The following is a 71,293-nucleotide window of genomic DNA, read 5'->3' as shown; positions in this document are numbered from 1 at the left end:
GTGATAAAAGATGCATGCTCAACATTATGATCATAACATGATGCATGATAGATGCATGCAAGTGCATAGATGAAATCAAACAAATTCAAAGCAACTTGAATACAACTTTTCTACACTTTTCAAAAATAGTTACATGGAATAACATTTTTTCCTTTTATTACATAATACATGTCACTACTTGATATAAGAAAGTTAAATTGATCTTCAAATTGAACAATAGATTTTTGTAGTTCAATTGACCTCATTGATTAGTTAGAATTCACCAAAATCATTTAATCATTTTCTACATCATTTGGTGTTTATTTAATACATTAAAAGCATTTTAAACACACTTGAATTAATTATGGAATTTATAAATTTCAAATTAATACCAAACTTTTTGTGAAGACAAATCTTAGCACATAACATTTACACAAAAATTTCATGATTAAAGAATTATTATTTTGGCCTACAAAAATCATACACATACCATTTTTCTATTAAAACCTGTAATTTTTAAGCATAGCAAAAGTGTTCAAAATGACCAACTCATATTTTTCATGGATAGAGCACTTGATAGGAAGGCTATACAAAAATTTTCAAGATTTTATCTCATCGCATTATTTAATTATGAATTAAACAAAATCAGCACATTTATTAAATTAATAAAACACATCTAAAAAGGAAAACAGGCCTCGGGTTCCCTTTTTGCCCAAGTCGGCCCAGAGAAGCAATAGGCCGGCCCACGGTGGCCTGCCTCGGCTGACATGACAGTTTCTCAAAAAGGCCCTCGGGTTTACTTGAAATTAACCCGCGGTACTTCAACATTCTATGACACTATTCAAATGAGTCACTGACTTTTCATTCAACACCCTGTCCTTTCTCTAATTGACACGACAGGTCCATTGTCTTCTTCCCCGAGCCGAGCGGCGCAAGGAAACACGGCGGCGACATTGCCGGCCGATTAAGGCAGTAGAGATGGCGGTGAGGTGGCGCAAGATCATCGCCAGACTCGGCCGCACCGATAGGTGGACTTGACGTGGCCTGGGATGACCCCGACCGGCCTACCCACGGCAACCAGCGGCACACACGGCTGACCGCAGTGGCGCAACGGTGGAATGGCAACTATGGCGCAAAACTAATCAAGATGGAGCTGGATTTGGCACGAAGAGGCTCACCACGACTTGAGCGGCTAACTAGATGAAGCCAAGATGCGTTGGAGGCTTCTGTAGACGACGACGACGATCACGGCGGCTCGCACCGATGTCGCGGCGGTGTTCTGGCGAACTCTGTGGGTTAAACGATCAACTAGTAATCGTGCAAGCCTCGTGGTGTCAAGAGGAGTACTAAACAGCAACAAAAGAGGAGAGAAAAGCAGCCCGAGATGATTAGGCATGGCGAGGGGGAGCTCGGCGGCCATGGCGGCTCGGCCGCGGCGAAAATAGGGCTTACAGGCGATTCTGGCCGGTAGCAGTAGCTAGGCTGGGCTCAATCGAGGCGTAGGGGCAAGGCGAAGCTGGTGGAGAGAGCTATTAGATGGTGGAGCTTTATCGACGGCGAATTTTTGCCAACGAGCAAAACTAGCCGGCGGCGCTGAGGAGAAGCAAAGATGAAGACAGAGACGATGCCGACTGGCTCTGCGCCTAAAGAGGAGGAGAAGAACACTTCGTCTTCGCCAGGAGCAGCTCGGGCTAGCCAATCGGCTGCCTGCACGATGCAGCACGAGAAGGAGCCGATTGCCACGGCGACGATAAGGAACAGAGAGGAGAAGAGAAGAGGAAGACGGCAGGTTACTGTAGCCACAGGCAAAATTTTTATTTTTCTCAAATACACCAAATTGGTTCAGCAAATGAATGAACTCATTTAAGCAAAGTTGTTCAATTTAACTTAATCTACAACTTTGTTTTAAGTGTCAAATCCAAATCCCAATTGGTTTAGAAAGTAAGGATTGAATTTCAACTAAATGTTCACTATTCATTTATTTAAATAAAGAATTCAAATTCACTTAATTAGGTATTTTAGAGTAATTTTCTAGTGATTAATCTTAGTTCAAATTACTCAACCAATATCTCCATTTCAATGTACAAGTTTTGTACCAATCAATGCAACAACATTTGTTAAACTTTTATTTGGGAAAAATGATTTGAAAATTCACCAAATAATGAACTTTGTAACAATGTTTCATTGACTTAACGAAACTTGACAATTTATAGAAATTGACATTGAATTCAAATTTGAAACTCGAATTTGAACATGTTGGACTTGATTTCATCATCCAACCCTAGTATTATGTTAATTCATCAATTTTGAAATGTTTATTAATTCTTGCTCCATAAAACAACAAAAACCCTAATTCAATGTTACTGTAACATTTCATGCCATCGCATTACAATTCAAATGCAACATATACGAGGTATATTCAACACACGAAATGCATTGATGCCATGATGCTTGATGATTATGCATAATGATGACATGATCAATTTCTTAATTACTTTTTAACATCTGGGATGTTACACTCTGCCCCAAAATATAAGTCGTTATGGGATGTGTGCAGGTCAAACTTTCTCAACTTTGACTAGGTGTGTAAAAAATACGTGCAACATTTAACAATCAATTGGTCAACTTCTGAGGCCACATGCATGTAAAAAATACCTGTATTATAATTGGTCGAAGTTAAAAAAAAGTTGACTTCTTGGAAAGCGAGAATAAATTCTATTTTGGGACAGGGGGAGTATATGAAAGCAGTGTTGAAAATAATTTAACAATCAAGTTCGTCTCTGTCTGATTGGTAAGCTTAGACATCATAATGGCATCAAAAATTTTGACTCTCATGGACACCCTCATGGATCAGTGTAAAGCATCCCAATCCTACAACATACACAAATGGCAACCTTAAATATCATCTTAGATGTTCTGGCATTAGAGTATATACGTGCAGACACATAGGCATTGTGGTGTAAGTGAGCAGCCAGCAGGAGTCGAGAGTTAGGGGGTGTTTAGATCCCAGGACTAAACTTTAGTCCCTATCACATTGAATTTTTAGATATCAATTAGGAGGACTAAACATGAGCTAATTATAAAACTAATTACATAAATCGTGGCTAATTTGCTTGCCAGCACCATGTACATGATGGTATGGAGATGTGGTGGAACTTATTCGTAGATTTGTTGGCGCACGAAAGAAATGGATATCGAAAATCTCTTCCTACCGGTATAAAAAATGATCTTAGCCGCATCACGGAAAGGATCTACACAGTAGAGTTTATAAGCCTACGACGCTATGCTCTCTGTGACTGTATAAATTTAACGAACTTAGCTTTTTGGATTAAATATCACTTTAACGTCGGTCATATACTTTTACAGTATTGTTATCTTATCGCGCGATTCGTATGTTTTTAGTACAAAAGTTTAGCTGTCCCGTAGCAACGCACGGGCACGAACCTATTTACATATATATACTCGAACCTGTGTGTACATAATTACATGGAGATGCAGTGGAACTTATTCATGAATTTATTGGCGCATGAAAGAAATGGATATCGTAGAATTCTTTCTGCCGATATAAAATATTATCTTAGCCGTATCACGGAAAAGTCTATATAGTAGAGTTTGTGAGCCTGCGACGTCGCGCTCTCCGTGACTGTGTTAATTTCATGAACTTTGCTTTTTGAATTAAATATCACTTTGACGTCGGTATTTAATTTAACAGTATTATTATCTTATCGTACGATCCGTATGTTTTTAGTACAAAAGATTTAGTTATCTCATAGCAACGCACGAGCACGCTACCTAGTAAAATAGAAAACTTCTAAAAAAATGGAGAGTATTTTTAGTCTCCTATATTGAAATCTTGCCACGTCATGTACCTGCCATGCGAATCTAAACCAACTAGATCTCGCATGCGCGGGGATGGCGAGCGAAGCTGGCTTAGTTTCTTTGGCCACCTAAATCTCAGGAATAGCCCGCTTGCTATTTTACAAAACAAGATAGCAAAATAGCCTACACAATAAGGATAGCACGTCTGTTGGACTTGCTCTTAGGATTACATAATCGTTGTTTCGAAGGACCAAAAGTAGCATTACATAATTCTAGAGCATGGGAAAAGCCAAATTTCACCGTTTTAAAGTGTGGAATTATATTTGTATAGTGAAATCGCAAAGATATCATTTTTTGCCAATTGATGGTAAAAAATATCTAATTTTGTTCTTTGAAAGGGGTGGAATTTATTTAGTCCATCTATCCATAGATGACGTCTTTTATAAAAAAACATATCTTGCATTTTCATGTGGATCCGAAAGAAAATAATCTTTATAGGAGACCATAGCACTCGAAAACTTTGTAGTGGAGAACTTTTTAACATAAAGCTCTTTTTATTTCTTTTTATGTCCAAAATATGGGTAAAAAAAGTTGAGATATAAAAAAACTAATGTTCTGCAATCTGCTACGAACATCATAGCAAATTTTTAGACATAGTCTTTAAAAGTAAAAAGGTTGCAAATTACAATTTTTTAGATCCAATCGAGTGATGTGATGATTTTCATATTACTTCTATAATTTTGTCAATCATACGTTTATTTCTAGAATTCATGTATTAAATTATATTTAAAAAATAAAAATTCTTCCACATGCAGGTTAAGATGTTAAGGTTCGATTTCATGGTCCATGTTATGGAGCCACCCTCACTATGCGATGCTAGGCAGCTAGGATCATCTTTTGTCTAGATGCATTAGCTAGCTTTTCAAACAGCTAGCATCATCCTTTTGCCTTAAAAAACATGTGAATACATCTTAATACACATGTTAATCTTAGTGATGGAGTAATCGTCAAAATCACCAAAACCATACAGTCATGCACATGGACACGTACATGATCCTTACCAAGATGATTTATTGTTTCGCTACAACTGCATTCAATTTATGTTACTACCATATCACAGTCGATGAACATGTGTTTTTTTTTGTGACTAGTCGATGAACATGTTGTGTTATTGTATCTATACCACTCAGTTTTCATGGATCAGGTTGAGACTGACAGGGTGTTTGGAGTTTTAGTAAATTCAAACCCAAATAATAAAAAGATGTTTTGGTTGTTTAGGTTTGGTTTCATTTTTCTAGTTTTCAAAAATTTTCTACTTTTCAAACTCATACTTAGCATGGATTCTAGTTTTCATAATCATACTAATAATTGTATGAATTGTTTCATTAGTGCACCAACATATAGTTTAGTGGAATTTAGTAACCATTTGGCACAATCTCATGTTGGTTCATTAAGAAAAAAACCATGACCAAAATATCTGATCAGTTTGGCAAACTACGTGCAAGATGATTTTTCCGATTTCGTTTTCAATGTGAAAAGCAGGCTCCCGGATAAGTACGACAGGAAAAAAAGATCAATAGATGAGGACTTGATGCCCTGACCCAAATCACGAATCCCTCTTTGAATCTTTTGCGCTGCTACCATTGCTTCTGCCAAAGAGAAGCACGAAGCAACCGGTATCTGATATTGTCTTTGTATCGCCGCCTTTGTATAAATGTTTTTCCATGGACTAGGGGTGTTGATTCACAAAAGTTCAAAATAAACCAACCAAAATTACAAAAACATACAAACAAAGGAACCATAATGACCATAAATTATGAATTGGTCCAATATCGAACAAACTGAAACTTGGCACCATTTGGCATTGCCTCGCGGTGGTTCGTTAAAAAAATAAACGGTAATGCTGCGGTGCAGACGCCGTCCGTCTAGATGCCGCCTCAAAAAAAAAATCTCCCACTCCATCTTGCGCACTCGCCGCAAGCTCTACTCCCCGTCCACCACCGCCAGCAGCGACCACCTCCGCTTCCTCTGCCCGGGGCCCTCGCCCACCTCCACGACGCTAGGCTCCGCCGCTAGTGTCGCGCCTCCCGCCCCTGCCCTCGACGTTCTCCTCATAACCTCCTCCTGCGGCTGGAGATGATGAAGGCATCGTGGCTGTGCCGTAGTTCACGCCCGCCACGAGGCTCCTCACGCCTCGGTGCGCCCAACGAAAGAAGCTCGCGGCGGCCAAGTCCGTGGTGCTCTTCGCTCCGCCGCCTCTTAGCTCTGATCTGCCCATCAGGCGGTCACCGAGTTCCTCAGCGTGCCTGACATGGTGGTCGCTGCCCACTAGAGTGTCGCCCCTGGCATGTTGGATTTTTTTTAATTTTAACCCTTTTTTAATATAATTTTAAATCTAACACTGTCGTTTTTTTAAAACTAACACTTTTGGCCGCGCCTATTGCCCTGGCGCGGCCAAATGCCTGTGCCGCGCCATGCATGGTGGCGCGGCACAGGGCTGACGTGGCGTGGGCCGGCCGGGGGGGGCCGTTGACGTGGCGGGTCTTGCCGCGCCACCGACCCTGGCGCGGCAGTGCCGTGCCCTAATCTGTGGCGCGGCAGGACCAGATATATACCGCGTGCGAGCCCACCCGCCCGCACGCACCCCTGCCCTGCCCGCCCGCCCGAACGCCGCCGCCGCCTAAGGTACCTCCCTCTCGATTTCATATTTTTTTTATTATTATCTAGTATAGTTAGTATTTTTTTTTGTATCCCTACGGTACCCCACGTGCCCTCGCAATCCTCGAGCGGCCGTCGCAGAAGCAAAAGAGTTGATGATGGTCTGCTAGTGCTAGCATTTTTAGGAGCATGTAGGGGCATCGAGGCTATTTTTATTGACTATTAGTGTCTTTGACCAAATTTATATAATAGCGTACTAATATTTATGATATATAATAGGTACTATTACATTAAGCATGGAGTATACTTTCGTAATAAACTTATTAGGAGATAGAAATATTGATACCGTTTTTTAGTTTTGATCAAACTTAAACATATTTGACTACTCGAGAAGCAAGATGTGTATTTATTTTGAGACGGAGAGATTACTTGTAATTTTAGAACCAAAGTTTTATATGGATTGATTATGTATTTATTATCTAGTATAGTTAGGATTTTGGGTTTAGAGATTTAGGCTAGTTAGGTTAGTGAATTTGTTTGTGAACTTACTAATGTTAACTTGAATTTTGTTAATTTGGATACTCTAACGTTTTGTTTATCAATTTGTAATAGGATGGCCCCTCCCACGCAGCACCCGTTGTACCCCATTCTGGAGGTGGAGTACGACGACCAGCACCGAGCACACATCTTGAGTGAAAACGACGCAGAGGTGTCCTTGTCTCCTTTGAGGCCCCGCACTCACACCAGGGCACATCAGTGGGACGAGCGTTATATGCCGTACATACGGCATGCCGGCTTCCTCGAGCTTGTTCGTGTTGTCAACCACAGTCTTTCGCCCCTTGACCCAGCACTACTTACTGCAGCTGTAGACAGGTGTGAGTGCATTCTTTGTACGTAAACTTTCTTGTAACAAATTAGAGGCAACTACCAGTCGTTCTATTCTTATAACAGGTGGAGGCCTAAGACCCACACGTTCCACCTACCATGTGGCGAGATGACATTGACGTTGCAGGACGTGAAGGCTATTTTAGGCCTTCGGTTGGGGGAACTTCCAGTGACAGGGATAGTTGACAACGATCACTAGAGAGAGCTGGTGGCTCAGTTTACTGGTTTTCTTCCATCGGACGATGATGCTTCTAAAAAAAATAAGTGAGTAATTCAAGCCTATTTAATACTTGCATTGCTTTACAGCTGGCATCGGGTCTCATTTTCTTTGATTAATTACAGGGAAAGTTCCGGTGTTTTGTCGTCCTGGATCACAGAGCGCTTTGAGTACTTGGACCCACAAGCTGAGGAGGCACAGATCGACAGGTTCGCTCGAGTGTGGCTCTGGCACTTTCTTGGTGCTTTTCTCTTCCCAGACGCCTCGGGCAACACCATCAACTGGATCTTCCTTGACATACTTCGCCAGCCATGGGAGAACATAGCGGGGTATAGCTAGGGCAGCGCAGTCCTGGCATGGATGTATCGACAGCTATGCGTTGCCTACCGTCGCACCTCAGGACATGCGAACCTTGGGGGTTGCTCCTACCTACTCCAGGTTTGGTGTTGGGAACGATTGCCCGTTGGGAGGCCCCTTAATAATGGTTTACCGGTAAGTACTTCGGTTCATGATATTCTTCCAGGCAGTTAGATATGATGAGATTATTTGTTGCTAATTTATTATCGTGTTCAATGCAGCAATGAAACGGGTATGATACACTCCCTACAGCTCTGTATATCTGGACGGAAGCACAGTTAGTTAGAGGGAATGTGTGGCGCAAGTACAGAGAGTATACGGACGGTCTCGACGTCCTGACACAGCACCAGGTTACACTCTCTATACTATCGTAGCAGTGTCTTCTTCGATGTACACTATATCACAACCTAACACAATTATGAAATTTCAGGTGTTTTGGTGTCCTTGGGATTCTCCAGAGCTCCAGAACTATCTGAGTCCTGTCACTAGGGACGAGTCACACGAGTATCGCTGCGACGTCCCTCTTATTTTCTTCCATGTGGTCGAGATTCACTTGCCCATCTGGGTCTGCAGACAGTTTGGAAGAATGACAAGCTGCCCACCACCGCTTTACTCCACCAATCAAGTATTGCACGGGTGCGTTATCGATTAATAACAATGCTACAATTCAGAGATGTGTTTGGTACAACTAATATCGTTTTGTTGCAGGTTTGACCGTAGGAAGAGGTATAAGACCAAGGATTGGTGCATGACACACAGCTCATACATCCATTTGTGGCAGACCAGGGTACCACATGTGGTCCTTGCGGGTCCTCCACACGACCAGCACACCTTCGACGAGTACCTGCGGTGGCTTCACAAGCCTACGAGGACACATATCAAGCCCTCGTACACTGACGTGGCGATTGACGAGGACTCGGAGGAAGATGTCATCGAAGATGTGTACGATGTTACCACTAGGGAGGACACACAGCTATAGAGAGCCCCGCTTCAAAGATACGTGGTAAGATACTTGAATGATATAATTTGTTATCCTTTTGGTATTAAGTATGTGTACTAAAAGTGTCCAACCGTGTTTCTGTACCCAGACGACACAATTGTCAAGGCTGTCCAATGAAGCAACGTTCTGGCTTCACGAGTCTAGAGGGCAGGGGCCAGGCGTTCTCGCGGCTTTTGTGGAGGTAAACATAAACTTGTCCATTTCAAAAATATTTCTTTATTATATATGCGTTTGGGTAATGAACTAACTTTAACGTCTATTTATGCATAAGGTGAAGAAGAGCTGCAGGAAGCTAGCTCAGAAGTTGAGCTGCATGGACACTCCTTATGAGGAACCACCACTCCCCGCGCGGTCGGGTGGCATGTCTTCAGCCTCTTTGAGGACACCAGCCGGCTCTTCTCAGCCGATGACGCAGGGTGCCACTTCCGCAGTGCGTATACCACCACATCATAGCGTTGGGAAGGACCCTGCAACCGAGGACGAGGAGGAGGACGATGACGACGACGACGAACCCCCAGGCTTCCGTGGACAGCACGGCCAGTGGGACGAATGGCCGCAAAACGAGATTGACATGTCTCAGCTAGGTGGTGCCCCGTTTGGCACCCAAGGAGCCTCACAGGTACTAACAAAGATAGTTTGTTTCAATACGTAGGCTCTATGAACTAACAATCATAAAGAATTATAAGTAATCGTGCGTATCATATACTTGCAGGGTACGAGCCGTAAGCACTGTCGACGCGGCCATACCGATGTTGGCTACACTCCTAATGTGTTGCCAACAAATCCGAAGAGACAGAGGCGTCCGAGGGATCCTTAAACTCCCGGGTCTTAGTTTGTTTAGGTTAAACGAATATTGGCATCCGAAACTTGCGGGGTTATTTGGTTATGTTACGTCAAACTTATGTCAAAACAATGAATATGTTATGTGGCAGTGTGTCAACTTGCTTCTTATTCGTTTCTTTGAGTCGCGGCAGCACTGCCGGCAGATTAAGTACCCTGCGTTCGAGAACCGGCAGTCCCGGCGTATCTGGACACCGGTGGCAATTTTTCGTAATTGATTAGTTAAAATGGTGCATAACCGTATTATGAAAGACGAAAAACTAATCATTGGCTTATCAAATTCTCTATTCGGTCGTGAAAAAAACTCAACAAAATACGGGCGCGACGCATTTCGATTCTACCATCCAGGTAGCCCGGGCCAGCGGCAGGCGCAGCGGCCAGGTGGTGTGGCTGCTCGTGCGGTATGTTTGGTCCAGCCGCGCCACGCAACAGGGCGCGGCACCGCCGCGCCAGGGTCGGTGGCGCGGCAAGACCCGCCACGTCAGCGGGCCCCCCGGCCGGCCCACAGCACGTCACCCCTATGCCGCGCCACCATACATGGCGCGGCACAAGCATTTGGCCGCGCCAGGGCAATAGGCGCGGCCAAAAGTGTTAGTTTTAAAAAAACGACAGTGTTAGATTTAAAATTATATTCAAAAAAGGGTTAAAATTAAAAAAAATTCACATGTTGCAAGCGTATGTTCCAAGTGTTCAGGTGTTTCGTAGGTATGTTGCAAATATTTCATATGGATGCTGCAAAAGTAGATCGGGATGTTGCATATGTTGCAATGACTATAACTTATGTTGCAAGCAGCTGTTCCAAATGTTTCATCTGTTTTTTAGATGTAAGTTGCAAGTGTGCTTATTTTGATATTGCATATGTTTCACACATATGTTGCAAGTGTTTCGTCTGGATGTTGCATATGCTTGCAGTGGCTTTCAAGTGTTTTTCAGGTGTTATGCAAGTGTACGTTTCAGACGTATGTTGCAAGTGTTTAAGTTGTTTAATTCGGACATATGTTGCAAGTGTTTCGTATGAATATTGCAAAAGTAGATCGAGATGTTGCATATATTGCAATAGCTATACACGTATGTTGCAAGCGTCCGGAGCGCTAGCATTGTCGAAAAATAAAAGATACGTGATGACAAGACATCTGATCTCACTATGGTGCACTCCACTGTATCAAAATCAAAAGAGAGAAAAGAAAAATCTGATCTAGTTTGTGTGCTTGCTTTGTGCAGGTTGATTGATCCTTTCTCGTTCCGGTACGAAAAGTATGCTAGCTCCAGGATAAGGGTCAGTTTGGATGCCAAATTTTTTGACAAAATGCTACTGTAGCGTTTCGTTGTTATTTGGTAATTAGTGTCCAATCATAGTCTAATTAGGTTTAAAAGATTCGTCTCGTGGATTTCGTCTAAACTGTGTAATTAGTTTAATTTTTTATTTATATTTAATGCTTCATACATACGTCCAAAGATTCGATATGACGAGGAATCTTGAAAAATTTGGCATTTTGGGTGCAACTAAACAGGGTCTAAGATTGAAACAAAGAAAAGACGAGTAGAAAAGAGAACCGACGGATTTCTCAAAAACCATGCATGAATCTTTGGCGATGCTACCATTCCTGCAGGCTAAGAGGAAAGCTCCAGCTGCACCAGAACGACCGTAGCAAGCAGGTCAGAATGGTAAAATCTTTCCCGCTTATCCCTGAGATGCCGTATCTCCGACGTGGCGACCCGGCACTGGTCCATCGTATACGGAGTCCGGATTCTTGCGGGCCCCATCGTTATCCTCCGACGTGGCTGGTCGGAGTCCACGGGTCTCGACCGGGGACGGAATAGTCGCCGGCGTACGTCGAGGTCCGCTCCGGCGGCGTAGGGCCGCCCGGAACCAAGCTGCTACGCTTGTCCATTCGCGCGTGCGGCCGCCGGAGACCGACCGGCGCGCGTAATCCAAAGCACGGTAGGGCTAGTTGCGCCTCGTACTCTTGTGCTGCCGCTGAGACTGAAAGCGAGCTCCTGCTCGTACAGGTTGTTGTCGGATAGATGAGACGGCGGGGTTTTCACTTTTCATTCTATCGTCGCGAGCTGAGATTGACAACAGCTTTCAGAAGGTTGGTAGACTTGTGGTAGCCGTATAGTAGGATAATAAGGTACGCTACGTACTGCCTAGTAGGCGTGTGTGTGTCTCTCTCTCTAGAGTACTGAACGACGCGAACAAGCAGACATGGAAATGTTGCCGTCGAGACGGAGGCCTGTCTGCTCGTCTCGTCCAAGAGCAAGCAGACCGAGCCACAGCAAGCATTGGCCACTGACCACTGGCCACTAGTTTGAGTTCGTTGCGGAGAAATATAATGAAGCCAACAACTGAGGACGAGGACGATTTTCGGTCTCCGCTCACTCGTTGATCCAATAAACACCAGCCATGCAAAAACCGCCGTGTTCCAATCCAATCAGAAATACTTCTCATCGTCTTTTTACCCTAGATCGATGTTAGAATAAACTATTGTTTTCTTTGTGTAAATACAGTAAGGAAAGACGATGTTGAAAAGGCCCCTCTGCTATGATACTGTAGCAGCTGGAGGTGTAGGCACCGCACGGCTCACCTGCAGCACTGTAGCCATATGCAGAGGCCGACGCAGAGTCAGCCCTGCTGTGTTATCTAGTTACTATTGCAGCATGTGCACTGTACTAGGACTAGATGGATAGAGTTGTATAAATAGACTACCACGCCAACTCAGTAAAGAGAGTTCAGATTTGCCATCTCCCATATAGGGCTTCGGCCAACGTTGATGTCTTGTACTGTGTGTATGCTCTGTTCTCTTTTTTTCTTCAAACTCTAGCCACAGTGCGTGAGGACGGACAACCCTTGTTCGTGGTCGGCAAGGCTAGTGGGTGCTCGGCAACACTAGCGGGTGCTCCGCAACACTAGCGGGTGCTCGGCAAGACTAGTGAGTGTTTCACTCACCTGAGCCGGTGATCTTGTGGGCTAACAAGTGGTATCCGAGCCGTACAAGCGCCGTCGCAAGACTAACCGCTGATGATGACGGATGGTTCGGAGATGAACGACAGTAGTGGCACTGCTGTGGCTGCCCAGCCACGACCGGAGGTCGTTGTTCACACGGTGCGGGAGGTCAGCAGCACCAGTTGCCTGATGCTGACTCGCACCAACTATGGAGAGTGGTCGGTGACCATGAAGGTCAAGCTTAGTGCCCGACGGCTCTAGAATGCTGTTGACAAGGGCATCGATACTGAGGAAGATGACATGTCAGCGTTGGAGGCCATCCTCGCTGCTGTACCGACAGAGTACAGGGAGCTGTTGGGGGCGAAGAGCTTGGCTAAGGAGGCGTGGGAGACTATTGCGGCAATGCGCGTCGGTTCCGACCGCGCAAAGAAGACGACGGCCCAGCTTCTGAAGCAGGAGTACGCCAACCTCAAGTTCAAGGATGGTGAAACGGTGGAGGACTTCTCCCTCTGCCTGCAGACGCTCATCAGCAAGCTAAAGAGCCATGACGTCATCATCGATGAAGAGGAAGCGGTCTCCAAGTACATCCACTCTGTGCTGGCAAAGTACATCCAGATCGCTCTCTCCATAGAGACGATGCTGGACTTGTTCACCCTCACCATTGAGGATGTAACAGGCCGTCTGCGGGCGGTGGATGAGCGCCTGGAGTAGGCGACAACAGCGAAGGACAGCGGCAAACTGCTGCTGATGGAAGAGGAGTGGGCTGCTCGGAGGAACTCCGGGAAGACAGCCTCCTCCAGCCGCGGTAGCCATGGCAAGCGCCGCGGCAAGGCTTCTTCGGAGAAGAAGAAGCAGGTCGACCCCAACGCCTGTTGACGCTACGAGAAGATGGGCCATTGGGCACGGGAGTGCCCAAATCGTAAGCAGGAGAAGAAGGCTGAGGCTCATCTGGCGCAAGCTGATGATGAGGATGAGGCCACTATCCTGATGGCGATGTTCTGTGCACTGTACGACATCGAGGCTAAGGAGAGGGAAGAGTGAAGGGTCGAGATGGCGGACTAGAGGGGGGGTGAATAGTCTTTTCTAAAATTAATCGCGTCGGCTAACCGATATAATTGCGGAATTAAAACTATCGGTCTAGCCAAGACTATACCCCTCAATGTATGTTCACTAGCACCTTGCAAAGATAACAATTATGCAACAAAGGTGCCGGGCTAGCTAGAGCTCTCCTAATCAATTCTAGGTGCAAGGTCACACAAACCTATGCCACTAGTACTTTATGCAATGAGGGAGCTCCTACACATGCTAGTAAGCAAAAGCACAAAGCTAACTAAGCTCACTAGCAATGCTCAATAACAAGGCAACTAATGCCTAATTAGAGAGCGCAAATACTTAGCTACACAAACTAAGTAATGTGACTAACAAGGTTACTAAGACCAAATTAGCCACGCAAGGGAGCTACTTCTATGCTACACAAGCTAGAAGGTAACTAGTGAGCTACACAAGCTAACTAATTACAAGAGCAACTACACAAGCACAATGTATGTGAAAGTAATTACAAGCTTGTGTAAGGGGGTTGCAAACCAATGGGAAGAACAAAGTTGACACGATGATTTTTCTCCCGAGGTTCACGTGTTTGCCAACACGCTAGTCCCCGTTGAGACAAGCTTCAAGGTTGCCGCCGGTTCTCTTGCTAGTGGTGACTCGCAAGTCACACTCTCCCACGTGGAGTGCTTACCACAAGCTCTAGCACTTGACCCGGCCGGACCACTTGTCGCCCTTCGCGTCTCGCTTTACTAGAGTTGCTCTTCGCGGCTCCCGCGGGGCGAGCACAATGCCCCTCACAAGCACTTCTCCGGAGCGCCGCACAAGCTTCTTGCGCGCTTCGACGGAGACCACCACCAAGCCGTCTAGGAGGTGGCAACCTCCAAGAGTAACAAGCACCACCGGCTTGCAACACGATCACCTAGTGCCACTCGATGCAACCTCACGATGCACTCGCACTAGAATCGCTCTCTCACACTATCGGATGAACACTATCATGTATGTGTGAGATGGAGGGCTCCCAAGCACTACTACACAAGCCACCAAGGCTCTAGTGTGCTCAGCTACCGGCCCAAGGCCGGCCATGGCCTCTATTTATAACCCCATGGGCAAATAGAGCCGTTACCCCTTCACTGGGCAAAACTCGGGCCGACCGGACGCTCCGGTCCGATCGACCAGACGCTGGACCTCAGCGTCCGGTCACGCGATACTCGCCACGTGTCCCCTGCGTTCAACGGTCATCTTCCGATCCCAACAGTCATCTGCCGACCGGACGCAGCACTTCAACTGACCGGACGCTGGACCCTCAGCGTCCGGTCGTTTCCAGTAAGCTCCCGAGCATGACCGGACGCGTCCGGTCAACTCGACCGGACACAGCCCAGTGTCCAGTGCTTAACCCTAAGCACTGTGCCGACCGACAGCCTGACCGGACGCACCACCTCAGCGTCCGGTCATTTCGGACTCAGCGTCCGGTCACTGTTAAACAGTGAGACCGAATTCCTTTCTTCTCTATCTTCTTCACCCTTGGTCCAATGTGCTAACCACCAAGAGTTTGCATCCGGCATAATAGAAAATAGGCATCCCATTTTCTCGAAAGCGCCGAATCCCGCCTCGCAAGCTCGGCGGGAGGGAGAGAGGGACCCAAAACCCATCTCACCCCTGCAAACACCACCTCCTTTGTAAATGTGCCAACACCACCAAGTGTACACCATCATGTGTATGTGTGTTAGCATTTTCACAATCATTTCCCAAAGGATGTTAGCCACTCAACTTGCCACGCCACTTGATCCTAGCGACAATGCAAAGTTAGATCACTCGAGTGGCACTAGATGACCGATATGCAAACAAGTTTGCCCCTCTTGATAGTACGGCCATCTATCCTAAACCCGGTCATAAACTTCTCTACACACCTATGACCGGTGAAATGAAATGCCCTAGGTTATACCTTTGCCTTGCGCATTCCATTCCATCTCCTTCAATGTCGATGCAACACATGCACCAACACGATCAACAATGATATGATCCACTTCATATCATCACGTGATCATATTGGTTCATCGATCTTGACTTCACTTGCTCTTCACCGTTGCCATCGTCCATCGGCGCCAAGTCTTGCTCAAGCTTTACCGCCACGCGGTCCATCACTCCAAAGCCTTCGACTTGCCCTTCACGCTTGCAACCGGTCCATCAAGCCAAGTCTTGTCTTGATCTTCTCCACCTTGATCACATGACTCAATGTCATGTCTCATGTGCATTTAAGCTCCTTCATCATCACATGTGTGAGCTTTGCAACATCTCCAAGCCATTTTCACCTTCATGGCATATGTTGCTCACACACATGTACCTGTGGACTAATCACCTGTGTATCTCACATAAACACAATTAGTCCACCTAGGTTGTCACTCAATTACCAAAACCAACAAGGACCTTTCAAAGAGGCGACGACGGTGGAAGGACCTAGGAAGGCCCTAAAGACTATCAACCTCGGACGTGTGGGCACTGACCAGGAGCAGCGGTGGTATCTGGACTCTGGTTCCAACAACCACAGGACGGGCTCCAAAGCATCCTTCTCCGAGCTCGACGACGATGTTATCGGTACGGTGAAGTTTGGTGACGGCTCAAGGGTGGCTATCCAAGGGCACGACACCATTATCTTCAGGTGTCAGAACGGGGAGCATCGTGCGCTAACGGATGTATACTACATCCTGCAACTGCGTTCTAGCATCATCAGCATTGGTCAGCTAGATGAGCACGGCAGTGAGGTATGGATCAAGGACGTAGTCCTTAGGATTAGGGACCGGGAGCAGCGACTTCTCGCCAAGGTGAAGAAGTCCCTGAACCGGTTGTACCTGCTCGACCTGAAGGTAGAGCAGCCGGTGTGCCTGACGACAAGGCACTCCGTGGAACCACGGATGTGGCATGCCCAGTTCGGACATCTCAGCTTCGACGTGCTTGGTCGGCTGGAGAAGATGGTTCGAGGGCTACCCCACATCAAGCACAGAGGCGAACTATGTGACAGCTGCCTGGCTGGGAAGCAGAGGAGGCTACCTTTCCTAAAGGTGGCCAAGTATTGTGCGAAGGACGCTCTCGAGCTCGTCCACGGCGACCTTTGTGGGCCGATCACGCCATCTACAAATGGTGGTCGGTGGTACTTCCTCCTGCTCATGGATGATTGCAGTCGCTACATGTGGCTGCAACTCCTGACGAGCAAGGACGAAGCGGCAGCGGCGATCAAGAAGTTCAAGATGCGCGCGGAGGCCGAGATCGGCAAGAAGCTCTGTGTGCTGAGGACTGATCGCGGCGGCGAATTCACTTCGGTGGAGTTCACTGCGTACTATGTGGATTAGGGTGTGGAGCGACACCACACCACATCGTACTCGCCACAACAGAATGGTGTGGTGGAGAGGAGGAATCAGACGGTGGTCGGCATGGCCCGATCCATGATGAAGGCCAAAGGCATGCCGACAAGGTTCTGGGGAGAGGCGGTGACCATGGTGGTGTTAATCCTCTACCGCTCTCCGACCAAGGCCCTGACAGGCAAGATGTCGTTCGAAGCTTGGTGTGGGCGCAAGCCGAGCGTGTCCTTCCTCTGGACATTCGGCTACATCGGCCACGTCAGGAAAACGAAGCCGAACCTCACCAAGCTAGAGGACAGGAGCACAACCATGGTGTTTCTGGGCTACGTGGAGGGTACCAAGGCATACCGGCTCTACGACCCACGCAGAGACAAGGTGCTTGTCTCACGCGACATCGTGTTCGACGAGGAGGCGGCTTGGGACTAGAGCAGTCCGAGCATGGGGGAAGCTAGCAGCTTCACCAGCACCTTCATCGTCGAGCACTTGGTCATCCACGATGGTGGAGACGCTGGGGAAGAGGTGTCGAGCACTCTGGGAGGAGCGTCGAGCACTCCTAGGGTAGTGCCGAGCACTTTGGGAGGGATGTCGAGCACACCAGGAGTGGTGCCAGGAGGTTCTACAGCAGTGACGATCACTCTAGGACTGGTGCCGAGCACTCCGATGGCAGAGCCAAGACATCTTGCAGTGGTGCCGACCACTTTAAGACTGAGGCTGGGCACTCCTACAGTATGGCCGAACACTGCAGGAGTTATGACGAGCTATCCAGAAGTAGTGCCGAGCACTGAACCTGGGGTGCCGAGTACTTCAGGTACTGTACCGAGCACTCTGGCGGAACAAAGAATTCCATCAACGCTGATCGAGTTCGTCTCACCTCCAAGTGACATCACTGAGTTCGTGGATGCCTTCCATGAAGGTGAGGAGGTGCGGTTCTGCATGCTGGACGACATCGTCGATGGCACAGGACCCTCAGGACTGGCTGGTCGGCTGCTCAATGACGCAGAGCTGCTGCTCGTTAGTGCAGACGAACCACCCACGTTCGCGCTAGCCGAGCGGGACAGAAACTGGCGACGAGCGATGCTGGAGGAGACGAAGGCGATCGAGGAAAATGAGACATGGCAGCTCGTCGATCCACCTCTAGGATGCCGTTCGATCAGTCTAAAGTGGGTATACAAGGTCAAGCGGGATGAGCTCAGCGCCATTGTCAAGCACAAGGCGTGCCTCGTCGCCCGAGGCTTTGTTCAGCGCGAGGGCATAGACTTCAAGGAGGTCTTTGCTCCAATAGCACGCATGGAGTCGGTCCGTTTGCTACTAGCCTTGGCAGCAGCAAAAGACTGGCGCGTCCATCACTTGGACGTTAAATTAGCCTTTCTCAACGGCGAGCTGGCGGAGATGGTCTTCGTCAGGAAACCTCTAGGTTTCACCGTCAAGGGAGAGGAACACAGGATGCTTCGACTGTGCAAGGCGCTCTACGGGCTGTGGCAGGCCCCACGAGCATGGAACGCCAAGCTTGACGCCACGCTGGGCGAGCTTGGGTTTTAGCGGTGCACAACCGAGCACGCGCTCTACACGTGGCGACGGGGGAAGGAGGAGCTCGTCGTCGGCGTGTATGTGGATGACTTAATCGTCACTGACGCGTGCACGGAGGACATCAATGGCTTCAAGCGCGAGATGGCGGCTTGTTTTCGAATGAGCGATCTTGGCGCACTCTCCTACTACCTCGACATCGAGGTGAGACAGGGGAAGGAGGAACTCATGCTCGGTCAGAGCGTGTATGCCTCCAAGCTATTGGAGCGGAGCGGCATGGCTGAGTACTAGCCATGCGTGACTCCGATGGAGGAGTGGCTGAAGCTGATGAAGGCCAGCACCGCGGCGATGGTGGATGCAACACTCTACCGGAGCATCGTCGGCGGTCTACGCTACCTAGTCCACATGAGGCCAGACATTGCGTTCGTCGTGAGCTACGTCAGTCGCTTCATGGAGGATCCCAGAGAGGATCACTCGGCTATAGTGAAGCGGCTACTGCGCTACGTCAAGGGGACGGTGGATCAAGGGATCATTTTTTCCAAGACCATGCGGGAGTAAGCTGCAGCTCACTGTGTTCAGTGATGCAGACATGGCGGGGGACATCGACGGACGACGGAGCACCTCTGGCGTGCTCGTCTTCCTTGGGTCGGCCGCAATTTCATGGCTGTCGCTGAAACAGAAGGTGGTGGCGCTATCTACGTGCGAGGCAGAGTACGTAGCGATGGCCACAGCGGCGTGCCAAGTTGTGTGGCTGCGTCGGCTGCTGGGCGAGCTGCCCGGCGTGGAAGCTCACCCACCAGCACTGATGTTGGACAACCAGCCCGCCATCGTCCTCGTGAAGAATCCGGTTTTGCACGACCGGAGTAAACACATCGACGTAAAGTTCCACTTCCTCAGGGACTGTCGATGGAGGGCAGATCGTCATCGAGTTCGTCAAAACTGGTCGGCAACTTACGGACGTCCTCACCAAGTCGCTCGGACGTCTTCGACTCACGGAGCTGAAGGAGATGATCGGCATGGATGGGGTACAAGGGATAGCAGTAGATTTAGGGAAAGAATTGTTAGAATAAACTACTGCTTTCCTTGTGTGAACACAACAAGGGAAGGCGGCACCGAAAAGGCCCCCTGCTGTGATACTGTAGCCGCTGCAGGTGCAGGCGCCGCACGACTCACCTGCAGCACTGTAGCCACATGCAGAGGCCGGCGTAGAGTCAGTCCTGCTGTGTTATATAGTTACTATTGCAGCATGTGCGCTGTAGTAGGACTAGATGGATATAGTTATATAAATAAACTACCACGGCAACTCAGTAAAGAGAGTTCAGATTTGTCATCTCCCATACAGGGCTTCGGCCAACGCTGGTGTCTTGTACTATGTGTGTATGCTCTGTTCTCCCTTCTTCTTCAAGCTCTAGTCATAGCGCGTGGGGACGAACAACGCTCGTTCATGGTCGGCACAGCTAGTAGGTACTCGGCAACACTAGTGGATGCTCGGCAAAACTGGTGGGCCTAACAATCGACAACCGGTACTAACAGAAATAATAATACCATGCAAAAAAAAAGAGGCCGCACACAGCTCGAGAGCCGGCAAGGAGTATATGAGAGGCATCGGCAGAAGATTGCTCCGTCAGAACTTGCTTGCATGCATGCGCACAGCGCAGCGGGCTAGAAGCTCGGTACTGTAGGGTGTAGCCTGTCACTGCATGCCCCCGCTCTGGTCCTTTTATGGAAGCTGCCACCATGCATCAGCTACATCAGCTCATCGTCAAGCATTGTCGCTGCTTCATTCCACCAGGGACAGGATCAGCCAGCAGTGGTGCCCATCTCATGATTGCTTTTTTCTTCTTCAATCAGAGGTGAATGCATGCATGCTTTAATGCTGATCTTACCATCTTTGATATTGGTAGATATTGGTAGTCAGCCTGTTCGTTTGGCTATGGCTTGTCGTAAACGATCGTAAATTTCCAGCTGAAACAGTATTTTTCTCTCACACAAACCAGCCAGCAGTACTTCTTCACGAACCAGCAACGATACGAACCAGCCAACCGAACAGTATTGATTGATATTGGTAGTATTGACGAGGGTGACTTTTATGTTAAGTTTGGGCTCAGAAACAAAGTGGATGATTTTCATTGGGTTCTTATTGCAGTTTATGGGGCTGCACAAGAGGAACACAAGGAGTACTTCCTCACTGAGTTGGTCCAAACATGTGGAAAGGAAACAGGTCCTGCTCTTTTGGGTGGAGATTTTAGTATCATTACAAGCCCATAGAAACAAAACAACAATAGATTTGAGATTGGTGGCCCTTCATGTTTAATGTTATCATTAAATAGCTTGGATTTAAGGGAACTTGATCTCCCAAACAGACAATTTACATGGGACAATTCTAGGGAAACATCAGCTTATGAAAGGCTTGACCGGATCTTAGTGAGCATGGAATGGGAGTATAATTTTCCACTTGTGACTGTACAAGCGTTGACAAGAGAAATATCAGATCACACTCCGTTACTTTTAGATACCGGTAATGGCACCCAAGGAAACAAACAATTGTAGTTCCAATTTGAACTTGGTTGGTTATTAAGGGATGATTTTTATGAGTTGGTTGTTGATGTATGGAAAAAGGAGTTGAGAGGCGAAACACTGCTACAAAGATGGCAAAACAAAATTCGAAGGCTTAGAGAATTCTTAAGGGGTTGGGCCAAGAATTTTAGCCAAAAATACAAGAACGAAAAGGCCGAGTTGATTAGAAAAGCTTGTGAGTTATATAAAAAAGTCGAGTTGCAGCCACTCAGCAGTATGGAAATTGATCCTAAAAATTACTATAAAGAGAGACTTGCTCTTCTTTTATGGGAAAAAGTCAAATGGTATCAAAGAGCCAAGACAACTAGGTTCCTATCTGGTGATTGTAATACTAAGTATTTCCATTTAGTGGCCAATGGAAAGCATATGAAAACAATGCTATTCTGTTTAGAGCAAGAGGAAGGAACAATCTAGGGTGAGGAAAACCTTAAAAAATTCATCACCAATTACTATAAAGGTCTCTTTAGAGAACTGGATAGTAATAACTTTTCTATGATAGAGTCCTTTAGGAGTGACATTTTACGAGTTTCAAAGTTAGAAAATGACGTCTTAACGACGAAAATAGAAAAGGAGGTTAAGGAGGCAATTTTTTTTAAATGGGGTATAATAAAGCTCTAGGACCCGACAGGTTCCCAGCCGAATTCTACCAAGTTTTTTGGAATTAATAAAAATGACCTCATGCCTCTCTTTTCATAATTTCAAACGGGTAACCATTCCCTCTTCAGCTTAACTTTGATATAATTACATTACTACCAAAGAAAAAGGAAGCTGCACAAATCCAACAATTCCAACCCATTTGTGTGTTAAATGTCAACTTCAATTTTTTACAAGAGTGATGAGTAACCGAATAGTCCTAGTGGCTCAAAAGGTGATCCAGCCATCACAATCAACATTTATGAAGGGTTAGAATATTTTGGAAGGAGTGGGCATTTTGCATGAAAGCATTCATGAGATGCACAGGAAAAAGTTAGATAGGGTGATCTTAAAGCTAGACTTTGAGAAAGCCTAAGACAAGGTGAAATACTCCTTTTTACAATAGACGTTTAGAATGAATGGCTTTTCAACGGTGTGGTGCAATTGGATTCATCAAATTGAGGGGAGATAGGTAAAGTAAATGAGGAGGTAGGACATTTCTTCCAAACTAAGAAAGGATTAAACAGGGCGATCCCTTGTCTCCCATATCATCTTGTTTAACCTTGTTGCAGATATGCTAGCAACCTTGATTTTTTGGGCTAAGTCTAATGGAAAATTCACGGAAGTTGTCCATCATCCGGTAGAGGATGGATTGTCTATTCTCCAATATGCGGCTGACACCATTCTATTTATGGATCATGACACGCTCCAAGCCAAAGATCTCAAGGTAGTGCTTAGTACCTTTGAGCAATTATCGGGGCTAAAAATTAATTTTCACAAAAGTGAGCTATTTTGTTATGGAGCAGCCAAGGACTATGAACAAGAGTAGGCAAGATTGTTTGGGTGCAAGCTAGTTGGGAGGCTTCCCTTTTAGTTATCTAGGTGTACCTATGAATCATAAGAAATTATCAAACAAGGATTCTGCCTTCATGGAGGAGAAGTTCCAGAAAAAACTCGGTAGTTGGAAAGGAAAATTACTCTCGGTTAGTTGGAGATTAGTCTTGATTAATTCGGTGCTAACTAGTTTGTCTATATTCATGTTATATTTTTTAAGTCCCTAGAGGAGTCCTTCAAAAATTAGATTACTATCGCTCTCATTTTTTCTGGCATTGTGACAAACATAAAAAAGATCATCTCGCAAGAAGGAGTATTCTCTATAGGCCGAAAGATTTTGGTGGACTGGGCATACAAAACCTAGATATTAAAAATAGATGTCTCCTGACCTAATGGTTGTTTATAAGTTTATTAATTAATGAGTATGAGGTTTGGCAAAATCTTCTAAGAAAGAAAGACATGTCTAACAAATCTCTAACGCAAGTGAACACAGGCCAGGCGACTCTCATTTTTGGGCTGTCTTGATGAAGATCAAGGATGATTTTTTAGCATATGGATTTTTTAAAGTGCAAAGTGGGACACAAATCAGATTTTGAGAGGACATTTGGTTATGAGACAAACCTTTTACAGAGATGTATCTCAACCTTTATAGATTAATAAGGAGGAAAGATGATATGGTGGCAAATATCCTATGGATCCACTTAATGTGTCATTTAGGAGAGGCTGGTTGAATTTCTGACCTCTTGGTTTGACTTGGTGTAAAAAGTAGTCCTGGTTAACCTCACAAATGGGAAGGATAGGTTTAGGTGGAAACTTAGTAAGAATGGCATATTCACAGTCCATTCCATGTATAGGACAATGATTCGACGAGTTGTTCTCTTGGAAAAAGCCCACTCAAATTGACGGTACCATTGAAAATTAAAATTTTCCTCTAGTACGTACAAAAGGGTGCCACTCTTACCAAAGACAACTTAGCAAAAAGAAATTAGCAAGGAAGTGTCAAGCGTTGTTTCTGTAGTTCCGTAGAGACTATCCAACATTTGTTCTTTGATGGCCACTTTGCGAGTTTTGTCTGGAATATTGTGCATATCACCTTTGAAATTCAACCACCTACTAGCTTTTCTAATTTATTTGTTTCTTGGCCAAATGGCTTATGTCTTAAGCTTAGAAACCAAATTATGTTAGGAGCGGATGTGCTTTGTTGGGCTTTATGGTTGAATAGAAATAATATGGTATTTAATGAGCCTAAATCTAATACTTATTTGTAGGTAGTTTTTTGGGCGACATGCTGGATCCTCTAGTGGTCCCTGCTGTATAAGGAGGAGGAGCGACCATTGTTAAGGCGTGGTTGCAAAAACTTGGAGACATTGATTATGACGGTCTTCGCAAAGTTTGGATGGTGCTTACGGAATCGAATTGAAGCTTAGTCTTAGTTCTTTTCCAAGTGTTAGTCGTTCACCTAGGTTGGGCTGAACTTTGTTGCTTTTTCCCCTCTTTTGGATGTGAGAGTTTGAGCCACATGGCTTTGGTTTGTGTTTTGTCTCTCAGTCGTGTATCATCTTCGGATGGTAGAGGCAAGAACCTCGTTCCATTATCTAAAAAAAATCTTAGCACACATCTTAGTCCTAGTAATGGTATCAGCATCAAAATCATACATAATCATGCACATGGATATAGGATCCTCACAAGATGATTTATTGTTTGACTACCCCTGTGGTTTACTAGTTTATGTTACTATCATAGTCGATGAACATGTTGTGATATTGTATTTGCACCACTCATTTTTCATGGATCAAGGGACTCACCGGGTGTAGTAAAAGAACAAAAAACGAAACAATGCAAAAAAATTTGGTTATATATTTAGGTTTGTTTTTCCTTTTTCTAGTTAAAAAAAATACTTAGTATAGGTTCTAGTTTTCATAATCATACTAACTGTATGAACCGCTTGATTAGTGCGCTAACATATATAGTCTAGTGTAATTTTGAACCCTGTTTGACACAATCTCCTGTTGGTTAAGAAAAAAGCATGGCCAAAATATCTGATCTGTTTGGCAAACTACGGGCAAGATGACCTTTTCCTTTTTGTTTTCAGCATGGAAAGTAGGCTCCCGAATAAGTTAGACAGAAAAGAAAAGATCAATAGACAAGGACTTGATGCCCCGATCTAGATCACGAATCCCTCTTTGAATCTTTTGCGCTGCCCGCATTGCTTCTGCCAAAGAGAAAAGCGCAAAGCAATGGGTATCTGATATTGTTTTTGCATCGCCGCCTTTTTTATAAATGTTTTCCCATGGACCAGAGCTGCTGATTCACAAATATTCCACATAAACCAATCAAAATATTCTGGTAATTTAGGTTTGGTTTTCCTTTTGCTCTTGGTTGTTTTGGGTTTTAGTTTTCAGAAAACAAAATTATTAAAAGTTAAAAACAAACAAACAAACAAAAGGAATAATATATAATGACCATATATTTTGAACTAGTCCAATAACGCACCAACTGGAAAAGGTTCGTCAAAAAAAAAGATATGTGATGACAAGACATCTAATTCAGTATCTCACCCACTACGGTGTACTCCAGCGGCGGATTCAAACCGCGGTGGGGGTGGTGGGGGGGGGGGGGGGGGGGGGGCTCAAGCCCCCCTACCGATACCGGAGCCCTGGAGCTCCTCCTGAATTTTTAGGCAAAGTTTTATTATGTAGGTGGGGCTGAGACTTAATATCAAGTCGCAGTCGGAGGTATGTTGCTGTCGCACTTTTGTTCAGCCCCTCTAAAAATTTTCCTGAATCCGCCGCCACTGTACCAAAAAAAAATCTGATCTAGTTTGGGTGCTTGCTTTGTGCAAGTTGATCCATCTCTTCCGTTCCAGGTGGAAAAGCATGCTTGCTCTAGGACAAGTTCGTTGGATTCCAGGATAAGTTTGAGACAAAGAAAAGACGGACAAAAAAGAGATTGACTCGATCGATCATCCCAAACCCAAATCATGACCGAATCTTTTGCGCTGCTACCATTTGTGCTGGCAAAGAGGACGAGCTCCAGCTGAACGAAGCAAAGCAACAAGCAGGTCAGTCTCTCTTTACCCCTTATCTCATTGTGGCCCCGTTCGGCTTACCCCATATCCGATTTGTTCGGCTTCCTATTTCAACGAGAACAGTGTTTTTCTCTCATAATAATTCAGCCAGAACAGTGTTTTCAGCCAGTTTCAGCCAAAATTCAGCAAGCCGAACAGAGCCTGCATATGTTGGAAGTGCTCATCCCGCGCCGCTCGCTCCCACTCTTCGCGCTCGCCATCCCCACGCCGCTCGCTCCTGCCCGTCACACGCGCTGCCAGCCCAGCCGAGCCGAGCCTAGTGCGGCTAGCAGTGGTGGTGGTGGTGGTGCTTGTGCGGCGTCAGCTCTGACCCCAGCGGTTGGAATCGTCCAGCCCCGGGACCCCATGTTGCAAGCGCATGTTTTAAGTGTTTCAGATGTTTCGTAGGTATGTTTCATATGGATGGTGTAGAAATATATCAGGATGCTGTTGCATATGTTGCAATGATTGTATACGTATGTTGCACGTGTCTGTTCCTAATGTTTCATCTATTTTCTTTTAGACTATGTTGCTAGTGTGTTTATCTGAATGTTGCACATGTTTCACGCATATGTTGCAAGTGTTTATTTGACGTTGCATATGTTTATAATTGTTTTTCAAGTGTTTTTCATATGTTTCATGCGCATGTTTCGAATGTTGCAGCTAGTTCGTACATATATTGCAATTGTTTCATTTAGATATTTGAAAAGTAGATTAGGGTGTTGTGCGTGTTACAATGTGAGCCGCTCGCCGCAGCTATCTGCTGCAGCTTCTAGGACGTCGTGCATGGAGGGGAGTGGCACAGCTGGTGTGGAGGGGCGCGGGAAGCATGGAAGCGTGGGGAGTAGCGCGGGCGGGCCCTGCCTGTTCGTGCAACGACGATCGATCATCCCAAATCCAAACCATGATCGAATCTTTTGCGCTGCTACCGGCAAAGAGGAAGAAAGCTCCAGCTGAACGAAGCAAAGCAACAAGCAGGTCAGTCTTTCCCGCTTATCTCATTGCACCCCGAGATGCGATATCTCCGACGTGGCGAGCCGGCACTGGTCCCTCGTATACGGAATCCGGATTCTCGCGTGTTATCCTGCTCGCTCCGACGTGGCCGGCCGGCGTACATACGTCGAGGTCTGCCGCTCCGGCGGCGTAGGGCCGGACGGAACCAAGGTGCGCCGCTCGTTCATTCGCGCGCGCGGCCGCCGCCGGAGACCGAGACCGACCGGCCGGCGCATAATCCAAAGCCCCGGCAGGCTAGTTGCGCCTCGTACTCTTGTGCTGCGGCTGAAAGCGAGCTCCCTGCTCGTACCTATTCGCGTGCTCGGATGAGACGCCGTTTTCGTACGCTGACGCGTGCGTGGAATTGGCGAATGCGTCGCTGTTCTTGCAGATGCAGAAGCACCGAGGAAATCTGTAATCTGGAAACGGAAAAACGCTGCGTGCCGCCTTTAGTTCGCGTCGAGACATGGAAATGTTGCCGTCGAGACGGAGGCCTGTCTGCTCGTCTCGTCCAGGAGCAACGAGACCCGGGCCACAGCACAGCAAGCAGTGGCCACCAGTTGAGTTCGTTGCCGAGAAAAACGACGACGACGACATTCCAAGCCCCAACTTTCAAGCGGTTTTTGTTTTCCGCTCAATCGTTGACCCAATAAAACACCAGCCATGCAAAAAACGAGTATCCAATCCGATCTTTTCTTTTTCCAAATCCATTTCTGGTACTGGTACTAACCAAAATAAGAATGCCATGAAAAAAAAGAGGCCAGAAAGCTCGAGAGCCGGCAAGGAGCAGTAGTGAACAACTGGAACTGGAATATCTCTATATATGAGAGGGATCGGCAGAAGACTGCTTCGTCACAAGACTGCTTCGGCAGAATACTAGGGCGCTGCATGCCCCCGCTCTGGTACTTGCTCTCCTTGCCTGATCCTGCTCCTCCTTGTACGGAAGCCGCCGCGAGCTACAGCACCTCATCGTCACGCGTGCCTGCTGCTTCCATCACCATGGACACGACCAGACAGCAGTGGTATGTATGCTGTATGCATCTCATGATAGCTTCTCTTCTTCAATTATTCAGAGGTGAACGCTAGCTTGCTGTGATGCTGATCGTACCCTCGTGTGCGTGTGTTTGTGTTGGGCTACAGCAGCAAGGTGTCGTCCCTGGAGATGGAGATCCCTGCCGATCTCATCATCCGCATCGGCGACTCCATTTTCCCTCTCCACAAGGTACGGTCATGGTGAAACAATCCAATCCCCTGCAGATCGATGTCGATCATGGCGGAGAAACATAACCTACTCTATCTCTGTGAATTTATGATTCATCTCAACAAAAAAAAAAAAAAAACATCAAACGATTGATCAGGAGATCACTACACCTAGAAGATCCAACTTTGTTTTGATCTGTGATTCTTCCTCTTCTTTTTCCTATTTTTTTTTAAAAGGATTTTTTATCAATACTGCAAAGAAAAAACGATCATGGACTGACGTGAACGGACTTTGCTTGAACGTGCACCCAGGCGGTGATGGTGCCCAAGTGCGGCTGCATCCGCCGTGCCGTCGCGGCGGCGACCACCAGCAGCAAGGGCGACGCCGACGCCGACGACCCCAAGCCCCCCGTCGTCGAGCTGGACCTCTCCGCGCTCCCAGGCGGCGCGGACGCGTTCGAGAAAGCCGCGCGGTACTGCTACGGCGCCAACTTCGAGATCACACCTGCCAACGCGGCGGCGCTACGATGCGCCGCGGCGTTCCTCGACATGCGCCACCCATCGGCGGACCTAGCCCGGCGCGTGGACGAGTTCCTCGCGCGGTCGGGGCTCCGCACGCTGCCCGGCGCCATCGCGGTCCTCCGCTCCTGCGAGGCGCCCGACGACGACCTCCTCCGGGCCGCCGCCGAGGAGCTCGGCGTCGCGCGCCGCGCCGCGGACGCCGTTGCGCTCGGGGTCTGCCGCGAGGCGCTGTTCCCGACGACCAGTTCGTCGTCGTCGCAGCCGCCCGGGTGGTGGAAGGCGGAGCTGGCGGCGCTGTTGCCGCGCTCGTTCGGGCGAGTCGTCACGGCGCTGCGGTGCCGCCGCGCGGACCCGGCCGTGGTGGCCGCCGCGGCGGGGAGCTACGCGGAGCTTGTCCTCGCCGAGGTCCTCGCGGCGCCGCGGGACTGCGCGGACCAGCGCGCCCTGCTCGAGTCCGTCGTCGACGTGCTCCCGTCGCCCGCCGACGGGCCCGGCATCCCGGCGGCGTTCCTCTGCCGCCTCCTCCACGCCGCCGTCGCCACCGAGGCGTCCGCCAAGGCGTGCCGCGACCTCGAGCTCCGCGTCGCGGCGGTGCTAGATCAGGCCACCGCAGAGGACCTGCTGGGCTTCGCGCTCGACGCCGCCGGGGAGCGCGTCAGGAACACCGACACAGTGCGACGCGTAGTCACCGCTTTCGTCGAGCGGCAGAGGCAGGCGGCGGCGCCGGAGAGCGAGCGGAGGAGGAGCCGCCGGGCGTCCATGTCCGGGACGACGGCGGCGACGGAGCTCGGTGCCGGGACTGCCGGCGCGCTGGAGAAGGTCGCTAGGACGGTGGACGAGGTGGCGGCGGAGATCGCGACGGAGGAGGCGCTGCCCATCTCCAAGTTCGTCGGCGTGGCCGGGGCCGTGCCCAAGGACGCGCGCCCGTCGCACGACTGCCTGTACCGCGCCGTCGACATCTACCTAAAGACGCACCCGGCGCTGGACGAGATCCAGCGGGAGAAGGTCTGCAGCGTCATGGACCCGCTCAAGCTCTCGTACCAGGCGCGCCTCCACGCGTCGCAGAACAAGCGCCTGCCGCTGCAGGCCGTGCTCAGCGCGCTCTACTACGACCAGCTCAAGCTCCGCAGCGTCGCCGCCGCCGCCGCGACGTCGATGGGCGACGTGGTGGCGGACACGCAGTCGTCGTCGGCCGCCGGGAGAGCTCGCGCGCAGGCCATGGCGGACGCGGCGCTGGCGCGGGAGAACGAGGCGCTGCGGTTGGAGCTGGCACGGATGCGGGCCTACATGTCGGAGATGCAGCACAGCAAGGGGAGCGGGTCGTCACCGTCCCGGACGGCGAAGAAAGCGACCTTCTTGGGGTCGGAGCTGGCACGGATGCGGGCTTACATGTCAGGGATGCACCACAGCAAGGGGAGCGGGTTGACGCCGCCGTCGTCACCGTCCCGGACGGCGAAGAAAGCGAGCTTCTTGGGGTCGGTGTCCCGGTCGCTGAGCCGGCTGAACCCGTTCAAAGGCGGGTGGACGACAAACCACACGGGCAGCATTGCCGCCGTTGGGCGCCAGTGCAAAACGATGCACCATCACCATGTGGTCACGCCCAAGAGGAGAAGGTCCTCCATAGGTTAATCATGACACTGTCGTGTAATTTTAGGAGGAGAGCGTGTGCATGGCTTGTAGTTTCACTATTATTGTGCTTTTTTCTTTTAATTTATTATTGTGCTAATAATATATATGAATGTGTGTAGTACGAACTACGAAGTGGCTTGCTAAAAAAAACTAAAATTGCATATTCGCATCACAGTCATCAATTTTATTTTTTATATCTTTCTTTGTCACAAACACGAGGTGCTTAATTTTCTGTTTTTTTCATGTGAATTCATGCGACAAGTTAAATCCTCTAGAAATTCGTTAGGTGGCATCATGTATTATCTTTGCCACAAACCCGAGGAGCTTAATATTTTGAATTTCATGTGAATTCATTGTACACATTTTAAATCCTTTAGAAATTACTTAGGCGTCATAAGTATCCACGAAGCTATTCTCTATATTTCTCTACAACTAGAAAGCGTGGAATGATATCGTCTGTACCCTTTGCTCTGCTCACCCCTATGCACGCCCTGCAGAACCCTTTGCCCCACTCGCCCTTCGCACACCTGGCAAAACCCGTCGCCCTCTAATCTCCACTCGCAATCTTATTGTCCGCCGCCCTCACTCCATCGCACGCCGCCATCGCCCTCTGCCCCTACTCTTCAGTCGTGTGTCGCCCTCTCTCCTTCGGGAACACCTTTCTTTTTGTACGAGAGGAGTAATATGGACCTTTTCTTTTCTTTTTTTTCTTTTTCTATTGTTTCTCCATGTACAAGTTGAGTTTTAAGTTAAAATTATGTTAGGCAATAGTGAACATCATGATTATGTTTAAAAAAATACACAATGAATTTATTAATATTTTGATAGCTTAGAATATCCACCAATACATTGACTCTAGAGATACATAATTATAGATGATAAAGAATTATAATTTATTTTTAACATAAGTTTATGATGCGTGTTCACTCCTTAAAAAAATATTTAAAACTCAACTAGTACATGTAGAAACAAAAAAAAAGACAAATCTATTGAGTGGTAGATTAAATCAACTGAATAGTTGGAAGAGTAATTTGGACTTTTATCTTTAAAGTTTTATCAAGTTAGTAAGGAAAACATGAAACAAAGGGAAATTTGCTAACAATGTTGAAAACAGATCCATTAAAAACCAACCAAAATTTTTTGGCACACCTTTGCATCATCCTACTCGGTTACTCACGTTCACATTCCCGAGACCGCGCAGCCCGCCGGAAGCCAGGCAACGGCGAGTTCAAGTGCTCTCTTTTTTTCTTTTGAGGAAACGTTCCAGTGCTCTCTTCCCCCTTGGTTCCCTCCTCCCTCGTCCTTCCTTTAATCTCCTCCCTGGTATTCGATTCCTCCTCCATGCCACGTCCAAATCGCAAATTGTGGTTCTGGTTCTGATGTTTCAGTATCTGCCTTCCCTTCATACACCCTAGACGTCTCCACATAATCTCTGAACAATCTTTCGTTGCAGTTGCAGATTTTGGTTCGTTTCTTGTTGCTGTTGTGTTGAGGGCTTATGAAGATCCATCCTGATATAATCGAAAAGTGAGGCCCTCTCTGTTTGGCTAAGCATTGGTCTGCTACTCTGCTTCCATTTCATTTGCATGCCCACCAGGTGTTTGTTTCTATGCCTACATGCCTACGAATATTTCCTTGTTTTGTTCTTCTTCGTCTGACCATGCCTTGCTCTTGTTTACATCATGGCGCCGGTCCAAGGCTCATCTCCATGGATGGACCTCCCACCAGAGCTCCCGGTCTGGTGTGCTGACCGAGCCTCTTTTCCTGCCGTTTGCTGCACGTGGCATGCCCTCTGCCTCCGCCATTTCCAGTGCTGTGGCTTGTGCTTCCTGGCAGGCTGGCAGCAACGTCATCAGCTTTTCTCGTGGTGAAACCTTCCAGTTGCCAGTTGCCACATGGCGTGCCGTGTGTGCTACCACAACGCTTTTGGCGAGTGGCATCTCTTACACCCCCTATGAAAACAAGTGCAAAGTTTTTGCTTGGATCCTAATACAAGAAAAAAATCATAACAGCGGACAATTTGCAAAAAAGAGGATGGCCTCATCAAGACCACTGCGGCCTGTGCAATGGACCTATGGAAACAGGACTTCATCTATCACTGTTGTGCCCATTCACCAAAATAGTTTGGAGCCAAATTCTATCCTAGGAACATTTTGATGTACAGCTAATGCAACCACCCCAGGACCCCCCACATCTAAAGGCCTGGTGGGAAGAGGCTGCAGCCAAGATCTCCAAACAAGAGAAACGATGCTTCAATGAAATGTTGATCTACACGCTATGGAACCCATGGAAAGAGAGGAATATAAGAATCCTCCAAAATGTTCAGGAATCATCATGGCAGGTCGCCTTGAGAATCAGAGAGGATATTGCACAAAAAATAGGGCACTGATGTGGAGGGGGTAGCTCATGTGAGCGGCATGTAATTTGGGCGGAAAACCGCTTTGTTTTTATGCTCTGTACATAAATCTCTTTTCCCTATCTTAATTGAAAAGCAGAGCTCCTGCCAGTTCATTAAAAAAAGAAGCTGCTGCTGAAGATTGTATGGTCCCAGATGATGAGATGCCAGGCATCTGAATGGAGAACAAGGACATGGGCAAAGTATCCGTACTTGGGCTAGTTGTGTTCTCCACGTGCCTCGTTGCTGCCATAGTTGTGGTTGGGGCTCTTGGTTCAATCGGACTGTGCCGACCAGGGGCTGCTGCATGGTCAGTGAGCGCATGAAGAGTGTGGGTGGCTCTCATGCATGGTCTTTTTCCATGGGAAGGTCAACACTCTTGACAACAACATTGACCCTGAGGATCTTATTGCCATTGACATTGTGGATGATCATTGCAGCAATGAGCCAACGTTGTCTCGAATTGTGCGGCTCATTGAGGGAGCCTACTTGCCACCCCGATAAAAGTTCCTCTGCATGTACTCTATACCTCCTTAAATCCCATGACACACTGCTATGATCTGCAGAAAAGATTCTGACAAAGGAAGAAGACATGGCATTGTGGCTGGTAGGAGTGAGTTTGAAGTGTTGAATGCTCACTTTGAGGGTCACTTGTGGGTTGAGATGATGACATTGAAAAATGACCAAGCATTGTTCCTTGGGCAAGGGTGCTCGAGAGCTGTCCGTGTGTCTCCCTATGATCTTTCACGGGACTGCATCATCTTCATGGATGATTACGCCAGCTGGCTTTGGAAGAAAACAGCTAAACCTTATGGAGTGCATGAAATGAAATATGAGAAGGTCTATTCACCCTTGCCTAAGGTACCATGGGTGAGTGGAAAAGTGCCAGCAGCACCATTAACCTGAATTTTCTCACAAGGTACACATCTTCACCCTTTTTTTTCATGCATGCTTTGGCAGTAGAGTAAACAAAACAATTTTATATTTTCTCAGCAAAAGAAAATTATTTCAACTAAGGTGGTGAACAATTGTGCTTCCTAATCCACATCTTTAAATGTTCAGTAGATAACTTGTGTCTTAAATAAATCGTGTAAATCACCAAAATGACACTTATCGCCCTGTTCGCTTGAACTTATCGAACCTGCTTATCAGCCATGGTAGAGTATTTTTCTCTCAGAACAAAACAGCATCAGCTGGCTTATTAGGCGCAGAAACCATCAACCGAACAGCCCCTATGAACTTAAGGACTGCCGGCATATGAAAGTGTTTGACGAGATTTTGTACAATCGTTTCTCATACGTGCATATATATTTATATATGCTATCAAGAATTATATTGTGGATACTTTAAGAGAAAAAAATATATACATGTGCGTGTGCTATTCATGTATATCTCCTTCCACTAAAAAGAAAGAAAGTAAGACCCGCTTCGTCGGTCCGCCTCTCCACTTGTGATACCGCGCGTCGTAATCCTGTATCCTCTCCTACGACTACGACGGAAGCGTCTCCATGGTTCTCGCGACTCCTCTTTCTCCCTTCCGTATTCCACGCCACCAGCTCACGCCGCCGCCGCCCCTAATCGGAGAGACGGAGATTGTCGTCGGCGCCGAGGGCGTCCACATGTTGGCCGCCGGCGGCGCCGCTGACAAGGTCCCGCTCACCTCCCGCCGCCCGCAGACGCATCTTCGTCGCCGAAACCCTAGGTGCAGCAACGCCGCCTGATCCGCCTCGCCTTCGATCGTTGCCGCAGCCTCTCCCGAGCGCCGTCCCCGTCCCGCCGTCCGTGTCGGAGCAGCCAATGCGGGTCGCCAGTATCTGTCGGCCACGCCACGGCCCGTAGGGCGCCGCTGCTCCGCCGGTCGTCTCTCCTTCTCCCGCTCCCCTTCCCTGAAATCCCTCTCCTTACTATGGGGATCCGCCCTCCTCCCTCCTCTTCCTTGCAGCGACGGAGGCCAGGCGACCACCACGAAGCAAGAGATGCTTTCCACATGGATGACGAACTGAGGAGACACTTCTCAGGTAACCCCCTCTCTCTGCCTCCTCCCTCTCTTACCGATAAGCAGGTGAATAAAAACTCATTGACGGTGCAGTTTTCCAGTCTACCAAATTAGTTTGGGAACTACCTCCAGATCTACTGTGTAGTATATAGATAAGAGTATGCTCTACTGAGTGGATGCATTGACAGGCTTATTTAAGGCACTCCTGGAATGGTAGGGATTCCTGATGTTTACATCGATTATAATATTACACCTGCTTCTCACTTAGGATGTCAATGTTAACACTTCAGTGACATGCTCCATCATGTTCATGGCTCAGCCTTATTTTCCCATACAGATTTGACCTACAAGTTGTTAATTTTGCCTAGGTTTCTTCAGTCAGTTCCATGTCAGTGTTAACAGCGTACCATTGTTCAACGAAAACTTATTAGGAAACGCCATAGCGTTACTGAATGGTGTTTTGAAATTAAATGGAATTTCTATGTTAGTCTCTCTGAAGTACAAATGCCTCTCCTGTTCAATGTATTTTCATTTCATTTCTGGTGTGTTTGCTATGGCTTAGTTTAGTTAAGCCTGAATTGAACCTACCTACAGTGATTGATACACCTCTTGCTCATGATACAAGAACAACTCTTACATCACAGGTGCAGTTCGTGGGTGATTGGAACACAGATTAGAAACTTCCTTATCAGTGGAATTCTTTTGCCACCTGTTTCAAAGGTAAACCTATAGTAACTCCTATTTTTTTGTTCTTACTCAGGCTAATCGGATGCAAACTTCATTAATGACTACATGTGAGTGTATAACCCAATGGCCACAAGCATCACTATATGCTCTTCAATTGGGAAACAAATTTCTAGGTACCTACTGTTATTTTTTTTAATCTACCCCTGTTTCCATGTCAATGAAAGATGCAGATACCAAAAATGTTGTGCTCAAATATTGAGTGCCTTCCATATGTTAGTTGCAGGAATATGTGTTACCTTTCATTATTGTGGAATTAGCCCATTTAGATTCCACACAATTTCCGCATTACATTGCTCCATATGCTTTCGATTTTTCTCAGGCTACCAAACTCATGTTGGAACTGCTACTACTAATATTTGACAACAGTATGATCTGCTGGATAGATCTATTGAGAAGCTTAATAGCATATTATGGAATGTAAGGACTCCTCATATTTAAATCAATGTACTCTAGCTTCGTTGTTTTGTTTACTAATCGTAGTGAAATGCTCCATGATTTTCGTGCCTCCACCTTTTTGTACCATACAAATTCATGTTAACAAACTCCTGACCTTACTAACCTATTTTCTCTTCCAATTCCATGTAGGTAGGCTACCCTCTAACCTTTACTTTTTTATGTTAAAAAGGTCCTAGCTTTCTAAGAAAAAAAGTAGGATCATATACCGGCAAAAGTCCTAATCTCGCTACGTCCTCAGTAGGCCGATCCTGGAAATAAAAAAAGAAGCTTTAACTGGTTAAGTCACTGGTGCCAGCGAATAGGCGGCAAATAAAGTAGGAGTTGGAAAATAATATCAATTTCATATTAATGTTAATATGAAGCCACTGTTCAGGAAAAACTTAATACAAAATGGCATAGCCTTACTAAAAATGCCTCGATGCGAAAATTTACTACTTATTCCTCTAATTTTGGAAATATAGGTTTACTCTGATCTTAGTTGATTTCAGTAACCCTTTTGCATTATGGAATGTCCTGACCGACCTTATATGTAGGGCCTACTTATATGCATAAAGATACAGTTTGTTTCAAAAAAAACGTAGTACGCAAGGGCCACTGATTACTGACTGTAGGCTCAAAGCTAATATCTGAGATTCCATCCATAGTAATAGTTGTGGTACCATGTTAGGAAGCCAATGTTTCTTACATACCAGTGCTAACGAGTGCTAATTTGATATTATATTCAACTGTCAGGAAGTGAATCATGGAGCTCAAAAACTTTTTTTCGTTATCCACCTTACTCTAGTTTGCTGCTTTACATGTGTTTTCTCTTTTCTGGGAGGATGAATGTTGTATTAGTGAGTGGCCACCTTACTCTAGTTTGCTGCTTTACATGTGTTTTCTCTTTTCTGGGAGGATGAATGTTGTATTAGTACTGAGTGGCCACCTCATCAGGGAGTATGCTCCAGCGGTCTCCAAAGAGTTACGTTCTGTTTTGCTATGCAATGTACCATGTGTTATGCCACCTTGCAATACGCAAACTTTTGCAGATTTATATGTACCAGCTCTCCTTGTGATATGAAACACTTTGCGGTACACATATGCCATCTGTAGGTTCTTGGATGTTTAGGTGCACAGTTGCTGAGAGCCGGTGCTAGCCTGCAACAACATGCAACAGCTAATAACCATCCTGCTCTTGCTGCTATCCATGTTGCTGCCCACCAGGTTGTCCACAAATGGCATCTTGCCCTCTCCTCCATCAAGGTAACCTGAGGAACCTACTAAGTTTCTTCCTATTGCTTGCATTGATCACCTAACACTGAGCTTGACTGCAATATGTATTGCTCAATAGGCACTCAATTGTTTTTCTACAACACCAAATGTTATCAATCCATCTGTGGTCCTGCTCTCTATTCTAACACATGGTCAGTGTGAAGCTAGCCAGATGTCACTCGGTTTGATGTGGTGACTAATCTCATCAACATGGGTGTTAGGCCCTCCTATTATTTATCTTTGCCTAAACTATGTCACTTCATGAACTGCAGGTGGCTCATGTTTAGAAACACATTTTTTTTTGTTGACAACTTATAAGCTCCATTTCATTGTGTAATGACCAATCTTGCTTTTATAAATATCTTTTGGACATCACTGTTGCCGTTTCAATCAAATTATTGTAGCCGACGTGTCCTAATTACCAGTCATGCCATACAACTTGCCTTTCTAAGCTTGCTTTGTTGTGACCGCAACAACGCGCGGGGTTCCGGCTATACAACTAAAAACAACAAAACAAAGAATGGTGCGACGGTGCCGTGACTTGAAAAGATCGGTGCTGCAGGTGGGACCTCCTCCCCTCGATGACGCTTCTACGTGATCAACCGAATGAAAAGAAAGAAAACATCACGGAAGGAAGTAAAGAAAATCTCCCCTTGCATGCGTGCATGTCCTTCCCGCGATGACCGCCCCTCCCCACACTACGATCCCGGCGAAAAGGCAACAGAAATCGAAAAAAAAAATCAGGTGGAGACAGCGTGCACTCACGATGGCTCGCAGAATCACACGACTCCCTCATCTCCCTGCCAGCATGCAGCGACGTGGGATTTTTTCACGGATACGCGGCACAAATCTGGAGGCAGTATGCACGGACATGCGGTGCATGCTGTCTCCACCGGATTTTTTTCCCCAGAAATCAATGGCTCGCTCGCACACGGACCCGGCGCGCGCGGTCTTCCCCAACCCCGGCCAAAGAAGGCAGCAGAAATCAATGACATCCGTTTCCCAGAAAGAGTCCGATCATTCACCATTACATGATACCAGTGCAATCGACAGGGAGTGCCTTCAGTCCGAGAACCTCATGTCATCACTGTTATTTGTCCAATAACAGCTACGGACATGTGAAGCCTTGTTCATCCTATGTTTCACTGAAACATAATATACAGAGGTATACGCAGCATGCACTGGAAATTATAATATTGGAATTCTTCTTCTGTCAGGTTGTACTGTTTTTCTTAAGTATAGTTTTTCGTTTTCTCTCCGGTGGCCTTCAGCTTCAGTAGTCTCTGAGAGTTTGGATTCTTTGGGATTCCTTCAGGTGCAGCATAGCTGAATCTTTTCAGTTCAGTAAAGAAACAGCAAATCGTTCAGATTCTTCCAGTTTGGTGAGGCTTAGGAAAAAAATCTAAAATTCAGTTCAGTCTTCAGCTGTGTTTTCTCTAAAATTTTCTCTCCACACAGCTTTGCTCTGTATTTCAGTCTTCACTGCATCTTTATCATCAAGTAAGTAGGTAAGTTAACTTTTACTTTCTGCTACAGTGACTTTCTTTAGATAATCACTTCTTGCTTGTCTTTAGTTATCTTATTTTTATTGTTTGTTCAGTTCAAGCTTGCATAGAGTTCAAATTAATTTATTTAGCTATAGCCTTCGTGAGATTACTTAACAATATTTTGGTCAAAGAAACAAGATGTTTTCTCAAGTTCAGTTTCCTTTTCAGTTACAGAAGTTTCAGACTTTGCAAGTGACTTTTCCACTTTTAAGTGATCAGCAATCAGGCATACCACTGTTGCCTGCATTTGGATTGATGTTGCCCTTGTGACATATGCAGCTCTAGCGATCACTTATTTTTGTATCATAGCCAACCTGCAGAATGTAGTTGGATTTTTTATAAGGACCATCATTCAGCTCTTCTATTTCAGCTAAGCTTAGGAAGCAATCTGAAAAGTCTTGACAAAGTAGAAGTTATAGCATCACTAAATCAGTACACCATATGTGTTGCCTACAGAAAGCAAGGCAAGGCTTTCAAATTGAGTTAACTGAAAGTGGTCTGGAAAATTGCCATAGCTGTTACATCTGAACCAAACAAATAGCATATAGTTGACAGTTGGAGTGAGATAAGAGGGAGAATAACATATAGTTGACAGTTTGAGTGATAAGAGGGAGACGCTTGGGCGAGGCAGGCTGAAGTTCAGTGTGCCACACACTGAACTGCAGAGTCACATTTGAACACCTAACGCTCATGGTTCGGCAAAATGTAATACTTAATTAATATATTTTCACCAGTTTACAAATTATCTCACAGTTCTGTCTATTGTCCACACTAATATGAATGCAAGCAGGAGAAAATATATTGTTTTCACTCCTATCTACTGTTCATGGTCCGGCAATTGTAACCAGGATTGGTTTGATAGTTGATTTTCATATTGATAGTTGATTTTCATATTCAAATCATTTAATCGTATGACTAGTTATTACTAATTACAAGTCTAGGTATCTCTAAATTTCAGATAAACAGCACAGGAACAGAGATTGCAAGGTTCAGAAGAGCAGAGAAGGTCTTGATGGATAGTTCAGATGCAAAGGTTTCGAAGGAAAATGGAGGCCGCTTAGAAGATATTGTACAAACAGAAAATTCCAGTGAGCCTATGGATGATTCTAGATGGTTGCAAGAAAGCATGAGTACAGAAGTTACCCACGAAGCTCTACTAGTTGACCAGGGCTTTAGCACGGCCCATGATGAAAAGGCCCTATCAACTTCTGGGGTAGATCCGACGGGAGAAAAAGGACATTCGGAAATCATAATCGTACAAAATAAATCCAAAAAATCTATATCTTCACCGGTTGTCCCAGAAGGTATTGATATTTTCTCTTTGATGGATTAACCTAGAAAAAACTACTAACTATTGTTGTATACTTTAATTTAATCCTCTTTTTCAGATTATGTTTGTACCGATACTGATAGAGCCATAATTGAATCTGTAAAAAAAATTCCATCTTCACATGGGAATGAGGAGCTTGTGCTCATAGATGATGTTCCGGTGTCGAGAAACCCATGGAATGTCTTTTTTAGCCATATGAATACTTGGCTGACGAAGTAACAGATGCAAGTCATAATACTCAATCAAACATTGCCAACTTCAATGCTCTTTCTCTCTAATGGCGAAATGTATGCATGTCATAGATGCTTATATTAAACTGTTGAAGGCCCATGAGGGTTTAAAAAAGAGGCCAGGAGGTACAGTCTATCTTGAAACTGCGTGCTTAGTTGCAATCATAAAGCGGGATGGAGAAAAGGATGAGACCATTGAAGCCAATTACCTTAACCGTGGCACTTCACAGCGTCCTGGTTTAGTTCAAAGGGTGCTAGCTTACTTGAAGCATGACATGGTAGCATTTTTTAAACGATCTATTGGTCTTTCATTATATGCCTGGCAAAATGTTTATTGTTTTGATTTGATAGGTGTTCCTTCCGATAAATGTTACAAATACATATTGGTACCTTGCTGTTATAAACGCCGACAAACGTGAGGTTCAGGTGCTAGACTCTTTGGGCGAGATGTTCGGACGTGTTGACCTCAATAAAATTGTGGATATTTCCTAACACAGCCATTTGTACATATTTTATATTTTAGAAATACTGATTGATTCGTTCTTCTATGAACAAATAGCGAGGTGGATTGCAGAAACAGATAGATTTGATATTGGAGGAGACAGGCCCGAAACAGATGGATTTCTTCTATGAACGATTTGTCAGACGAGTTCAATCAGGTAAACTATGCGTCTTACCACAAGTTATGAGTGTGCACTAGCTGTGGGGTTTTAATTAATAATTAATTAGGTTCATACTATCATGCAGGATGATATGAAAGAATTTAGATTGAAGCTTACGGTGATCTTGCTATCGTTAGAGTTAAACAAACTAAATGGTGCTCCATATCTTGATAGGGATGAAAATATTGGAAGCCCAAGCGACTGTGCCATAATAGAGAATCCAAAGATGGCTGATCAAGTGTCCACGAAAAAGAGAAAACATTATGAGGAGACCGAATGCTTAGTGGTTCAAATGGGCACCCCTCAACACATATAAACTCAAAATAAATCCCCACAAGTCCATGCCAACGAAGACCCTGATGAGTTTTGGGCATTTGAGACCATGAAAGACATGCCAATGAACAAGGAAGAGATGACTGAGTTACTGTGTGATTACATCATGGCAATTCAGGATGAAGCGACGTTGAAGTAAGCTACATGTTTTTTAATTACTTTATTTACTAATAATAGTATGCTATCTTATATGGCGAAAACCATCATCTGTGTCTAATGCTTTGCAGGAAGCCTTGGGTTAAAGGTTTTCATCCCTCCATGATTGCCCTAAGTGTCAAGGACCTACAGGAGTTGTTAATGAACAATCGAGACATCTGAAAACTGTTTCAACTTAGGTGTCCGTTTTCAGGCATCTCGAGAGTACAATACAATGAAAAAATAAAATAGTATTACGAAGCATCACATGGACCTGAGATTCTGTGTAAACACATTTTTAAAATTCTTATTGTGCTATATTATATTATCTTATTTGTTGTTCTCCTAATTGTATAAAGTAGGCCAAGTTATACTAATCCTGACTCTCGATATCCTTCTCTTCCCGAAAATGTGTGCTTTAACAAAAATGCCAGAATACCATAAAAAATACACTAAGAAAGAAATGGCTGCTGCGATTGGTGTATGTGAGTATATGGAATACATCTTAGCACAATGCAGATATGTAAGTCGCTTGCTCCTGCTTTTATTACTTGTTTCCTATATACTATTCTAAACGCTACCATGTTTGCAGCTTCTTTTGCCATGGCTGCACGTTCGAAAGTATATGCTTTATGTTTTCGATCAGAAGGAGAAGATGCTTATCATGATTGATCCTAGACCTATTGAAGACTGGTGTAAAGACACATCAGCGCTGATGTATGCCAGGTACACTCTTGGATTTACCTTGTAGTACACGGACGCAGTGAATGTACATATTCCTGGATGGAATGAGGATGTCTTCAAATGAAAATTCAGACGGGAAGGAAACATTGCAGAGGACATAGATGGATAACTAACGCAGAGTCACTATAGCTTGCAATAATAATACCTGCGATTTAACTATTTCTATATATCGCTGATCGTGAATCTTGCCACAGACACTTAAGTGGATATCTTATTCTACAGTATATATCTGCGTGGAATAGACCAAAAGCCACACATATTTATACGGTGAGTATAATACTTTGTTTTAAGTTTTTTGTGGAAGATTTTTCAAGAGACGCAGTATTACCCATGCGACAGACACTAATATTGACATATATACTCGAGCCTGTGTAAAAGATGGTATGGAGATGCGACGAAACTTATTCGTGGATTTATTGGCGCACGAAAGAAATGGATATCGGAGATTTCTTCCTACCGATATAAAACATTATCTTAGGCGCATCACGGAAATGTTTATAAAGTAGAGTTTGTAAAACCTAGGACGCCACGCTCTCCGTGACTGTTAATTTCACAAACTTTGCTTTTTGGATTAACTGTAACTTTAATGTTGATATTTATTTTTTATAGTATTGTTATTTTATCGTGCGATCCGTGTGTTTTTAGTACAAAATATTAGCTATCCCGTAGCAACGCACGTGCACGCTACCTATTGAGTAGAAAAGAAAAGAAGCCAGCAGCTTCTATGAGGTACAGTGCCATGCATGCGCATGTTCACGTGAGCTCGAAGAAGCAAACTAGCTGCTAAATTGGGTAGCCGTTGCATTGTCGTCATAGCGACGGCTACGTTGGCGCTTGGAGTCATGAAGACCTGTTTGTCCCCCACCCTGTCGAAGGCATTGTTGAGGTCACGTGGCTGGACCCTTATGCGTCGTGCCTCCTCTTCTGCTTCGGCTTCGATTTGTCGGCGATTAAACCGATCAATATTACGTGCTTCGCGTGCAATCCTTTCTTGTTCTGTTTCGCAGACTGCTGGTGGTTCGTCATTACTGACAACGTTGATCAAGTCTCCCCGCCTTGGTGGGAAGGACGGGAATTGTGGGAACCCCGGAGCGTGGTCTGGGATATCCAGATCGTATTCGACGCCCTCATCGTCGTGATGCTGGAGCTCGGTGTGGACGGAGGCGTTAGATGCGATGCCAGATGAGGAGCCGGAGTCACCCTCTTGGACTGTGTGGACGGACCCTTCTTGATAATCCTCAATCCGGACCATATTGACGAAGTTGCGCAGGCCGTAGGGCTGGACCTGGTAGTTCTCCGTAGAGGCTTCGTACTCGGAGAGCCGGAGACCCGTCGCAGGGGCTGGCCGGCGACGAACGGAGCGCCCTTTAGGAGTAGATGTGACCACGAGATCCGTTCCGAGTCGTGCAGGACGACTGGCCCGAGCTGGTCGGGTAGATCTGTTGTGGGTGGTGGTTACCTGCTCATTAGGTTGACTTTGAATCGAACTTACCAGAGCTAGGGTTTCTGCAAGTTTGGTGCCGACCCGATCGATGGAGTCGAGCAGGTCGGTGTTGTCGATCTGCCTCCCTTGGTAGTGGGGAAGCGGACGACGGGTTGTCGGCGTGGCTGAAAGCGATGCGGGTGTGGTCGGAGCCAGATCCACCGTGGTCGGAGCCAGATCCTCCGTGGTCGGAGCCGTATCCACCGTGGTCGGAGTCAGATCCTCCGTGGTCGGAGCCGTATCCACCGTGGTCGGAGCCGTAGCCGATGCAGGTGAAGCAGCGGTCGACGCCGATTGAATCCGCGCCTCCTCCGTGATCGTGGCGATGAAGTCGTTGGAGCCGGTGGTCCAGGTGATCTGACCGACGGTGAACGTGAGGCCGTTCAGTGTAGCCACGGAGCCAGAGATGATGACCATCTTGTTCGCTTGGAGAGCAGTACGCACACCCCCTACCTGGCGCGCCACTGTCGACGAAATATGGTCGGCAGTCTACCCAGGGGTATGCCCAAGGTAGTAGATTGTCGGCAGACAGATGCGCAAGCCACAAACAAGATGGTGACGCAAGACACACGAGGTTTTATCCAGGTTCGGCCGCCAAGAAGGCGTAATACCTACGTCCTGCGTCTGATTGTATTGCTGTATGTCAATGAGAGATGTTTTTTAGAGGGGTCCCCTGCCCGCCTTATATAGTCCGGGGGCAGGGTTACAGATCTGGAAACTAATCCTAGCCAGTTACAATTGCCATAGGTGGCTAGATAAGGATTCCTATTCTAACCGACCAGGATCTTGCTTGATCACCAAATCCGCCTTGACTCCTTGCGCGGGACTCCGAACAGGTTGGCCAGGCCGCGCGTCGTCTTTTGGTGGACCGGACCCTCTGATCTGGGCCGGCCCAAGCCTAGCCGTAAGGGTATAGGGGTTAATACCCCCACACAAGTATGTATGCGGCCATGCATTATATTTGTTATATATTTCTCAAAATACAGTGGAGCTCAAATGCCTTTAATTAGCAAACGATCAGAGCCCACGAGGCAGCCACAGCACATGGCGTCTGTGTGTTGAGGGAGTCGAATTTGGATCGATCTTGTACGTATTATATACGGCTTGCAGCCCGGCCCGATGAGTGTTTAGGACTGCAGATGAAGTCCATATGATTTGTTACGCAAACGTGAATCTTTCTAGAAGTGTTACCACGTGAAGATAACTCCTCTGGATGGATAGATCACGTAGCTTCATCTTGTATATATACGAAGAAAAGAATGGGCTCCGGATATTCCTGTGGCCCTAACAAACTTTAGGCGGCGCGCACGCGTGGCCAGGAGGCCGGCTGCTACCCTAGCCGCTGCCTATATCAAGGACCAAGTCTTCACGGAGAAGGGTAATCACGCCTGGCTGATTGGATCACAAGAAAGGCAGCCGCCGCCACGGCGCCATCTATCCAGAAGCTCTCGGAGCAGATCGACGCGCGGCACCCCAGGACGCGGCTCCACCTCCACACATCAAGGAGAAGGGATGGACGCCGCCCCAGGACGCGGCTCCAAACAACGCCCTACAACAAGATTGAGAAGGGCGAGGTCGTTTGGCAACACGCACGCCAGTTAGCGGCTGATCGACGAACGTCGGTGCCATCAACACTGCGTCATTCAGGTGCACGTACGTACTCATGTGCAAGCTAACAAGCCAGGAGATGGCGATGGAAGGGGGCGTACACGCGCTCTGGCCGCGCCGATGACACCCGACGACTCCAAGGACCAGTGTCAGCCTTCTGCCCCGTCGAATTGCCAGTCGGCGGCCGTGGCATCTACATCGATCGACTTATATCACGAAGCCCATGGCCAGCCGGGAGACTCGCGTCGACGTGGACGTGGACTCCACGCGGCCGTAGCACCACGCCGAGCCGGAGGAGACGCTTGACACCCGACGGGTGCGCCGCCGAGCCGGAGGAGATGCGTGCACGCATCCGTGCTTGCCTGTGCGTGCCATACAGCTAGCATACTACAAGCTAACGAGCAAGGAAGGACACCATGGCCATCGACGTTGGAACAGATTAATCCCTCTTTGTCTATTCCTTTTTCTTGTTACAGAGATCACATGCATGCACGGCGTGTCAAACGCCACACCGAGGAGCCAAGACTGGACGCCGCCGACAAGGGCTCCACGCCTACATCTACTACGCCGCCGGACACCGACGAGGCGGGTGACGCTACAGCAACTCCATCCACTACGACAGCACGAGCCATACGGCATCGACGAGGCAGCTGGCCTACACCGACTACGCCGTTGGACACCGGCGAGGCGAACGACGAGGGCGAGCGGAGCTGACGTTACAGCTGCACTACACCGGCTCCACCTACTACACCAGCTTCGTGCCGGCCGACACCGACGATGCGGGTGGGCGAGCTGACGACGTTCCAGGCAGGCGAAGGCCGGCGGTCCGGCTGTGCTACATCGACTTATGGGCTGACGAGGCCTTCTACTTCAACAGCTTCTACCTCGACCAAGCACTTCAGCGTACCTCGGTGACGCTGCCGAGGACGTCCGAGACGGTTCAGCTACACCGTTTTCATGCATGTTCAACCTACTACAACCACTATGCGCCGTTCGACACCGACGAGGCGAACGACGCAGGCGGGCATGGCTAATGTTCTAGCCATGTTGCACCGACCCATGGATTTCGATGAGGCCATGGACTTGCCGACGCCACCTACATCCACACCAACACCACATGCATGGAGAACGTGAAGCGAAGACTGAAGACGACGACCACAACAGCAGAATCGGAGGTGTCCTGTGAACTAATTCACTAGGGTAATTAATTGGGAGCTTTCCGAGGCCCCAGGAACAAGAAGACCACGTAGCCCAAGTCAGATTGCGCCAGCAGGCTATGGAGCGCGCATTTGTCAGGAACCTGTATTTTTATTTTGCTAAATATGAATAAAGTCTTGTGTTCCCATATTTTGTCTTTTATTTGTGTACTTTAGTACTGGCACGTCCGCGCATTATTTCCTATGCACAGAGAGATCCTCCTCTGTTGTGGATTTTTTCTGTCCAAACAGAAAGTTTCCCTGAGAATTGAAATGGTAGTAAGACTTGTTGCTTTTGTAGTAAGCCTGAAACTATACAACATTTGTTTTTTAAGTGTCGTTACGCTCATTTCCTATGGCGTGCTGTGTTTATTTTGTTTGGCATTCAACCACCACGAAACACCAATCATCTTTTTAATAGTTGGTTGGAATTGGATAGTCGCCAACATAATCATCTTTTATTGTCTGGGGCAGCAGTTTTTTGCTAGTAGGCAATTTGGATCAGCACAAGGAATGACATGGTGTTTGACAAAGGTCTACCATAAAACTTTTTTGCAGGTTCTTTTAAGGGGGGGCACATCTATTACAGCACTCGGACAGAGAACAGAATCGCGAGGCCTGTGGGTTACTAGAATCAAGAGCCATGCAGTTTTTCGCATCAAATCGATGGTATTTTGGTTGTCAACTTTAGTTTTGAACTTGTAATGAGTTTATTTCTTGGTGTGTGCATTTGTTTTAAGTGTGGACTGATGCCTTTTTCTTGAAACAAGCTGAAGCCGAATTTTTTCCATTAATTCAAAAAGTTCTAAAGATCCCTATTTTGGAATCCAATGAGCTGACACATGCAGGTGTGCATTGAAACACATGCATCATACTGAAATACACTTGCTTACATGTAGGCTAGCCTGCGCAAAGTTAACTTCCCCCATATCGAGGGACTCTTATATGAATCACTACCGGACACGGCCGATTTGCCGAGCGCTTTCTGTCGGGCACTCGGCAAAGGTTTTTTATGCAAATTTGGCCGTCGGCAAAGGTGGCCGGCGTGACGGCGGCCACCTGCCGTCAGCCTTTGCCGAGTGCCCCGACGTTAGGCTCTCGGCAAAGGTCTTTTATTTTTTTTAAAAAAATTCTTTGCCGAGTGCCCTGTGACCTGGCGCTCGGCAAAGGCTTCTTTGCCGAGTGCCAAGGTTGGCACTCGGTAATTTTTTTTTGTTTTTCGCCCCATTTTTTTCTGGGGCCTTGCTACAGTAATTAAAACTCCATTTCAAAATTTGGGATAATTTTGAGTTTTTTTACTAGATTTCCTTAATTATTTTTGTTTCGTTGAATTTTTCCGACTATTTCAAATTTGAACTGCATGTACATGAAATAATGGAATTTGGTCATTCAAAAAATGGTATTCATGATGTTTGGCGTATGTTGAGGCCGTATCCAGGAACTCGCATGAAATTACGAGCATCTTGTTGTTGTAACATGACGATGTACTTGCGGGAAAAGTGTATTTAAATTATATAAAATCCAAACAAAGTCCGAAAATCACGAAACTTGTTGAGGTGTCTTGTTATCGCATGTGGAGGCCGTGGTAAAAATTTGAGAAAGTTTGAAGCAAGTTGTGACGTCGGATGCTTAAGCATCCGACGTCAATGTCTGGCTTTTAAGCATCCGACGTCACAACTTGCTTCAAACTTTCTCAAATTTTTACCACGGCCTCCACATGCGATAACAAGACACCTCGACAAGTTTCGTGATTTTCGGACTTTGTTTAGATTTTATATAATTTAAATACATTTTCCCACAAGATCACATGCGGAGATGTCTGACTTTTAAGCATCCGACGTCACAACTTGCTTCAAACTTTCTCAATTTTTTACCACGACCTCCACATGCAATAACAAGACACCTCGACAAGTTTCATGATTTTCAGACTTCATTTGGATTTTATATAATTTAAATACACTTTTCCCGCAAGTACATCGTCATGTTACGACAACAAGATGCTCGTAATTTTATGCGAGTTCCTGGATACGACCTCAACATACGCCAAGCATCATGAATACCATTTTTTGAATGACCAAATTCTATTATTTCATGTACATGCAGTTCAAATTTGAAATAGTCAGAAAAATTCAACGAAACAAAAATAATTAAGGAAATCTAGTAAAAAAACTCAAAATTGTCCCAAATTTTGAAACGAAGGTTTAATTACTGTAGCAAGGCCCTAGAAAAAATGGGGCGAAAAAAAATAAAAGAAAATTTTAATTTGCCGAGTGCCAACCTCGGCACTCGGCAAAGAAGCCTTTGCCGAGTGCCAGGTCACAGGGCACTCGGCAAAGAATTTTAAAAAATAAAAAATAAAAAAACCCTTTGTCGAGTGCCGCTGGGCCCGGCACTCGGCAAATCTTTTAACCTAACGGCCCAGAACGGGCCGGCCCAACCCCACCACCTCCTCACTCCTCTCCCACCCGCGCCCCCGCGTCCCTGCCGCGCCGCCGCCGCCCCCGGTCGCCCGCGCCGCCCCCGCCGTCGTCCCCCTCCGGTGAGCTCCTGTCGGGCCCGCCCCGGTGCCCCCATCCCACCCCAGCGCCCCCGTCCCGCGCCCCCCGCCCCTGTCCCGGCGGCGCTCGGCCTGGCACCCGGCCGACGGCCCAGCGCCCCTGCCCCGGTGGCCCCGCGCCCCTGCCCCCGACGGCCCCGCGTCCGCGCCCCCAGGTCCCTGGCCACCGCCCCGAGCTCGCCGGCGCCCCGGGCTCCGAGCTCCCCGGGGACAGCGACCTGGCCGGCCCCGAGCTCCATCGGCCCCGCCGTGCCCTACGACCGGCCAGCAGAGGGAGAAGGAGAGGAGCAAGAGGAAGAAAGAGAAGGGGGAGGAGGAAGAAGAGGAAGAAAGAGAAAGGGGAGGAGGAAGAAGAGGAAGGTGCCGACCTGACCGCCCCATCGATCCTCGCGCCGTTTCGACCGCCCGTTGATCCTCGCGCTGCTGCGGTCATCCCCGCCGTCGTCGCCGGCCCTTGCTCTTGCCGTTCTTGCCGCCAAGGTAAGCCCTACCCTTGTAGGGTTAGTAGTAGTAGTAATTAGTAGTAGTTAGTTGTAGTGTTAGTAGTAGTAGTTAGTAGTGTTAGTTGTAGTGTTAGTTGTAGTAGTTAGTAGTGTTAGTTGTAGGGTTAGTAGTAGTAGTAGTAGTTAGTAAATAGTAGTAGTTAGTAAGTAGTAGTGGTTAGTAGTATTAGTTAGTAGTGTTAGTTGTAGGGTTAGTAGTAGTAGTAGTTAGTAAATAGTAGTAGTTAGTAAGTAGTAGTGGTTAGTAGTAGTAGTTGTTAATAGTTAAGTAGTTCTTAGTATTAGTACTGTTAGTAGTTAAGTAGTTGTTAGTAGTAGTTTTAGTAGTAGTTGTAGGGTTAGTCGTAATTGTTGTTGTACTACTTCAATACTTTCATCTGCATGGAAAGAGAACTAAAGTACATGGCTCCTCTTGATATATTGGTGGTTGCTGGCCTTCGTGACCATGTTTGGTATATATGTGGTTGTTGGCCTTTGTGCCATGTTTTTTGCAGGTTTTGGGAACCTCCCCGTGCAGGGGAGGTGCTGCCGAAATTTTGAGTCGACACTAACCATTTTTGCCCTTTTTTGCAGGAGGACCTATGGGAGGGACTCGACGACCCCGATCATCTTCGTCGGCGCTATGGGTCTTCCTGCACCGCGTCGACTCGCCACTGCACCGACTCTCCACCGCCCCGCTACCCTGACCTCACCGGCACCCTAGGTATAACCCCTCTATCCGTATGTGGTCTTTGGTCGCGTAACCTAGTTAGGTGTCTCCCATCCGAAAGAGATACGGTTGGAGGTATGCAGATCTTTGTATATCTGGGACCGTATCTGTTTCGGATTGTCTATGTTTTTTGGACAGCCCGTGGATGCGTAGATGGGTTAGTTTCCATGGTCCGCTCCGGTCCAAGATGGTGTTTTGGCATTACCCCCTATTGTTCTCTGGATACACACTCTCCCTTGCAGGACGTGTATCGAGAGAACAGCAGGGAGGTGCTGCTGAAATTCTGTCTCGGATAGGAGCGGAGCATGGAAACTAACCTCATCTACGCATCCGTGGGTGGGATTAGGACCTATCCTCACCTATTAGAGAGTAGGGTCACCTGTGGAGATGTTATATATGCTAGAGGATGGAGGACCGTCAGTGGATGTACACGGGCCGGACAAGTCAGGGTGATGTCAGCATTGAATGGATGAACAAGACCGATCGTTTCTTGAAGCATGCATTTGGCAAGGCCGCTAGATACCCAAAAATGGCTTTGTGTCCCTGCAGCAAGTGTGGTAATAGGAGAATGCAAAACCAGGAAGTCATGGGTATACATCTGCACAAGAATGGGTTTATGCCGAACTACACCCGGTGGGTCCACCATGGTGAAGCCGATCGTATGAGAGAGGAGGTGGTGAGACCACGCGTCGAGGCTTTCGATGCTGATGCCGGGGTAGCAGACATGGTAGATGACATTCACCAAGCACAGTTTGCTGAAGGACATGAGGAGGCGGAGATGCAGGCAGCCGTAGATGCGTTCAAGTACAGGATGGACTCGGCGGCGAAACCCCTTCACGCTCATTCTGAGGTCTCTCAGCTGGATGCCATTAGTCGCTTGATGGGGTTGAAGTCTGATTTGAACATGAGTCGAGAAGGCTTCGATAAGGTGTTGGCCGTGGTTGGCACCCTGCTTCCAAAGGACCACATGTTGCCGAAGACCATGTACGAGGCACAGAAGCTCCTTAAAGCACTGAAGATGCCGTATGAGCAGATACATGCTTGTCCGAATGGGTGTGTCCTATTTCGTGAAGAACACAAGGAGGCAAATAACTGTCCGAAGTGTAAAGCTTCCAGGTTCCTAGAGGTAGAGTCTAGTGATGGTGGTGGCCAGAAGAGGCAGCTTAAGATACCCGCCTGAGTCTTACGACACCTTCCCTTCGTGCCGAGGCTTCAAAGGCTATTCATGACCGATGAAACCGCAAAACAGATGACGTGGCACAAGAATGGCAAACGGTACAATCCTGACAAGATGGTACATCCATCTGATGGTGAAGCATGGACCAGCTTTAATGACAAACATTGTCTGAAATCCGATGAGGCTCGTAATGTATGTGTCGTGCTGGCAACAGATGGGTTCAATCCTTATGGCATGATGGCCGCCCCTTACACATGTTGGCCCGTGTTTGTTATCCCCCTCAATCTCCTCCCTGGCGTCGCCTTTCAATGACATAACATGATCTTGACGTTGATAATTCCTAGACACCCGGGGAAGAATATGGGTGTGTTCATGGAGCCTGTGATTGATGAATTGATCAAAGCTTGGAATGAAGGGGTATGGACATACGACCGAGCTACAAAGCAAAGCTTCAAAATGTACGTCTGGTACCAATACTCCATGCATGACTTCCTGGCGTATGGGTTATTCAGCGCCTGGTGTGTTCAGGGGAAGTTCCCATGCCCAATATGCCAGGAAGCTGTGAGGTTCATTTGGTTGAAGAAGGGTGGCAAGTATTCGTCGTTCGATCAACATCGTCAATTCCTAGATTCCAACCATCCATTCCGACAAGACACCAAGAACTTTAGGAAAGGTGTCGCAGTCACGGACCCTAGACCACACTTGAAGACTGGTGCCGAGGTTCATGCTCAGATAGATGCTCTCGTGCCCAATGAAGAAGGTGGTTTTGTGGGATATGGTGAGCAACACATGTGGACTCATAAGTCCGGCTTGACGAGGCTCCCCTATTTCGATGACCTCCTACTGCCCCATAACATTGATGTAATGCACACTGAAAAGAATATCGCCGAGGCACTTTGGGCAACACTCATGGACACTGACAAGTCTAAGGACAACCCTAAGGCTAGAGTGGACTTGGCGACGTTGTGCGATAGACCACAGCAAGAGATGTGGCCTCCTACAAACGGCAAGAACTGGAAAAGGCCTAAGGCCGATTTTGTCTTGAAACCCGAACAAAGGAGGGAAGTACTACGATGGATCAAGGCATTAATGTTCCCTGATGGGTATGCAGCGAACCTGAGCAGGGGAGTGAACTTAGGCACTATGCGAGTCAACGGGATGAAAAGTCATGACTACCACGTATGGATTGAGCGGCTTCTTCCGGTGATGGTAGGAGGCTATGTTCCTAAGCATGTCTGGCTAGTGCTTGCAGAGTTGAGCTATTTCTTCCACCAGCTTTGTGCCAAGGAGCTATCTCGGACCGTGGTTGCAAACTTGGAGAAAGTGGCACCTAAGTTGCTTTGTAAGTTGGAGAAGATCTTTCCACCCGGCTTCTTCTTGTCGATGCAGCATTTGATTGTGCACCTCCCGTATGAGGCACGTATGGGGGGCCCGTGCAGGCCCGTTGGTGCTATCCAATCGAGAGATGTCTGAAGGCCGTTCGCAAAAAATGAAGAAATAAAGCCAAAATTGAGGCTTCCATTGCAGAGGCTTCCATTCTGGAGGAGGTGACAAACTTCACACAGCTATACTACACAACGAACCTTCCTAGCGTGCATAATCCACTCCCTCGCTTCACTCTGGGCATAATTAACCGAAGACCGAAGACCGAACCGAAAAGACCGAGACCGAGACCGAAAAGACCGAGACCGAAAAGTTCGGTCATGAGTTCGGTCCTGGCTCCCAACTAACCGAAGTAACCGATAGAAGTTCGGTCATATGTGTCGGTTAACCGAAGTGACCGAACTGACTGTAGTTCTGTAGACTTCGTTCGTAATGTGTGATTGTGATTTGTGAAAACTGAGAAAGTTGTGTGCTAGAACTTGTCATAATAATGTGTGGTTTGTTTTATATATTGTGTTGTTATTTTTTTGCCTTCAAATAGCAAGCATGCTGTTGAAAATTGCTATAGATTCTGCTATTTTTTGTGGCTGCTAATCAGGTCCGGTTAGTTCGGTCATGACCGAGACCGAACCGAACTAACCGAGACCGAACTTCCTCGGTCTTCGTTTTTTGCAAAGACCGATCGGTCCCAGGTTTCTGATGACCGAACTGACTGAATAACCGAGGAACCGAACCGATCGGTTCGGTCTGACCGAATGCCCAGGGTGGCCTCGCTACAATGCTGACGAGAATGAATCCAACCTCAGCCTTTTCCAAGGGCAACTCGGAAGCGCAAGTGGATCGACCAATAAGAGGTTGGATAATGAAGAGTGGCGCAGTATCATGCTATATGTGTTGGAGAACCTAACCGAGGTGAAGCCGTTCATTGAGTAAGTTCTCAACGAACTTGTTTCAATACGCCGTCACTATTCTACATCCAACTGATTCTTTCTCGTTTGCACAGGGAATTTATTCGTGTATCCTGGCATCAACCAAGGGGTCCTACCCCACGACAAACCGATACCCTTCTTTCATAGGGTCCGAGAGCAGGGAGGCCTGATTTCATTTCTTGGTTCAAAACAAAGGTATTGTCCAATTTACCTCATACCTAGTTCGAGATTTCGAGTTTCGCGTACTTAGTCTGGCAATCTTTCATTCTTGCGCTTGCAGGCCCAAACCGATGCAACTATGAGTAAGGAGTTGAGACAGGTTGCAAATGGCTTCGACAATAAGGTGAAAGCTTATTCAGGTTATGATGTGAATGGATATCGCTTTCACACAGCAAGCTACGAGCGAGCTCGGCCCCATCGAAAAACCACAAACAACGGAGTTTGTACTCCTGGCATTGATGGCCTCGAGTATCATGGCATAATCGAAGAAATCTATAAACTTTCATTTTATGGTTCGAAACCTCTTCGTCTCGTCATGTTCAAATGCCACTGGTTCAATCCTCGACTAACGAAACGGAGCCCTAATATTGGTCAAGTCGAGATTCGGCAAGATTCCGTCTATCAAGGAAAAGATGTCTTTATTGTGGCTCACCAGGCCGTGCAAGTTTATTATTTGCCATACGCGTGCCAAGGCAACAAGGCTCTTAAGGGGTGGGCTATTGTGCACCAGGTATCGCCACATGGTAGACTAGCTGTCCCAAATAATGAAGATTACAACTTCAACCCAAACACATATGAAGGAGAGTTCTATCAAGAAGATGGGCTACTAGGGAGGTTGGTGATAGACTTAACCGAGGCAATCAGAATGGAAGTAGACAATGAAAGGGTCGATGACGAGGAAGGAGATGAGGTGCAAAATGCCAAGGACATAGAAATGCTTGAGCGATTACATTTAGACGATGACGATGAAGGCAACATTGAACCTTCGAACAGTGTTGTTTATTTGGACAATTTTGATAGTGATGACAAGACATATGATCCAGATAATCCCAATAATGATGATTACTTCTAATACATGTAATACTATGTTATTTTGTAATCGTGTTTTGTTTTTTTATTTAGCATCTATTTTTAACACATGTACTAATATGTCTTGTTTGTTTCTTTTTAATTGCAGGTGATTGAACAAAGATGGCGGACAGTCGTGTGCCAAGGAACGTGAACTCGAGGTTCATGAGGGCACGCGATGCAGATCTGGATGCAGAAGAGGGGTCGTTGGACGAGAGGAGGCAGAGGGTCAGGAGCAGCGGTAGCGGCAGCGACAGCAGGAGGGGCCGACCTCCTCTAGTCAGGCCGCGTGACGTGCCGGAGGAGGAGCGCCGTACTCCGGACTCCTCGGACGAGGAGGAGCTGGTTCGACAGACGGACGACGAGGGAGACGAGGCACAGTAGGGCGGCGAGGCTGGAGGCACAGCTGGTTCAGACTCCTCTGCTGTGGCCAGGATCTACTTGCGAGGTCCCTCAAAACTCCCTGGGCCTCCGCTTCTTCCCCTACGCCCAGTGATCTGCCCCCAAGGGGACAGGTAAGTAACTTTAGATTTTATCACAGCTACTTCATATAACCTGTTGAAAATTGTCAGAGAAACTAATAATGTTTGTTAATGACTTGTGCTGGCACTGGCTGGTTGTGTCGCCTGGTGACTCACGCAACCCCAACCACATCCTGGGTCTTGTGTGCAGGCACTTTTACCCCGGCATTGTCACGCACAAGGGGAACACTGAGCCGGCCAAATCGTGGGACCACTACAAAGATGCCCCCGACGCATGTGGAGATAAGCAGGAGCGGGTGAGGAGAGAGTTCTGGGTAAGTCTCGCTCGCACAACTTTGATCAATACATCGCATTCATTTGACTTTTTTTGACATAATGAATTGATACATTGTGTCTGTCTGCAGACTTTTTCAGATGTGAAGAGGGACAGGAGGACAGGGCGGAGAAGGTGATGGTGAAAAGTGCCAGGAAACGAATCACCGACATGCACTACGAGGAGCGCCTCACTTGCATCGTCAAGTACTACGCCACGCACCTTGGTGAGAAGATCACCAAGACACAGGCAAGACAGCGGACGCTGACCCAGGAACAGTACCTTGAGGTAAATGAAGAAGAATAATACTGATTCGTTTTGAGATTAAGTAGCTTTAATTTGGTCTTCTTATATCTCAAATTCTTTATGACATGTAGACAATTCCATGGTGGTGCGAGTTGTATCGGGACTGCTGGGAGATGATCGTGGACAGGTGGTTCACGGAGGGTTATATCCAGGACCACGAGGCGGGGCGGGAGCGGCGTATGGCAGCGACAGGCCCCACACACCATCAAGGCAGCCGCAGCCTCGGCGCGTACAAGCAAGCATGGGTACGTGAATTTTTAGTATTCTTACGCTCCATTCTGCATGTTTCTTCTAATCATCTTGTTGTCTTTCTCGCAGTCGGCGTCACATGGTGGGCAGTCCATCTCCAATTTCATGGCATATGGTCTGGCCCGCAAGGGTAAGGCGACGTCCGCTGTCACCTTCACCCCGGATGACCCGCCCGAGTCCTACAGCAACTTGAGCGTCCACAGCCGCATCAGTTCGTACGCGTCGAAGGCAAGGTCGGTCCATGGGCCAGACTAGGATCCGAGCACCGACGACATCGATGGGACGATGGTCATGAGGCTCAGACAAGGCAAGAAGCATGGGCGGTACTGGATAGGCGATGGCACCCTCGAGCCCAGCGAGATTCCCTCCCTCTCCCAGATCCGAGCACAGACCCCGGGCGGAGGCCCGGCCATACGCCAACGGCCGTCCCCTTCACAGCAGCGGGTCGACGCACTCCAGGTTAGTCCCGTTTAACTCTTCGTACATTGATCTTTAAATAACTTAGTTACCTTTGCATTACTGAAACATTCGATTGAAATGTTGCAGGCCGATAACGAGAGGATGGCTCAGGAGCTGCGGGACCCGGCAGCGAGGACCGAGCAGGCCGAGCGGGAAAGACAGGCCGAGCGGGAAAGGCAGGCCAAGCAGCTGGCGGAGATTACGACGTTCCTGAAGAACTTTGGGCAAATGCACGGTGTAGCTGTGCCGCCGTTTGCTCCACCGTCGCCGCCAGTTATAGCTAGTCCTGTGAGTATGAAACCAAATTGCTTCGACTAGTGCTTTCATTAGATGACCACTCTAACAGATGCAATCTCTTGTCCTTTATGCAGCCTCCGTCGGCGGGTTCGAATAACCCATTTCAGGCACAAGCAGGCGACGACACTTTTCCTTCACCAAGCACTTAGTTTCCTCCCCACCGGTAGTTTGTATCTCTTTTTCACCGCTTGATGGACATGTGATGCACTGTGATCAACTATCGACTTGTTTCGATGGATATTGGACCTATTATGCTTGTGATGTCGTGTATGTGAGATATTGTGTGATCGACATGTGATATATATGTGGTATTGCCTTTGTGATGAGATGGATGTGATATATATGCGCTATATTGTGTTTGTGATGTCACAGATGTTATATATATCTCTTATATGATGTGTTTGTGAATATAGAATCAAAAAAAAATTAGCCTCTTTGCCGAGTGCCAGGGCCAGGGCACTCGGCAAAGAAATTACGAAAAAAAATAAAAAATATTTGCCGAGCGCCGACCTGGCAGGGCACTCGGCAAAGAAATTATTAAAAAAAAATCTTTGCCGAGTGCCTCCCCGGTAGGGCACTCGGCAAAGAAATTTTGAAAAAAAAATTAAAAAATCTTTGCCGAGCGCCTCTGACATGACACTCAGCAAAGCATGTGCTAACACAACCGTTGCCGTGACGGTCACTTTTCTTTGCCGAGTGCCGAGATTGCACTCGGCAAAGACTTTGCCGAGTGCCCGATAAAAGGCGCTCGGCAAAGAATTCTTTGCCGACGGATTTTTTACCGGAGGCTCTTTGCCGAGTGCTGCCCTCGGCAAAGGCTTTGCCGAGGATTTGCCGAGTGCATTAGGCACTCGGCAAAGCGCCTGAATCCAGTAGTGAATGTTGCATTCTGATATTTGCATAATCTTATGAAAAACGAAGCAATATTTTCTTTCTCCATATAGATGACCGCGGTCTTGTGATAAGACATGTCAGAGGAAATGTGACATATGTCATACCCTGGACCTGGAGGATAGATCATTGATGCAATCTTAAAAAGGAAATTGACTCCATAATATCAGAGCTGGCGTAGAGCCGTAGAACATTAAGGATTCACATTATATTTCATAAAAGGACCTCTTGATTGTCTAGGCCACACTGTGATTTTGTGTTTTTTTTTGGTCACAAGCAGGTAAGAGAGACAAGTTGCAAACAGCAGAATGAGCATTTGCATGAAATTGTGGAGCCTCAAGAATAGGATCCTCTAACGCTTCAAGGTGGGAGGCCTTTTTTTGTGCTGGTGCTTCTACTGCTTGTTACTGAGCATGGTACCTTGCCTGTTGCCTTATACTTGATTTTGATGTGCATGGTGTTGTTTCGTTCTAATTAGAGACCTCTACGCCCGTATGCGTCAAGTGCTTGAAGAAGTTAGTGATCGTTTGATAATGAATTAACTAGTGGTTTCTTATTCATTCATAGCTTTATGCCCACTGTGTTTGTGCCTCTTCCCTGAAGCCTGGCTGTCTTGTTCCAGCAAGACCCGTGTGCTTAAAAGTCTAAGGACTCCAAACAATGAAACAATCACCTAGAAAACTGTATCAGCTATGAGTCGCCAACTATCAAAATTTCAGCCAGTCCATCGTTCATGACCTTTTTCAGACAAGGCATCTAACTCGTTTACCCAAATGAAACCACGAAGTCCAGAAAACAAATTAGAGTCCCGGGTGAAGGACCGAAACGGCGACCAGAGGGGGGGGGGGGGGGGGGGCGTGAATGGGAGCCTCAAATTTCTTTCGAAAACTTAGGCCACTATCCCAATTTGAACCCAAGAGGCAAACAAACGAGAGAGGAGTGATCCATGAGCCAACTAGGTGGCTGGATGTCTATGGTGATGACAAAGAGGCACAGCGGGACCCTCGAGAAACAACCAAGCCAACCCCTTGACGAAATGGCCTGAAACCGAGAAGATAGCACAGGACTGGACTGTCCGCGTGAGGGGGTCCGGACTGTCCGCGGTCTACGCCAGACTGTCCGCCGACCAAAACTCTGAAAACAGACGACGAGAAATAGTTCTGTACAAAACTTTCGCAGCAGTGGCGGACTATCCACGCCTTAGTGGAGAACTGTCCGCGCCTGTGCTGAAGCGGAACAGTACAGACTGCCGATCCTGCCTGAGCTCGACCCCGATGGACGGACTGTCCATGGGTACACCCCGGACTGTCCGCGGGTCACAAAACAGTGCGCCCGAAAATCGCCAAGGACATAAATTCGCCCGATTTGCGACCAAATCAAAACCAACTGCCACCAAAATTGAACCAAGGGATCACAAGGCAGTAGGTGAGCTCATCGCTCAAAGTTTAGTCAATCAACGGGAAAATCGGATCATGCGAAGAACACCGGTTTTCCACTCCGAAAATTGAATCGTCCCGATCTATGAACTCGTGAGGATTCGGACAAATTTCTTCGGTGGAAAGGATCAACTCACGTCCTAGTTCATCCCAAATCAATCGGTTTGACTCAAAAGACCCACAACTCAAGATTCAAGTATGAACGAGAGAAGGGGAGGAGAGGGAAAAGCAAGAGTGCGAAGAACACGAACGGGAATCGCACAAGAGACTCAAACCTTGAATCCCGGAGACTCAAACCTTGAATCCCAGAGGCACGAGGAGGTTAGGGCCTCCATTCCTGCACAAATCTTCGGTTCGATTACACAGATGAAGTGGCTAAATCATCTGAGGACCTCTTGAAGCAAGACTAGGGAGAGGGGGAAGACCTGGGAAGAAGAGAATGAAAATGCAAAGAGGTGAGGGTGATTGGGGGCACCCTCATCCTTATTTAACAGGGATATTACACAAGTCCCAAACTGCCCCTGGATAATTAGAGCGAACCACCTAACCCTAAGGCATTATGGTCCAACTCAGTCTTCTGTCAATCGGACGGCCACGCTTCCTGCACAGAGTTGCTTCGCCTCGACGCAACCTCTGTGATTCCGCCACATGCCGCCCCGTTCCTTCTCAGAACCTCCACCCATGTTTTGAGACCCAAACCCGAAAACCTTCCACCGGTGGTTTTGCGGCCCAAACCACCAAACCCGCTCGCGAGTAGCGTACTCCATACGCGTCCCCCGCTCCTCGACATGTGTCACCGCCATCCTTGACCGCCCGGCCGCCAAGTCTTCCAGAGCCTCCGCTCGACTTGCACGTCCACCGTCTTGACTCGGTCAACACGGTCACTCCACCATGGACACTTGCACTTGTCGATGTCCCTAGGTGTCAGCCACCGCAACTGGTCCTCCGAGCCTCCGCTCGACTCGCACGTCCACCGTCTTGACTCGGTCAACATGATCACTCCTCCATGTACACTTGCGCTTGTCGATGTCCCCATGTGTCAACCACCGCGGCTGGTCCTCCGGCGCTCCTGTCCCTCAGTCCAAGCCTCACGTCCGCCCTTCACCACTCCCGGTCCATCGGCACGGCCCGTCTCTACTTGACCTTCACCTCGTCATTGACCACTACCTTCGAGCTCCACACCTGTGCACCACAAGCCAAGAGACATGTTGCACAACACAACTCACGCCATGGTTAGTTCACAAACTCAACCCAAGACGCGAATCACGTTGACAATCACTCATCACAATGAGACCACATGGGTACCTATCGACCATGTGTCCACAATCTCCCCCTTGATGAGTGCATTGTCAACACCAACACACAAACAACAGAGATAAAGAAGCAGAAGAAGGGGAAGGAAGAAGGAACTCACCCAAATGACCAAAAGCCAATGATAAGCCAAAGCAGGGTCATTTGAAGTAAGCAAAACTTGCAAAACTTGGTCCCCAAAGACATGGCAACGGCCCGACGCAACCAATTAAAATGCAGCTAGTCCTCAAGAAGAGGCAGAACGGGCTCAACACCACTAGCAAAGCTCAAAACACCTGAAAACAACTAGACCCTCCAAAAGAGGTAAAGGCTCAACACAACTAGCAAAAGCAACTCAAATGCAACTCCCCCTGAACCAATGCAATCTCTCAAATGTATGCACTCTCAACAACATACTCCCCCTTTGGGTGGTTTGTGTGAAACATTCTCCCCCTTGTTGATACATGCACTTATCAAGTTAAAGCCCAGAGACTGCAACTCCCCTTCAAAGTATGCTGAAAATGCACAGGGATGTAGAAAATGCGGAAGCTTCAGGAGTATATCATTCAGAATGAAAGAATGCTCTAAGGAATATTGTCATGTGAGTAAGACAATAAATCTAAAGGCTAGCAAATGCTCAAACTGATCATAGGGTATAATTGTGAATTACAAAGCATTTTGAGCCAATTTTAGTCTTGAAAAAGCATTCACCACAGAATTAGCACTTAGCATGTATAAGCAGAAAATCAACAAGTGCTTTCAAATCTATACAAGGTGAACTACCTCAAGCTAGTGTCTAATCAACATGCCACAAAAAGAATACAAAACTTGTGTTTTGCATGAAATTTCCATGTTAGTCATTTTGCACAAGTAACATAGAAGGCATGTAATTGCAAGAGGTTGTAAGCACTATCTTGCCTAACTTTTCAACTGGGTGAAGCCTATGTCAAAAGACAATCAGAAGCTCAAAGCGTCGGTCTCGGTCGTACACTACACTGCTGAAGTTCAACTTTAAGTGCAATAAGAAGCAGTCTCGATACAGTGATGTGTGATAATGCAAAACCTCTGGATGTTTCTATTTCAATTATCTTGGAGTCATAATTTTAACTGATCATCGGAGTAAAACAAGTGGAAGCAAAAGACTCTAAGACTGAGATATAGTAACCTAGCATAAATATGATAGAAAGAGGATCTCACACATCCTACACATGCTAGGAGGCAGACTCAGTGGTGAACCAAATTTGTAGATTTATCAATTATAGATCAAGTTCACATTAAAAACAGACTTAGCTCATCAAAAGTGTAACATATGATCAAAAAGAGCCTAAGCTAGCCATACCAAAATCATGTATCACATAAGCATCTATCACTAAGAGCATAATCTCATTCTCAAAGATATACACATGAAGCTCACGATGTACTATAATACATGATGCAATGCAAAAGGTGTATGATACAAAAACAAAACAAATACTAGAACTAGAAAACCAAGAAAGAAAAACCAAAACTAGAGTATAAGAACCAAAGCTTCCCTCCTCTAAAAAGGGAAGCAAGCACCCAACTCCCGTCTCCAGCGGGCAAAGGATGCTAGGTCAAGGGGTTTTGTAAGGATATCTGCAAGTTGGTTTTGGGTGTCAACATGGCAAAGATCAATGTCTCATTTCTCATAATGATCGTGCAAGAAATGAAAGCGCACATCAATGTGTTTTGTCTTGGAGTGGAGAACTAGGTTTTTGGCTACACTTATGGCACTTGTGCTATCACAAAACAAAGGCACTCTAGTGAAATCTAAGCCAAAATCTCTCAAGGTGGCTAACATCCAAAGCAGCTAGGAACAACAACTAGGGGCGGCGACATATTCAGCTTATGTGGTGGATTGCGCTACGCTGGATTGCTTGCAAGAAGACCAAGATACCAAAGAAGAACCAAGAAACTAACAAGTCCCTGACATGGACTTTCTATCTAAGCTGCAACCATAAAAATCCGCATCAGAATAACCACAAAGAGAGAGCGAGGAAGAAGTAGAATACCAAAGGCCAAACTCAGGAGTGAAACGAAGGTACCTCATGATCCTTTTGATGGCTTGGCGATGAGACGTGAGTGGCGAAGCTTGAAAGTGCGCACACAGACACACAACAAACTGTATGTCTGGTCTCATCGCTGTCAGGTAGAGCAAAGACCTGATCATGCTGTGGTACTCCTTCTGGTCCATGGCTTCTCCTTCTTCATCGACATCCAACGCCGTTGTGGTTGACATGGGTATCGAAAGAGGCTTGGCCTCGCCCATATCAAACTTCTTCAGCACGTCCTTGGTGTACTTCCCTTGGTGCACGAATGTCCCTTCTCGGGTTTGCTTGATTTGCAACCCAAGAAAGAAGGTCAGCTCTCCCATCATGCTCATCTCAAATTCCCTGCTCATAAGATCTGCAAACTTGGCAACAAGTGCATGAGAAGAGCCACCGAAGATGATATCATCCATGTAAATTTGAACCAAGAGAGTGTCATTGGCTTGCTTGAGGAGAAACAAGGTTTTATCAACTAAACCCATTTTAAAACCCTTTTTAAGCAAGAAAGTTTTCAAACGCTCATACCATGCTCTCGGGGCTTGTTTCAAACCATACAAAGCTTTGTGAAGTTTAAAAACATGGTTTGAAAACTTTGTGTTCTCAAAACCGGGAGGTTGCCTCACATAGACCTCCTCTATGTAGCCGTTTAAGAAGGCACTTTTGACGTCCATTTGAAAAATCTTAAATCCCTTTGAAGCAGCAAAAGCTAAAAGGATTCTAATCGCCTCTAAATGAGCTACAAGAGCAAAGGTCTCCTCATAATCTATACCTTCCTTTTGGCAAAAACCTTGGGCTACCAACCTATCTTTGATCCTCACTACCACCCCATCTTCACTATGTTTGTTTTTAAAGACCCACTTTGTTCCTATGGGATGGCACTCTGGTGGAGGTGGTACTAAAACCCAAACCTGGTTTCTCTCAAAGTTTTCCAACTCCTCATGCATGGCATTAACCCAATCAGGATTAGATAAAGCATGTCCAACATCTCGAGGCTCAAAAGAAGCAATAAATGCAGAATGAGAAGTGTGAGATGTGATATGACTTGGACCGCGTGGCTTGCTGGTCGATGTTGGCAATCATGGTCTGAGGTGGACGGCGATGCTGAATTTGGTGTGGTGCCTCCCTAGAATAAGTCGCCTCCCCCCAACAGCAGCTGGTGTTTCCTCAGGTGCAACTGGCATAGGCTGAGGAAGCTGCTCGAACAGCCCCCAAGTGGTGGAAGTAGAGGGATCGGGAGCATGAGCCAAAGTAGTCATCGTAGGCTCGAGAGGGGCAGCCGGTGGAGTTGGCTCGGGATCACCCTAATCGGCATCTTCCTGCCCCTCCTCCATAAAGATGCTTTCACCAAGCTCATCCTCACTTGCACGCTCAAACACAGGAGTTCCACAAGGTATGGTTTCATTGAATGTGACCTCACAGGTCTCTACAACACGGTTAGTTTCAAGGTTAAGTACGCGATAAGCTCAAGAATGGGGAGCATAACCAAGAAATATCCCATCGGAGGACCTAGACTTAAACTTGTCCAAATTACCTTGCTTGAGGATGAAGCATTTGCATCCAAACACCCTAAAATGGCTTACCTTGGGTGGCCGCCCAAACCGCAACTCATAAGATGTCTTCTTCATGAAAGCTCAAAGAAAAATGCAGTTTGAAACATGGCAAGCGGTGTTGATTGCTTCAGCCCAATATCTCCTAGGAGTCCTATGCTCATCGAGCATCATCCTAGCCATTTCAACCAAAGTCGGATTTTTGCGCTCAACAACACCGTTTTGCTCGGGGACATAAGGAGAGGAAAACTGGTGCTCGAGGCCCAAATAAGTGCAAAAGGTTTCAAAATAAGTATTCTTGAATTCTGTGCCATTGTCACTGCGAATCGCTCTCATGGCATTCTTAGGGAACTCATTTTGCAACCTCAGAATCAAATCTTGAGCATGAGAAAAATCCTCATCCTTACCCTCCATGAAAAACACCCAAGAGTAGCGAGAAAAATCATCCATGGTCACTAGAACGTACCACTTCCCACCTTCTGACTGAACCTGAGCTAGACCAACTATGTCCATGTGAAGTAGCTCACCGAGTTCCTTAGTCATGACTTGGTTCACAGGAAGGTGAGAAGCAGCAACCATCTTCCCATGGCAACAAGGGTGACAAACGAGATCCTTCTCAGATTCCAATTTGGGCAATCCTCGGATTAAGTCAAGTGAGCTCAACCTAGCAAGTAGATCGAAGCTTAAGTGACCAAGTCTCCTATGCCACTTCCAAAGTTCAAAAGAGGATCCGACCACAAGACAGTGAGAAGAGCCAAAGGAGTGAGAAAAATCAGCTCGAAAGACATGGCCAAAAGGAACAATCTGACAAACAAGATTTCCCTGAGAATTAAGAACTTGAGACAAGCCGGTCTTAAAACGCACTTGAAAACCATCCCCAAGGAGTTGCAAAACAGAGAGCAAGTTATAATGCAAATTCAAAACCAACGCAACATCCTTGAGAACAAAACTCTCATCAACCCGAATGGTTCCACGAGAGACCACCTTACCTTTGCTATTGTCCCTGAATGTGATGTACTCCTTGCAACTCATGGGGTAGAGGCTGGAGAACCACTTTGAGTTTCCGGTCATGTGGCGCAAACAGCCGAAATCAATGAGCCACGTGTTCTACAGACCTCCATCCTGCATCAATAGAAAGGCATGGGATGAGCAAATGGCCCAACACTAGGGTTAGTAAACTGTGAAGGATACCAGTGTTGGCTCATTTGCCCTAAAAATTTGTTAGGAAAAACACCAATCATACCATGTCCCATTTGAGGAAAGCGATCACCACGAGGGGGAAAACGTGGTCTGCTAAAGCTGTGGGACTAAAAGCTACTGCCATGAGGTTCAAAGTCATATTGAACACGACCAGAATCCCGCCAGGCATGACCACCACGTGGTCTCACAACCTAAGGCCTAGCACCTTGAGGCATTGTACCTCTAGGCCTAGCACTGTGCCTCTGAACAAGCGGTACATGTATGCCAAGAGGTGGGCGGTACATGTTCTAGTTGTTCAACTCATACTCATGCCTCTCATCTCTCTTCCTCCTAAAGCAGAACTCAACAAGATGACCATCCCTATGGCAGTAGTCATAGTGATACCTCACCTCTCTCTTGGGTGGTGATTGGTTCACTCTCTTGTGGGTATGGTTCACTCTTGGTGGCTTTTGAACTCTAGAAAGGGGATCCTCAGAGATGTTTAGCAGAGTGTCAAGTGGGTTCCTGAGATGGTTAGGTTTTGGAATCCATAATTGTTTCTAGGGTGGAGCTTTTGGAGGTTCTTCAAACACTCCATCTTTGACAGTGGGCTCAGTGGGCTTAGGTGGAGTGGTTTTGATCAACTTGGGAGTGGTGGAAGATTTTTTAGTTAGTTTCAAACCACTGTACTCACCAACCTTGCCATAGAGATTTTTCACTTGGTTTCAAACCACTGCACTCATAGAAGACCTAGTGAACTCTAGATCCTTAAGCGCTTGCTCTAGCTTATCCTTATACTCTTTTCTCTCATGTGTAGGATTGTTAAGCAGTTTGTCCTAACTAAGCAAAGCATCTCTCAAAGCATCTACCTCAGCGGTGAGCTTCTCCGTAGAAGATAGTACCTTAGGAGTGTCATCATTGCCGACCGCTTCATCCTTGCCCGTCTCCTCGTCTCCAAGAGCCATGGTGCAGAAGCCACCATGGGTGGAGTCAGAGAAGTAGAGACCGTTCAGCCTCTCCTCCACCTTCCTCTCAGACTCGTCGTCGCTTGAGGAGAGGGAAGCTCGCTCATCGCCAGAGTTGTCAAGATTGCTGAGTGACACAAGGAAGGCGCGTTGCTGAGCCATGGCCTTCTTCAGGAACCTCTTCTTGAGCGCCTCCTTATCAAATCCCCCCTTGGACTTGTGCTTGTTTGATGAGTGCTCTTGCTTCTCTTTGCGCTTGCCAATGTCGTACTTGTTGGAGGGGTACTTGCTTTTCTTGGGGCAGTTGGTGATGAAATGGTCCGGGTCTCTAGAACCAAAGCATCCTTAGTTCGAGCCACCACACTGGCGATTCAAGCGATTGTTGTGAAATCATGAGAACTAGCTGATGACTAGAGCTAGCTCATCGTCTCCAAGCACCTCCATCTGCTCCTCTGTGATAGACATCAAAGAAGACAACGCAAAGAGAGACTATGAAGGGTTAGTGAAGGAACTTGATCTACCGTTACCTGAGACCAACGCCATGGTAGGCGCAGAGGGGTTCTCGATTTTGGCTCTAGTGTTGTAGTCAATCTCGGTAGACTTTAGCTTACTGAAGAGCTCCTCCACGGTGAGTGTCTCGTAGTTGGGTGACACAGTGATTGCAGCAACTTTCACCTCCCAAACCTTTCGATCAAGGGCATGTAGCAATTTGATTGCCCTCTCATGATCATCATAAGGTAACTGCGCTCGATTTGCCCTCATTTTGTTCATAATAATCTAAAAACAAGAGAACGAAGTACCAACAGACTCTCCACTCAGTTGGGCAAAGTTTTCATACTCACGTCTATATGTATTGAAGAGTCTGGTTTTGATTTGGGCAGTACCCTCGCAGTGGCTAAGAAGCTTACCCCAGATCTCTTGAGCCATAGAGAGGTGAGAAACACGATCAAACTCAATGGGAGAAAGTCATAAGAAAAGAGCATTACGAGCCCTGCTATTTGCGTTGTGTTGATCAATTTGGTCCTGACCAACACGCGCAACAAGCACCTCGTAGTTGGGGTCCTCACAAATCTCCCAGACACGCCAATCTAAACTTTGAGATACGCAGACATGTGGATCTTCCAATAAGAATAGTTTGTACCATCGAAGTATGGTGGCTTGCTGGAACCGCGCTCCATGTTGCCTTCATGGATCATAGACCGATTAAGGTAGAATGATCCTTCACCGGCTCCGATACAAATTGAAGGACCGAAACAGTGACCAGAGGGGGGGTGAATGGGAGCCTCAAATTTCTTTCAAAAACTTAGGCCACTATCTGAATTTTAACCCAAGAGGCAAACAAACAAGAGAGGAGTGATCCATGAGCCAACTAGGTGGCTAGATGTCTATGGTGATGACCAAGAGATACAGCGGGACCCTCGAGAAACAACCAAGCCAACCCCTCGACGAAATGCCCTGAAACCAAGAAGTCAGCATAGGACCGGACTGTCCACGGGACAAGTGCGGACTGTCCGCATGAGGGGGTCTGGACTGTCTGCGGTCTACGCTGGACTATCCACCGACCAAAACTCTAAAAATAGATGACGAGAAATAGTTCTGTACAAAACTTTCGCAGCAGCAGCGGACTGTCCACGCCTGAGTGGTGAACTGTCCACGCCTGTGCTGAAGTGGAACTATACAAACTGCCAATCTTGCCTGAGCTCGACCCCGATGGACAGACTGTCCGCGGGTACACCCCAGACTGTTCGCAAGTCGCGAAACAGTGCGCTCGAAAATCACCAAGAACACAAATTCGCCCGATTTGCGACCAAATCAAAACCAACTACCACCAAAATTGAACCAAGGGATCACAAGGCAGTAGGTGAGCTACCCCTAAGAGATCATCACTCAAAGTTTAGTCAATCAACGGGAAAGTCGGATCATACGAAGAACACCATTTTTTCCACTTCGAAAATTGAATCACCCCGATCTATGAACTCGTGAGGATTCAGACAAATTCCTTTGCTAGAAAGGATCAACTCACGTCCTAGTTCATCCCAAATCAATCGGTTGGACTCAAAATGACCCACAACTCAAGATTCAAGCAAGAACGTGAGAAGGGGAGGAGAGGGAAAAGCAAGAACGCGAAGAACATGAACGAGAATTGCACAAAAGTCTCAAACCTTGAATCCCGAAGGGCACGAGGAGGCTAGGGCCTCCATTCCCGCACAAATCTTTGGTTTGATTACATAGATGAAGTGGCTAAATCATCTGAGGACCTCTTGAAGCAAGACTAGGGAGAGGGGGAAGACCTAGGAAGAAGAGAATGAAAATGCAAAGAGGTGAGGGTGATTGGGGCACCCTCATCCTTATTTAACAGGGCTATTACACAAGTCCCAAACTACCCCTAAATAATTAGAGCGAACCACCTAACCCTAAGACATTATGGTCCAACTCAGTCTTCTATCGATTGAACGACCACACTTCCTGCATAGATTTGCTTCGCCTTGACGCAACCTCTGTGGTTCCGCCACATCCCACCCTATTCCTCCTCGAAACCTCCGCCCGAGTTTTGAGGCCCAAACCCAAAAACTGTCCACCAGTGGTTTTGCGGCCCAAACCACCAAACCGGCTCGTGAGTAACGTACTCCATACGTGTCCCCCGCTCCTCGACACGAATAATGTTTTCAACTTAGAAAAATTTACTAAGTCATGAAATGATTTTTAGTTTTAATGTACCCTACTTTGAAGCTTTGCAATTTGAAAACTATGGCAAATTAGATGTTACTCCCTAAAGCAAAGTTGGAGTTTACATGTAGCTCTACAACTTTTAGTAATGGAGTTTTTGCTAACTCACCATGAATTAGGAGACAAAGGTGGATAAATCGGGGGCAGGCCTGGCACATCGCATGGCGGCCATACGCCGGCGTTGGCCTAGCCAGTCAGGCCTCAGTGGAGTGAAGACTGAGGCAACCTCGCTAGTCCATTCATTTCCCACTCTCTCGCTATTGCTCGCCTTCTCTTGCGCCTGCGCACACAGCAACGCCGTCGTTGCCATCACCGTGTGCCTCCACCGTGCTCGCTCGCCATGCACGTAGCACCGCCGCCTAATTCACCGCGCCCACATCTATGCCACCACCTCCTCTACCACCTTGAACCACCATTGTAGCCGCTCGAGCCTTAGTAAGGCCCCATTTCGCCTCGCCGCCACTGCGCCGTCACCGGAGCGCCGCCGCGCTTTTGGCTCGCTGCGGCCAGCTTACACAGAAGGACCTCCGCTCTCTCTCCCTTGTCTGGTCTTCACCATAGGTCCTAGCATCTAAACCCATCGTCCATTTAGATGCTACCGCCTCATTGCACCGGAACACGTCGCCGCTCTACGCGCGGCCGCCATGGCCGTCGTGGCACTAGAGCTCGTTGTTGCCGAGCTGGCCCATCGCCTCCATCCTCTCTCGCATGCCTTAGGTTGAGTAACCATAGACCTAGATGGTGGTATGACAGAGACCCGTCTCTTGCTGCCATCTAGCCGGAATGGTGGGAGCACTGCCGTGCTCCGTACGCCGCCGCGCGGACATGCACGCGGTCAGAACTCATCGTCGCCTCGTCGGAACCCTAACCCACCCAAGCTAGCTTCGTTAGGTTACCGTGAAGCCATGATGCACCTTGACTGAGCACACCATGGCTAGAGAACACCGATGTGCCACTACACAGCTCTACCTTGCCGCCATCACCGCCGCAAGGGTGCTCCGGTGCACCACCGGTCCAGCGAAGGGTACCACTAGATGCGGGAGATCACGAGGAACACGTTGGTGTCATTGTCGTCGACGATGATCTCGCCACTAGCGAGATAGGGCAGGTTGGAGCACCTCCTCTACTCTGGAGTCGCTGACGTGTGGGTCCTACTGACCAGCCGACCCCATCTGTCAGTCTGTGTATTATTTGATTATTTGATTTGTTTTCACAGATTTGAATGCATGTTTCAAAAATTCATATCTAGAGCTAGGAGTGTCCAAATGGGGTGAACCAAATTTTGATGGATTCATCATGAAGTGTAGTATTTGATAAAAATATTAACTATAATGTTTCTTTTATTTTTCGATGAGAATTAAATGGAGATAAATAAGTGCTTTTAAATTGTTTGCAATCTTGTAAAATACATAACTTGAGCTAGGGAAGTGATAAAATTATGATTCCAATTTTCCTAGTCTTGTGTTGATATGGTCTAGCTAGGAAAAATACTAAACTTGCTGTAAATTTGATTGGATTAAGCTCTTTCTATTTATGTTTTAATAAATAGTGTTTTCTACGGAAATTCATAAGGATAAAAATAAGTAACATATTGCCATGCAAATTTTTGTACAATGTTAATGGGTTTTAGGGAAGCTAAGAAAAATATGAAATCTATTGCTTGACACTTTTCAATATACTAAACTATTTTTGCTAAAGTAAACCTAAGCAACTTGTCATTTTTGTATAGTGGGCTATGCTTATGCAATTAGCATGAGAATTTCACAGTAGACTTTTGGGGTCATATGTATGCTACTGTAATTTTCTCTGAATTTATGGAGCAATGGAAATATTTATCTCATAAATCACCTTATTATATAAAGAAATTAATAAAGTTATCCAAATACATTAGTTTGGCATAAACATAATGTTTTCTGCGGTCCTTGTGATGTATATGATCTGCTGATAATGGTAGTTGTGCTTGAAGTTGATGGGTTATAAGCAACTACTTAATTATTGCTTTATAATTCCGCTAGATGGCTGCAGGAGTAGTTTCTGTTGTATTGGTAAATTCATGATGATAATTACATTTCCTGTGAAACTTGTTATTAACAAAGTTGTAGATAACTTACTGATCTTACTTGTGTCAAATTTTCATGGTAATAGACTAAGTGGTTTGGGAGTTATAACTGTTAGAAGTCTGCTGTCAGAATTTGCTTGTCTACTGGACAGATCTGGATGATTGAATTGTTTAACCAAGATAGCTATTAAATCATCTAGTGATGACTAAATTAAAGTTGTAGCCAATTTTATGAGCTTTCCAGAAAGTCCTAGATCACATCAATTGGTTGGGTAAAACTCCAGTTATGATCAAAACTTGCAGCTGCTGTGTTGTGGTCCAGAAATGGACTTAGTGTGGATTCTTGAATATTCTAGAAAAGAGATATGCACCTACTCAATAAATAAGAATTCAACTTGGTTATCATATAAGTAACTTGATATAATCATCAGCATATAATCATGCATGTTCTCATGTCATATCAGTCACAATTCTTCTTATGCATTCATGATACTTACTTTATGCATATGC

At 46.8% G+C, this 71,293-nt stretch overlaps 2 protein-coding genes, 4 long non-coding RNA genes and 1 pseudogene across 11 annotated transcripts; 6 read left to right on the top strand and 1 right to left on the bottom strand.

Moving 5' to 3' along the window:
• Positions 1 to 20,202: 20,202 nt before the first annotated feature.
• Positions 20,203 to 24,282, top strand: LOC136505553 (uncharacterized). Of its 2 annotated transcripts, XR_010771235.1 has the most exons (3): positions 20,203 to 20,476; positions 20,770 to 22,560; positions 23,936 to 24,282. It is a non-coding gene; the product is annotated as an uncharacterized lncRNA (long non-coding RNA). The 2 variants fall into 2 exon arrangements; XR_010771234.1 differs by having other exon boundaries at positions 20,203 to 22,560.
• A 1,007-nt stretch (positions 24,283 to 25,289) lies between these two features.
• On the top strand, positions 25,290 to 26,173 carry LOC136504130 (uncharacterized). The gene is made up of 3 exons (XR_010770779.1): positions 25,290 to 25,402; positions 25,534 to 25,728; positions 25,852 to 26,173. It is a non-coding gene; the product is annotated as an uncharacterized lncRNA (long non-coding RNA).
• A 1,380-nt stretch (positions 26,174 to 27,553) lies between these two features.
• LOC136504737 (root phototropism protein 2-like) lies at positions 27,554 to 30,206 on the top strand. Of its 2 annotated transcripts, none has more exons than XM_066499721.1 (3): positions 27,554 to 27,749; positions 27,871 to 27,949; positions 28,240 to 30,206. In XM_066499721.1, the coding sequence occupies exons 1-3, from the start codon at positions 27,616 to 27,618 to the stop codon at positions 30,076 to 30,078; spliced, it is 2,052 nt and encodes a 683-aa protein (XP_066355818.1). In that variant the 5' UTR covers positions 27,554 to 27,615; the 3' UTR covers positions 30,079 to 30,206. The 2 variants fall into 2 exon arrangements, with proteins under 2 accessions (XP_066355818.1, XP_066355817.1); XM_066499720.1 differs by having other exon boundaries at positions 27,868 to 27,949.
• A 1,077-nt stretch (positions 30,207 to 31,283) lies between these two features.
• On the top strand, positions 31,284 to 32,789 carry LOC136502714 (uncharacterized). The gene is made up of 3 exons (XR_010770668.1): positions 31,284 to 31,401; positions 31,532 to 31,675; positions 31,777 to 32,789. It is a non-coding gene; the product is annotated as an uncharacterized lncRNA (long non-coding RNA).
• A 1,123-nt stretch (positions 32,790 to 33,912) lies between these two features.
• LOC136504156 (uncharacterized) lies at positions 33,913 to 37,411 on the top strand. 4 transcript variants are annotated; one of them, XR_010770792.1, is made up of 6 exons: positions 33,913 to 34,175; positions 34,416 to 34,491; positions 35,230 to 35,329; positions 35,536 to 36,632; positions 36,765 to 36,914; positions 37,003 to 37,411. It is a non-coding gene; the product is annotated as an uncharacterized lncRNA (long non-coding RNA). The 4 variants fall into 4 exon arrangements; XR_010770793.1 differs by having other exon boundaries at positions 35,583 to 36,914; XR_010770791.1 differs by having other exon boundaries at positions 35,536 to 36,914.
• Positions 37,412 to 41,530: 4,119 nt separating this feature from the next.
• LOC136504368 (uncharacterized) lies at positions 41,531 to 42,410 on the top strand (annotated as a pseudogene).
• Positions 42,411 to 62,202: 19,792 nt separating this feature from the next.
• On the bottom strand, positions 62,203 to 62,719 carry LOC136505605 (uncharacterized mitochondrial protein AtMg00810-like). Its single transcript, XM_066500765.1, has 2 exons — positions 62,371 to 62,719; positions 62,203 to 62,207 (listed from the first exon to the last, which is right to left on the bottom strand). Exons 1-2 carry the CDS (start codon positions 62,717 to 62,719, stop codon positions 62,203 to 62,205), a joined length of 354 nt encoding a protein of 117 aa, XP_066356862.1.
• Positions 62,720 to 71,293: the final 8,574 nt, after the last annotated feature.

The sequence above is a fragment of the Miscanthus floridulus genome, chromosome 14 (genome assembly GCF_019320115.1).
Source record: "Miscanthus floridulus cultivar M001 chromosome 14, ASM1932011v1, whole genome shotgun sequence".
Taxonomy (NCBI): Eukaryota; Viridiplantae; Streptophyta; class Magnoliopsida; order Poales; family Poaceae; genus Miscanthus; species Miscanthus floridulus.
The sequence above is the reverse complement of the archived record's forward strand: the minus strand, read 5'-3'. Positions and strand labels throughout refer to the sequence as shown.

Bases quoted from the DNA above. Each gene is read 5' to 3' on its own strand.
- LOC136504737 (XM_066499720.1), top strand. From the start codon at position 27,616: ATGCCCCCGCTCTGGTACTTGCTCTCCTTGCCTGATCCTGCTCCTCCT. The intron at 27,750-27,867 runs GTATGTATGCTG...GTTGGGCTACAG, and splicing joins GACACGACCAGACAGCAGTG to CAGCAAGGTGTCGTCCCTGG. The intron at 27,950-28,239 runs GTACGGTCATGG...ACGTGCACCCAG, and splicing joins CCATTTTCCCTCTCCACAAG to GCGGTGATGGTGCCCAAGTG.
- LOC136505605 (XM_066500765.1), bottom strand. From the start codon at position 62,719: ATGGATGATATCATCTTCGGTGGCTCTTCTCATGCACTTGTTGCCAAG.